The sequence below is a fragment of the Hyaena hyaena genome, unplaced genomic scaffold (genome assembly GCF_003009895.1).
Source record: "Hyaena hyaena isolate Hyena2069 unplaced genomic scaffold, ASM300989v1 scaffold_353, whole genome shotgun sequence".
NCBI lineage: Eukaryota > Metazoa > Chordata > Mammalia > Carnivora > Hyaenidae > Hyaena > Hyaena hyaena.
In genome coordinates this window covers 759,833-831,921 of record NW_024080987.1, presented here as the reverse complement: position 1 = coordinate 831,921, position 72,089 = coordinate 759,833, and the positions used below count along the sequence as shown (strand labels likewise).

The following is a 72,089-nucleotide window of genomic DNA, read 5'->3' as shown; positions in this document are numbered from 1 at the left end:
GGACTTGTTGCCAATAGAAAATAAGATTGGAGTTACTGGGCAACATCATGACTTGCAAATAAAACTGTTACAGGGGAAAGCTGAGTAATCAATCCAGGGAGAGACTGAGTTCAGAGTCCTGTTGAACCCTTTAATCCAACTATGCCTGACTTTTTAGATATGGGAGTCAGTAAATTATCTTTTCTGATAATCTAACTTGAGTTGTGATTTTATCCCATCAAAAGAACTAAAAGTTTTATCCAGATCATACTGCTGCCAAGCTAGATTCCTTAAAATACTATTTTGATTGTGCCACTTTCAGAAAATCACTGCTCTTCATTTTCTTTCAGATTAGTTCATCAATCAAAGCCCTCCTGGCCTCTGATTCTCAGTGTTTCATTAGTGCTGATTTCTTCTGACTCTTTTGTTTTTTATACTTTACAACCATTTGATGTTATTTTCCTGCCTTTTTGTTTTTGTTCCTGTGGCTCCCTTTGCCTGGAAAGCCATCCTTTTCTGTTTTAGGTAGAACATAACTACTGTAATAAACAATCCCAACACTTCAAGAGCACAATATAATAAAAATTTAATGTTTGCTTATATCACAGTCTTCATGAAAGTAGGGTAGAAGGAGGTGGTTGATGACATGCAGACATTTATGTACCCAGATCTTTCCATTTTATAACACTGTGTCTTTGATTTATGACCTCTAAGGTTTACAAGAAAGAAGAAAAAAATAAGGGAGCAGAAAATCTAACTAGGATTTGAGCCTGAAAGTAGTCTACATGCTTTAGACCTATGTCCTGGGCCATAACTAATCACATGATCCCATATGGCCTCATTTGACCCCATCAAGACTGAGTAGGATGGAAAATATTATCTTCCTGGGGCGCCTGGGGGGTTTAGTCGGTTAAGCGTCTGTCTTCTGCTCAGGTAATGATCTCACAGTCCATGGGTTCGAGCCCCGCATCGGGCTCTGTGCTGACATCTTAGAGCCTGGAGCCTGCTTCGAATTCTGTGTCTCCCTCTCTCTCTGTCCCTCCTCCACTCATGCTCTGTCGCTCTCAAAAATAAATAAACATTAAAAAAATTTAATAAAAAAATATTGTGTTCCTTTGTGTTCAGGTGGGGGAGGAAAAAAGTTTGTGACCGTATAGCTTTGACTGTCATATTTGCCATCTCCATGTGTAGAATCCTCCCAGTAGAATGTGACTTTCCATATTCTCTTTGATTTGTCGAGGTGATTTTCTGTGTGTGTTTACCTTAGCCCCTTTTAAGTTAATTCATTCAATCAGGAACATATGTAAGTACATGTTTACTGAATTCCACAGATAGAAAGATGAATATGACCTACTACCTGTCCACAAGAGTTCATTGTCTTGGAAGAGACATAGACCTAAACAGTTGTAATGTGATATAAGAGGCACAGTTATAAAGGTATTTACAAATTGCTAATAAACCATAGAGGAAATAAGTTTCTTGATGGTAAGGACTATATCTTGTTTGTCTGTTTATCTTCACAAGTACAAAGAATGTGTAGAGGGGAGTCTTGTACATGCTAAACACTCAATGATTTCACTAAGTATGAGTAAGTGAGCTAATAAAGGAAGAATGAATGAATGAATTCGTAAGTACTTTGAGGTATACAGAGGCAGAGTAGAAAGGGACCTGTTCAGATGGGAGTTTTGTTTTTTGTAATTAAATATCAAAAAATATATACAAGAAGATTAAATAAGAGTTTTAGACATGTACAAAAGGTAAAATGTAATAAAGTCTTAAAGAATAAAGGTTTCCCCTGCTATTCCAAAATAGCATATTCCTTTGAACAAAATAGAAACAATAACCATTAATTTATATGTTAAAAATTTGGAGCATTCTCCCCACCCCAAAAATAACCTCTCTTAGGCTTTACTGATACTTAAGACACATTTTGCTAACAATGCACACAATAAACTGTGATAAAGCACAGATGCTCACAGACACAGTTCAACTCTACAGTGGCTTGGTGGTGAGCTGCTGTGAGGTCCCTGGGGGAGGAACTTGGAACTTGGAGGGGCCCTCCAGCCCCACTGGGTATATACCAGCTCAATAACAACTCACTGCAAAACCTACAAAGCTATTTTCGCTTTTCACCTGTCATCATGAAAGTGAAAATCCTTCAAATTTCTTTGTTAGTAAAAACAAGTTCTAATGTAGGTCTTTCATAAAAGCCAAGTGGCCTCACACAAACTCAAAAAGTGGGGAAACCTGTATTGGCAAAATGCCTCCATCTGTGATCTGCGAAGAGGTAAACCTACAAAGAAGTAAAAACCTCTTCATAAAATTGTACGTTTTATGATTTTGACCTTATCTTCAATATACTTAGTTCCAATGCCTAATTTCAGTTGGTAGAAGGATATAACAACTTAGGAAAGTTCTAGATAATCACCAAATGCAATGAATTGTAGTTTTTACCTAGAATTCTACATCCTGCATGAAATTTTAAGAGAGAGTGCCAATCTCTCATATACCTATCAAAAGCTTTTATGCAAGTGTGAGTCAATATTGGAGGCACTTCAGGAACATTTTCAGAATAACTTGCTCACATAAAAGATTTCATGAATCAATCACTGGAAGGCAGAGAATAGTGGTTTATCACACCTACCTCCTAAAAGTTCTGTCTCCCTGTATTAGTTTCTTTTTGCTGGTATAACAAATTGCCACTAAGTTAGTGGCTTAAAAGAACACAAATTTATTACCTTACCCTCCTGGAGGTCAGAAGACAAATAAGTTTCACTGGCCTAAAATCAAGGGTGGTGACAGGCATGTGTTCTCTTAGAGCCTCTAAGGAGGGCTCTGTTCCCTTGCCTGTTTATCCTCTTAAAGGTTGCCTCCATTTCTTGGTTCACAGCTTCTTCAACCACTCTACTCTGCTTCTGTCTACACATCTACTAATGAGTTGGATCCTCCTTCCTCCCTCCTATAAGGAAGGACCTTTGTGATTACATCAGGTTCACCTGGAATCCAGAATCTACCAATCTTAGTCATTTCTGTGAGGTCCCATCTTATCATGTAAATTAATTTATTCATAGGTTCTATGGATTAGGACATGGACATTTTTGGGAAGCCATGATTCAGCCTACTACATTTCCTTCATATGCAATTTTTAAAAAGATATTTGTTTTGAGAGAGAGAGTGCAGGCGCATCCAAGTGAGGAAGGGGCAGAGAGAGAGAGAGAAAGAGAGAGAGAGAGAGAGAGAGAATGAATCCAAGCAGTCTCTGCCTTGTCAGCACAGAGCCCAACTTGGGTCACTACCTCATGAACTGTGAGATCATAACCTGAGCTGACATAGAGTCTGACACTTAACTGACTGAGCCATCCAGACATCTCCCTTTCATATGTAATTTTTTAAATATGAGGATTAATTTACGTTTGTGAGTAAATGAGAAATGCATGTGAATAAAATGCTTATCATAGGGTGTGCTGTGTAATCTGTAGCAAAGAAATGTTATTATACTTTTAAAATATCTTTTTAAATAGAATTCTGATAAGTGCAGCATTGTCTTGTCTTATTCATGGCCACATTTGTGTTGTATAGGGTGAGTGTTCAATGAATACTTACTACATGAGTGAATAAATGCTGAATATCTACAGCAGGTGCATATTAACTTTTCCTTATATTCTGTTGTTTCTTTATATTTCATAATCACATGAATGAATTCCTTGTGTTTATATAATATATATATATTTCCATCCTACTGTTCCTGGTACTCTGGAGAACCTGCTTAAAATATACTGAAAATTTGAAAATTTAGAATTCAGGTGGAGCTGGTGGTAGTTGCTTCATTCATTTTCAGTGGGTACTCAAATAATGAGCTGCCCAGGCTAGGAGTGTGTCGTCTTATTTCATGCTCCCCACTTGTATGATCTTTCTTTTGACTTGAATCCAGAGAAAAGTAGCAATTATGGCTGTAGAAAGTAAATAATGTAGATTTTGTTTCTGAATATGAAGCTACAGAATTCTTTTGAAAGCTCTCAGAATTGTAAAGATCCAATAATTAGGATTAAGTAATGCAATTCTCTGAAACATATTTCATGGAAGGCAGATGCCTTTAATAAACCCATTCATACCTAATTCAGTTTCCTGGTCCATCTAGAATCATTGCAATTAGATCAGTGATCTAATTCTTGATTTTAGCAGAAAAATTATATTAAATATGACAGCTTTAAAATGTCTATATTTCTAAATGAGGGAGCACACTCATGTATTGGCTAGCATTTTAACCTGAAGAACAATTCTATGTTTATGGCTTTTAAGTCTCTCTCAAGTGGGAAAAATAGGAGGCATAGGGGGGAGGAGTTTGTTTTCTTATTCCTTATCTCACCCATTCAATACCAAGTACATGCTCATTAGCATGCTGGGATATAGAACTGTCTCCATTACTCCTCTCTCACCTCCCATTTTTTTTTTCTAACCTACTCCATTAGCTTTGAGGAGTGGATTCCCAATGTATGCACTACTTCTCAGTTAAAGTAAAAAGATATATGAGACCACAAAATAGAGTAGCAGATGGTTTTTCAATTTGTGGATCATTTCTACCTTCTAGGTAGAGAGAAGAGCACATACAAAGCCTGGAGGAGGAACAGCTTGAGGGTTTAGCCTGTTTGTAATATAATGTGGTGAATGAGTAGGAGACTGGTGTGTGACATGGGGAGGAGGCAGCTAATCTGAGAACCAAGTCATACAAAGCATTGGAACCCAGGAGAAGGGTTTAAGATTTCATTTTAGCATCAAAAAGAGGGCTAAGTGTCCATCAATGGACAAATGGATCAAGAAGATGTGGTTTATCTAAACCATGGAATACTACATGGCAATGAGAAACAATGAAATCTGACCATGTGTAGCAACATGGATGGACCTTGAGGGTGTTATGCTGAGCGAAATAAGTCAGGCAGAGAAGGACAAATATCATATGTTTGCACATATAGGAGGATTAGGAGGAACTTAACTGAGGACCATGGGGGAGAANATGTAGTGGAGATGGAAAGAAATGAATGGATTCTCAATATATAGTTTTTGGACAGAATGGGCATGGAGGAGGACACTTGTGGGGATGAGCACTGGGTGTTATGTGGAATCTAATTTGACAATAAACTATTTGTGTAAAAAAAAAAAAAAAAAAAGAGGCCAGGGATGGATTTTAAGTGGGGGAGTGGAATGATTGTTTACATTTGTGGGGAGGGGATTGGTGGGTGGTTCTCTGGGTCCCAGTAAAGTAGCTCTTTTGGTGAGAAATGATGGTCACCTGGAAATAGATGTAGTGGAGATGGAAAGAAATGAATGGATTCTCAATATATAGTTTTTGGACAGAATGGACAGGGTTTGACAATAGTCTTCATCTGTTCAGGCTGCCATAACAAAATATCATGCATTGGGTAGCTTATAAACAACAGAAGTTTATTTCTTACAGTTCTAGTGGTTCAGAGCCCAAGAGTGAGGTGCCAGTAATAGTCAGGTTTTGGTTTGTCTTCCAGGTTACTGACTTCTCACTGTATCCTTACCTGGTGGCAGGGACAAGAGATCCTTCTGGAACCTCTTTTATAAAGGCACAAATCCCATTTCTGAGATCTCTACCTCTATGACCAAAGCACTCCCCAAAAGTCCCATCTCCTCATATTATCCCATTGGGGGTTGGGATTTCCACATATGAATTTTGTGGAGAAAGAAGGCCACAAACATTCAGACTACAGCATTGACAGATTAGATGTGGAAGTAACATTTCACCTGAACTTGATAGACGATATAGCTCAGTAAGTGGTTGGAAATAGGGTCACTTTACAGTCATGAAATAGTTTATGGAAAAATCTGTCATTTCTTGTCACTTCTACTTTGAACTGTTAAGATTTCTCTGGTGTGGATTCTAAGTCTGGAAGACTGGTTTAATGAACCATTCTACTCTTAAATAACATGTGACACTATTTAAACAACAGTTACTGAGATTTGTGTTCTCTTCATGTAGAAAGGACGTCATTCTCTTGTGTTATAAAGTCCCCCGTGATTTAATGCAGGACTGGAAGAATAGAAAGGGTAAAGTAAGGAGGGAGGAAAGGTGAGGAGAGAATGGATGAGCTGGAAGCCAGTGAGTAAGGTCTACAGAAGTGGATCTTTTTCATTAAGTATCAGTCTTTAGCTGAAGAGTGGGCTACTTCTGTGGGCCTAGAGGATTCAGGAGGGTTTGGGATTCAGTATTTTTGAGTGCATTAAACCAAAGTTCTTATTCCATGTTTCAGGGTCTCAGTCCTTTCTAATCCAGGAATAGTTTGATTTAGCAGGACTGAGAATTTAATCTCCTCTGTATCTCTGACATCATTATAATTGAGTCCTGGGCCTCATTCTCAGTCTTTACTCTCTCTGTCCCAAGAATGCTTTGCATTTTCCTTCTTATTTCCTTTGTGTATACTGAAAAGTCTTTTACAAAATCAACAAACATGAGTGAAAAAAAAATTTCTTAGTAAACTAGGGATTGATGGATATTTCCTCAAACTATAGACTATTCTGTGTTGGCCCCCAAACCAGTATCATGATGACTGGAAGCACTAGAAGGTCTTCATTTCATGTCAAAAAATAAACAAAACAAAACAAAAAAACAAAGACAAAACTTTCAGATAGGGTATGTGAGAGCGAGGCTCTTGTTTCATCTCTAATGAGGAGACTTGGATAAACAAATAAAAAGAAAAGCAATCTCATTTGTGTTTAGAGCTTTTGAAGAATATAATGAAGACTGAGTAAAGTGAACTTCAGAAAGGATCAAGCATAGAAGATCGGGGTGGCACATCAGAGGGACATCTTCAGTCATTTCCTCCTCTTGGGAGACAGTGGACAGAGGAAGTCTACTAAGACAAGGAGAAGCCAGCTGAATTTTTAGTTTAGTGGGTGTGCATAAGCTGGTACACAGCAATGGGATTTCCAGGAGCCCAAACTCAGAGCTAATCATTCCTGTCCAGTTTTCCACTCTGGACTTCCGCTCTTCAGTAAACCTCAGTACCACTAAGAGCATTATACATTATTGGTGGGAAGTGTAAATTGTTACAACCTGTGAGGAAGACAACTTAGTAATAACTGTCCAAATCTCAAGTGCTTAAACGTTTTTACCCAGTAATACAATTTGGGGGAATTTATCCTATAGCTATGCTTGCATGCCTAGCAAATGATCTATATGTAAATTATTCTTTACGATGTAGTTTGTAATAGGGGAAAATGTAAATATTACAAATGTAGGGAACTGATCAGCTAAATTATGATCCGTCATGCAATATAATATAACATGTCTGTATAAAAATGAGAAAGTACTATATGTATAAATGTGGAAAGATTTCCCAAGATATATTGCTAAGTAAGAAAAAAAGCAATGTACAGGATATTGTGTATGGTACGGTGCCTTTTGATTAAAAAGGGGGATATAATTAGAATATATTTTGTATTTGATTGTACAAGTATCAAGAAAATCTGGAGACATATACAAGAAGCAGTAGTGGTTATTTGTGGGGTTATTTGTGGGGAGAGGTAGTGGTGGGAATATAAGCCAAATCATGATAAAATTGTGCTGTAGAGAGAATTTGCATAACTTCTTTAAAATTTGTTATCCCATATCAATATAACACTTTGAAATAAACCACAAGAAAAAAATGGGAAAGACAAGAAATACTTGGAGACTAAAGAACATCCTACTAAACAATGAATGGGTGGGGCGCCTACGTGGCTCAGTAGGTTAAACCTTTGACTTCATCTCAAGTCATGACCTCAGCTGTGCTGACAGCTCAGAGCCTGGAGCCTGCTTCCGATTCTGTGTCTCCCTGTCTCTCTGCCCCTCCCACACTTGTGTGTGTGCATGCGCACACACACTCTCTATCTCTCTCAAAAATAAATAAACATTAAAAAGTAATAATTAAAAACAGAATTAATGGGCTAAGAAGTTAAAGAGGAGATTTAAGAAGTATGTGGAAACCAATGAAAATGATAACACCACAGCCCAAAACCTCTAGGATGCAGCAAAGGCTGTCAGAAGAGGGAAGTATATAGCAACCCAAGACTTTCTAAAAAAGGAATAAAGGTCTCAGATATACAACCTAACCTTACACCTTAAAGAGTTGGAAAAAGAACAGCAAATAAAACCCCAAAACAGCAGAAGATAGGAAATATTAAGATTAGAGCAGTAATCAAAGCTATCAAAGCCAAAAAAAAAAAAACCAAAAAAAAAACCACCAAAAAACAAAAAACAAAACAAAACAAAAAACCCCACCAAAAAATAAAAGAAAACAGTAAACTAGGAGCTTGTTCTTTGAAAGAATTAATAAAATTGGTAAACCCCTAGCCAGTTTGATCAAAAAGGAAAAGGAAAGGACCCTAGTAAATAGACTAAGGAATGAAAGAGAAGAGATCACAACCAACATTGCAGAAATACAAACAATAATAATAGAATATTATGATCAATTATATGCCAATAAATTAGAAAATCTGGAAGAAATGGACAAATTCCTAGAAACATATAAACTACCAAAACTGAAACAAGAAGACAGAGAAAATTTGAACAGACCCATAACCAGTAAAGAAATCAGTAATAAAAATCTCCCCAAAAACAAAAGTCTAGGGCCAGTGGCTTTCCAGGGGAATTCTACCAAACATATAAAGAAGAGTTGCTACCTATTCTTTTGAAGCTGTTTCAAAAAATAGAAATGGAAGGAACACTTCCAAATTCGTTCTATGAAGCCAGCATTACCTTGATTCCAAAACCAGATAAAGACCTCACTAAAAAGGAGAATTACAGACCAATTTCCTGATGAACATGAATGAAAAATCCCTCAAGAAGATACTAGCCAACCAGATCCAACAATACATTAAAAGAATTATTCACCATAACCAAGTGGGATTTCTACTTGGGATGCAGGGCTGGCTCAATATCCACAAAACAATTGATGTGATACATCACATTAATAAAAGAAAGGACAAGAACCTCAATAGATAGAGAGAAAGCATTTGACAAAATACAGCATCCTTTCTTGGTAAAAACCCTCAAGAAAGTAGAAGGATCATATCTCAAAATCTTAAAAGCTGTATATGAAAGCCCCACCACTAATATCATCCTCAATAGGGAAAAACTGAGAGCTTTCCCCCTAAGGTCAGGAACACAACAGGGATGTCCACTCTTGCCACTGTTATTCAGCAATAGTATTGGAAGTCCTAGCCTCAGCAGTTAGACAATTCAAAGGAATAAAAGGCATCCAAACTGACAAGGAGGAAGTCAAACTTTCACTCTTTGAAGATGACATGATACTCTATCTGAAAAACCCAAATGATTCCACCCCAAAACTGCTAGAACTGATTCATGAATTCAGCAAAGTCTCAGGATACAAAATCAATGCATACTTATAAAATTTAAATTAAAATTCATAGTTGAATTACAAGAAAGTCAAGGAAAGGCCAGCTATCGAAAATGAAGAGGGAAACAAATAGCACAGTGAGTGGGAATTGGAAATGTAGTTGTGGTTAGAGGCAGGAAGGGATCTTCCCTGATCTTGGTAGTTAAGGGCTTGAGTTAAATTTTTAATCTAAAAGGTGAGAAGTAGATACTGAGATCCTGCAATTCTCAAAGGGCTACATGCTAAGTGAAAAGGCAAAGAAAATGTCTGCTGTTGCTAAAATAGTAGATCTTAAAAGTTCTCATCATCACAAGAAAGAAAAATAATCGTACCTATGTGGTGATGGTTGTTAACTAGACTTATTGTGGTGATCATTTTGCAATATATAACATAGAAAATCATTATGCAGTATACCTGGAACTAATATATGTTATTTGGCAATTATATCTCAAAAAAAAAAGTAAAAGAAAAAAAGGAAAATTAATCTATGCATAAATGCAAGCATGTAATTGACAAGGAAGTTTATACACCTCAACCTGGCTCTGGGTATGAGAAAAATACTTTCTAAAGGATTTATAACTATTAGTCTGACTTCACTTAGGTTTAGGTTTCAAATATGTACCCACAAGAATGGCTAAAATTTAAAAGAATAACATAAAGTTGTCCATTATTGCCATTATTATTTAACATTTTATTGCAGTCAAGAGGAAAATATATACATAAAAAATAAAAAGGAAAATTAATTGCAGATATTATTATATATCTAGAAACCCAAGAAATCAACTAAAGAAACTATTTTGTGCCATAATTTTTGTCAGGTAGCTGGGTGAAAAATAGTGAAAAGAAATGCATAATTTTCCTATATATGAACAAGTAATGTTTTTTGTGCAAATATATGAAGCAGTTTGAAGAAGCAATAGAAAAATATGAAAATAAAAATAAATGAAAATAAAATGAAAAATAGATGAAAATTAAAAATAAATGAAAAACATCCTAGTGAATGTAAATGAATTAAGCTTGCCAGTTGAAAGACAGATCATCTGGTTGGATTAAAACCATTAAAACAACAAACTCCTAAAATTAAAAAAAGAATGGTAAAATTGGGGTCTCCTGGCTGGCTCAATTGGTAGAGTGTGTGACTCTTCACCTCAGACTTGTGAGTTCGAGCCTCACGTTGGGTGTAGTGATTATTTAAAAATAATAAAATCTTAAAAAAAAAGAATTGTGAAATTTTGAAAAGAAAGAAAAGTTATAAAGATTGAATAGGAAGTACAAAAGTTGTTATTATTAGCAGATAAAGATTTCCTATATGGAAAAATCCAAAGGAATGCTGGGACAAATTATTAGAAATAGGATCTCAAAGTTTACGGTATATGAGATTGGTGTTAAAAATTCAATTGCTTTCCTATACACATCAGCAACAGAAAATGTGAAAGTGGCAGAGCTGACTGTGTACCAGACCAACCTCCTGGTGTTCATTGTCAAGACTCTTTATTAAGTAATCTGCAGTAGATGAGTAATCAGTGTGGATGAAATGCAGCTTCACTGAAGAATGGGCACCAGTCACGTAGCCCTCAGAGGACTTCGTGACTAAAAGGTGGAAAGCCTGGAGGCCCTCTCAGTGCTGAGCTGTTCTTGCACATTCAATTTTGTGTTTCATGACCACAAATGACCATATGGTGATTTTTAGAAATTAAGAAGCCAGGCCTGGGCATCACCAGACTTTGTGTCATCATGTATGCTGTATGGCTGGCTGTTATATTTTCTTCCTTCACGTTAAGTAAACGTAGTACTGGATGAAGTCAGTTATTTCTTGTGAATTTAATTGCCAGTCTATATTCAAGACTACTACTGTTCATAGAGAAGAGTGAGTGTTTCTTCTCCTGAAATTATTTTATAAATTTAATAAAATTACCATCAAAGCAAAATCTTATATATATAATATGCTTATTATATATAAACATATACAAATATTATATTATATATATAAAGGATCAAGAAATATATAAAGGAACAAGAAAAACACATTTCTGAAGAAAGACAATTTGGGGAGGGAGCTTACAAAGTTGTATTGTTCTATAAATTGTGCCGGGACAATTCCTTACCTATATGTAAAGATAATATACATTCTTAGTTTATAGTTTATCCCAAAATCAATTTTAGATGTAAAGAAAAGCTATAAAACATTTAGAAGAGAAAATAGGAGATTATCTTTATTGTCTCAAAGTAGATTCTTTTAAAATGTTTTACAAAATTTTAAAGGAAAGGATTGGTAAATTTGATTATGGGAGAATTGAAATATTCTGTGCATTACAGACATGTCTGATTATTATTCAAAATATAGGGGCCCTGGGTGGGTCAGTCCATTGAGCATCCAACTTCAGCTCAGGTCATGATCACAGGGTTCATGAGTTCAAACCCTGCATTGGACTCTATGCTAACAGCGTGGAGACTGCTTCAAATCTTCTGTCTCCCTCTCTCTCTGCCCTACTCATGCATGTGCTCTCTCTTTCTTTCAAAAAACCTCCACAAAATACAGAAAATACTTCTATAAAACAGTGAGAAAATGATCAAAACTCCTCCCCAAAATAAACAATGGGAAGAATAGGCAAAAGAGAGAAAAATCAACTGACAAATACATGAAAAGATGATCAACCAGATTAGTAATCAGAAAACTAATTAAATCTGTAATGGTAGAGCATTTCAAACCTGGCAAGTTGACAAATATAAATATGAAAATTTACAAAACTGACAACAGAATTATCAGTACTTATACTGCCTTTGGAAGTGCAATGTGGCAGTACTTCAGTAAGTTCAAGGTGTATTTATCTTGAATGGGAGCCAGTGATTCCATTCTTCAGTGTATATCCTAATGGAGTGGTTCTCAAAGTGTATCCCTAGACCAGCAGCATCAGCGTCATGTGGGTACTTGTTAGAACTGATCATTTTAGATTCCCACCCCTGACCTTCTGGAAAACTGGAAAACTGGAACTGGAAAAATGCTGGAAATGGGGCCCATCAACAGTGTTTTAACCAGCTCTCCACGTGATTCTGATGAACACTAAAGTTTGAAATCCACTCCCCTAGACAAAAATGACATATGACCATAAAGTAACATCTACAAGAATGTTTATTGCAAAATTTTTTATAACAGTGGAAAAATGAGAAGGATCTTAAGTATTCATTAGTGTAGAATAATGTATGAATAATATAAAAAATGATGTAAGAATGTTTAAATAAATTCAATTGTAGTCCTATAATAGAATACTATAAGTTAAAATGGATGAAATAGAATTATATGTATTAAATGTATTTGAATGATTTAATATATTAAAGAGAGAATAATTTTACATATAAAATGGATCCTATGGGGAGAGGTGGTCAGGATTAAGGCAAACTAGGAATCATGCCCCATCCAAAGGGAACACCCTCCACTTGGGACTAGCCCATTGTTAGCATGTAAGAATGCTCATGCAGTTGCAGATCTTCCAATTTTCCAAGCACAGTCAAAATTTAGAATTTTATATAAAACAGACAAATATTTGAATATTTGTAAGTAATTAAAAAAGAAACCCACTATGCAGAGCTAACAAAGTGGGACTATATATCACTTCAGTTAGCAGGTTATTAATTTGCTTCTTCTATAGTACAGATAATGTCAACTCTAAGGTATTAAAAGTGTGAGACAATTCCATTTAATTTTTGATTTGTCTTGTCCTATAGATACATTTGAGTTTATTGGGTCGCATTAGCTATGGTGTTTTAAGTATGGTAATGGACAACATTCTCCAGCTTGTGTGCAGCTGACTGCAATGTGTTAATAACCCTGGGCATTAAGTTCAAAGGGAAGAATGGTGGGGCATAAGAGTGGAATGGTGTAGACAAGGGCTAGATATTGTTTTCTGTAATTGCTTTAGCTGTCTATTCAAATAGTGCTAATTAAGTGCTTCATATAACACTAAAGAATACATGTAACTGAGTGATGATAAACTCAGGCTGCCATATGTCTCTGGAACACCTGGGTGGCTTTGAATAAGTCTTTTCCTTTACTTAGGGCTCTAGCTTTTCCTGATGGAATGACCATGTCTTGGCTGTTCTATCACAGGCGTTCAGCTCAGTCCCAGATCCATTAAAATTTGTTTAATTAATAAATGTGTTGGGGTGCACGGGTGGCTCAGGCAGCTGAGCGTCCATCTCTTGATTTTGGTTGGGGTCAGGATCCCAGAGTTGTGGGGCTGGGCCCCATGCTGAGCATGGAGCCTGCTTAAGATTCACTTTCTCTCTTCTTCTTTCCTCTCCCCCTCTCACATGGGTGTACTCTCTCTCTCTCTCAAATTAAAAGACAAAACAAAAAACAAACCCTAAAGGATACCCACCTTAAAAAAATAAAATAAATGTGTTAACAAATAAGTAAACTCATATATAAAGTGAAGAGCTTAGTGTAAGGCCATGCGGTGTTGCAACCTCCAGAATTCACATTCTGAAATACATCGTGCTGTGATGGTATTTCTCACCTAAGCTGTGCAACCAGATTAACATTTATAAAGTGCATTTTAGAATAAAACCAGAAGATGGCAATAGAGTAACATAAATCTAAACAGTAGAGGCATTTATGTAGTTTCTTGGAGCCCTTGTCCTTCAATATGCTTGTATCGACTACTCCAACCTTTGTCTCCAAATTCTTGCAAATAGCTTATCATGCAAGTGGACTGAAATTCATACTTAAACAAAAAAAAAAACAAAAGAAAGTCAGTGACAACAAAATCTTACTTGGTATCAGCATTCTCTTGTTCTGTGCAAAAGAATCCTCAGGACTCTTTCTTAGCCAGGAAAGTTTTTATTTCAAGAAGTTTGTAAGAACACAAGGGTAAAGGTTATCTGGAGAAAGCCACACTGGAGAGTAATAGACTTGCGTGTAATTGTTTTCACTTTAATTTCTGACGTGTAGTACGACATCATCGTTATGCCCTTGTGCTTGCCGAAAGATTTGGGTTCTATCTATCCTGATTTTTATCATCTACAGGCTGTGTGATCATGGGCAAGGTTTTCTTCCTGAAATTTTATTTTATTTTCTGTAAAATAGGTAATAATAGCTGTTATCTTGTGGTGATACTGTAAGGCTTAGATGAAATGATACATTTAGCTCAGTGCCTTACATGTAATATGAAAGTAAAAAATGTTAGCTATTCTTCTTCCCACTAAATTAGTGTGGAAGAAACTTGGGTTGTGCAGTTGACCCTTGAACAACACAGGTTTTAATTGAGTAGGTCCTCTTATATGTAGATTTTTTTCCAATAAATACAATACAGTACTGTAAAATGTATTTTCTCTTCCTTACGATTTTCTTAATATTTTCCTTTCTTTAGCTTACTTTATTGTAAAAATACAGTAGATAACACCTATAACATAAAATATGTGTGAATCAACTGTTTGTTATCAGTAAGGCTTCCTGTCAATAGAAAGCTATTGGTAGTTAAGTTTTTGGAAGGTCAAAAGTTATGCAGAATTTAAGTTGCCCCTAACCCCCACATTGTTCAAGGTCGACTGTAGTTTTGAAAAAAACACTAACCATTAGGTTGCCTCAAAACATTTTTTGTTGCTTCTTAAGTATATAATTGAAAAAAATAAAATAAATAAAAATGTCCAAGAACAGGTTGCATGTTTTTATTTATGGTAGACACTAACTACTCCCATTATGTCAGAGATAGGTAGTCTAGTGTTTTATTTAGAGTGTTTTCCTTTCTTTGCTACAGATATATTATCCTTAATACGGTGCATTCAATCCCCTCTAATCAGTTTGTCAAGTAAATGCAGGCTCATTTCCACTTATTGATGATGTGATTATAGCTTTGTAGAGCAGGACTTGTGAAGTGATCTTATTTGTGTTAGTAAAGGTAGTAAAAATATCAATACACTGAGAACTTTCCATTGCTGGACCTGAGCTGTCTGGTACTCTATAGGAATATGTTAAGTTTTGCATTTTTGTTTGCATAAAATAACAAACTCGATTCAGATTAGCAGAGGGGCTCCACTCTATAACTTAGAAGAGAGAGAGAGGCAGAGACATAGACACACAAAGAAAAATACCCTTAAGAATGACTTGGCTTCATAGAGGTCTGTGAGTCTGTAGAGAGAAATCACCATTATTGATCATTTCTTTCATAACAGTTAAAACAGTCAGTGAGCTGTGGTACACAGAATTATCCCATTCGCTGTTGTTATAGACATGATGTTACCTGTATCCTGTCATTTTTTTCTCTTTATGAAATCTAGACAGTACTATTAATTGATGTTAAGTAATTTCCATTTTTTTCCATTTAAATACTGAAGTCCTACGAAGCCAGAGGTTTGTATCTTTGGCTGCACATTAGTGACATTTGAGTGTTTGAAAAATGCCACAGTCTCATCCAGATTTCTTAAATTAGAATTTCTGTGGGCAAGAATATAAATTATTTCTTTTCTTTTTTTTTTTTTTAATATTTTTATTTATTTCTAGGAGAGAGAGAGAGAGAGCGTGAGCAGGGGAGGGTCAGAGAGAGAGGGAGACACAGACTCTGAAACAGTCTCCAGGCTCTGAGCTGGCAGTCAGCACAGAGCCCAATGAGGGGCTCGAACTCACAAACCGCGAGATCATGACCTAAGCGAAAGCCGGACGCCCAACCGACTAAGCCACCCAGGCGCCCCATAAATTATTTCTTAAAAAGCATTTCCAGGTGATTCTAATATGCATCTAAGACTGAGAACAACTGAGCTAAGTGTTTTTAGTATTAGTGAGACTAGCACTTCTAGCTTGGCCTTGAACAAACTTTTATGAAGTCTCATCCCATTTTCTCCCACTTTTGTGCAAAAGTGTTCCATTCTCTTCAGCTTTCCCTCCTATCCCTTTCTCCAGATCTATCCTACTTAACCAGATATAGTTCATCTGATAGGATTTCCTCAGTTTCCCTCCTCTCTATTCTCCACTGTGCCTCTACTTCATAGAGTCAGTTCTCTCCCTTTGTCGCAAAGGCAGACATGTCCTTTTTTCCTCCGACTAGGCTTTCTCCTCCACTTCAAACTCTCCCACTTCCTTCAAAACCATGCTCCTTCAATGATCCTCTTGTGTCTTGAATTTTCAGTTCAAGCTCTACAAAGTTTTGAGTGTCTTCTATGTGCCAGGAGCTAGGGCTACAAGGGAGAATGAGACAGTCAAGGAGTGCAGTGAAGCAGGGGAGACAAAAATATAGACCTAATTATATTGTCATGTGATTTGGACAAGGGAAATATGCAAAATGTACAGGTGTAGCAAAACCGAAGGTGATTGCCAATTTTTCTGTACCTAATCGCTTCTATGCTGGAAAAAAAGTCAGTTTTTCGGGATTCTAAATGACAATTACTCTCCCTTGATTTTGAAATTAATTGTCTTTTTCTTCCATGTTTTTTTCTTTCTTTGCCAAGTTTCTTAAAAGGATAGCTTACATTCTGTGTCTTTAGTTTTTTAGCTATCTTCTTCTAGCATCTGTTTTTACTGCTATCATTTCTTGGCTCATGTAGCCTTGCTTTTCAATAACCCACCTTCTCAACAGTATCACACACATTGAAACTTTCACTTTTGCTGGCTTCTGTGATATTTCAGTCCCTTCATTCTTCTCCTGACTTCCCTGAAAAGTCTTGGTCTATTTCTTTTTTAGGTTCTTCTTCTTCCTACCCATTAAATATGTGCTCTTAAATATTCTGATCTAAGGCTTCTGTCTTTTTTCTGCACATTCCTTTCCTTTAAGATCTCATCAAATGATTATTTCTGTCTAGAAAAAAAACAATCCAAAATTTGGATTTCTAGTCTAATAAACAATTAAAACATTGAAGTTGGAAAGAGCAAAGTATATTCAAAACATCTGATAAGTTTTAGATCAATTCAGTTTGACAAACTCCTAAGGTTCAGCTCTTTATTTCTAATTGGTGGTTATCTCTAAATGCTCTCAAAAATTTATTTTGTCCTAAACTGATTTTTTAATTTATGTCCTAAACTAATCTATTCATCTTTTTTTAATGTTTATTTATTTTTGAGAGAGAGAGACAGAGGACGAGCAGGGGAGGGGCAGAGAGAGAGGAAGACAGAATCAGAAGTAGGCTCCAGGTTCCGAGCTGTCAGCACAGAGCCTGACAAGGGACTCAAACTCATGAACCATGAGATCATGACCTGAGCCGAAGTTGGATGCTTACCTGACTGAGCTACCCAGGTGCCCTCTTTCTTTCTTTCTTTCTTTTTTTTTAAGTAGGCTGTACACCCAACATGGGGCTCAAACTCATGACCCCGAGATCAAGAATTGCATGGTCTACCAACTGAACCAGCCAGGCACCCCCAGTGGTTTCCATTTCACTTCTCTGCTCACTTTCAGTTGGTTCAGAACCCATAGGCCAATATTCAGGATCTTCTTCAGTGAGGCCCCACCTCCCTCACCAGCATTTTCTTGTGTTGCTGTCTCTTGTGTTTTCAATACACACCTGTTCTAATCCAACTGGTCTCTTTGTTGCTTCCTGAGCACACATTTCACTTTTTTAAAATTTTTTTACTTCTGGGCCCTCACTTTTGCCATGTGTTCTATAAGATGTGGTCTTTCCTTTTCTTATTTATTGGAATCCAAGCCACTCTTAACTGTTCAGTTCAAATACTTCCTTCTTTCTGATCCCCTTTGCCTCTGCACAACATAAACTCCTGTACTTAGAAATTGCTATAAGGACTGCAGTTATCATTGTTTTCTTTTTCCCCCTGGAACTTTGTGGTTATGCCCTATTGCATCCTTAATATACTATCTGCATTTATTTCTCTAGTAGCAATATGAATACATAAGACCAACAGCTCCAATTCAGGTTTTTTTCTTTAGGACATGTCCTTTCATTGCTCAAGCTGACCAAGTTATTTCATATTAGGTATTTCTGTACTTTTTTAATAAGATGATTAAAATAAAGAATGTACATTATCCACCAAAAAACTGAGTCACAATAACACAGTATATGAGTTATTTTACTTATCTGAATTCAAAAGTTAGAAAGAATTGCATGTGGGTTTATAATTTTCCATGTTAGTCAATTAGTGGTATTTTTGGTTTACTTATTATTACCATTTTAAATTAGTGGATATTGATAAGCCAGCATGTACACTGAAGTGCTTAGGAATAAAAGAGTATCATATCTGTAACTTAGTCCCTTGTGTGCATGCATGAGAGAAAATGATAAAGCAAATGTGGAAAAATGTTAATGATTACAAATACAGTGAGGTATACATGGGAGTTCTTTGTACTATTCTTGCAACTTTCCTATAAGCTTGAGATTGCCTTACATTAAATTAAAAAAATTAATCTGGGATATAAATATCTTTCCTCTAGTTCTTTGGTTTGAAGATAATACCCAAATAAATTATGTTGAATGTCAATAAATAAAATTTTAAAATCTTATAACTTTTAAAACCTTAAAATTTCTTTTAAAATTCTTTAAAACAAAAAATTTTAACTCAAAAAAACAATAAAACTTTTGTTTTACATTTAAAGATTACCTGGATAGCTATTATATTTTTGTATCATGAATAATCAAATATTTTTCAGTAAATAGTGACCATCTACTTTGTGCTAGGCACTGTGCAGGGTGCTGTACACAGTCCCTGCCCTTATGAAGCTTAAATTCTGCTGGTGGAGGGAGGTGGTGATAAATGAACAAATGATGGTATATCTGACGATGATAAGATCTAGCAGGATAAATGAAGCAAAACAAGAAAGATAGGTGGTCAAGGTCAGTGATAGGGTTCATCAGAGCAGAGATTCAAAGGAAGTAATGTAGTGAGCCAAGAGTGTAACCAGTGAAGAGTTGTCTAGGTGGGAGAATAAGAGATGTAAAGATCCTATGTGCTTACTATGTTCAGAAAACAGCAAGGGGACTGGAGTAGCAAGAAAAGAATGTGCTAAGGGGAAAATGATTAAGGGATGAAGTGAGAGATGTAGTGGGAGCCAGACAATATAAGACCTTAGAAGACATTGTAAGGTCATTGGCTTTTACTCCAAGTGAGCTGGAAATGAGTTGGAGAGTTTTAAGCAGGGAGTGAGATAATTTCATTTATATTTTAGAAAGGATAATTGTGGCTGTGTTGTAGAGAATAGATGGTAAGATGGACAAGAATGGAAGTCAGTAGATGAATTCAGAGGCTATTGATATAATCCAGTTGAGTTATAGGAGCTTGAAAACCAGCATCCTAGCATTGATGGTGGAGTGAGGAGAGGTCAGAATTTGACTCATTTCTAAAGATAGAGTTGACAACATTTGTTAAAAGATTGGGTGTGGCAAGTGAGAGAAAAAGACCGATCAAGGATGATTTCAAGGTTTTTCACTGAGATGGGAATACTGTATGAGGAGGAGAATTTGGAGGAGAAAATCAGAATGTTACTTTTGAATATGCTATGTTTAAAGTAACTGAGACATTCACATGAAGAGGTTGACCAGAACTTAGATACATGAGCCTGGAGTTCAGGGGAGAGAACTGGTCTGGAGAATCAATTTGGGAGTTATTAGCATATGGATGGTATTTAAAGTTATGAGACCGGATGGGATCCCCTAGGAAGTGAATGAAGAAAAAAACCAAAGATTGAAGTTGTGAAAACAAGTGAACTTTCAGAAGGTAGAAGGAATACCATGAGAGTAGCAGAGTCCTGAAGTAAGCATTTCAAGGAAGAAGAATGATTGATTTTCTCAAATGCAACTGAAACATCAATTAAATTGGGGACAGAGAATTCACTAATGAAATGAAATGCTTTGATCAGAGCAGTTTTGGTGGAGTGGCTGGAGAGAAAGCCCAGTGGGTTCAAAAGAGAGAATTAGAGGGGAGAAATTAAAAACAATGTGTGGAGACAATGCTTTACGAGCTTCTCTGTAAAGGGTAGCAGAAAATTAGGGAAGAGTTGGAGGAGACAGTGAGATCAAGAGGGTTTTTGAAAACATGGAAGGTATTACAATTGTGTATATCGATGGAAATGATCAAGTAGAGAGTGAATATTAATAATGCTGGTGTTAGAGGGATTGTAGAAGCTATGTCCTTGAAGAGCCATGAGGGGATGGAATCCACACACAAGTGAACAAAGTGGCTACAGCTGGCTTTTCTATAAAGAGAAGGCAGAGTGTATGGGCACAGATGCATACAGGCTGATAGAAAGGTTGGGGGGGTCCTGTGGAATCTCTGTTCTGGTTTATTCTATTCTGTCAGTGATGTAGGGAGTAAGGGCATTCTCTGAGAATGAGATGAGGTAGGAAGTGTTAGGGATTTGAGAGGGAAGGAAAAAGTGAGAAATAGTCATCCAGAAGGGTGAGAAAGTAAATGTCTGAGAAAAATGTAATAGTTTTTTTTTTTAATATTTTTTTATTTATTTCTAGGAGAGAGAGAGAGAGCATGAGCAGGGGAGGGTCAGAGAGAGAGGGAGATACAGACTCTGAAACTGGCTCCAGGCTCTGAGCTGGCAGTCAGCACAGAGCCCGACGCAGGGCTCGAACCCACGAACCGCGAAATCATGACCTAAGCGAAAGTCTGACGACTAAGCCACCCAGGCTCCCCGAAAAATGTAATAGTTTTACTAAACCATGGTGTACATTTAAATTGAGACCAGTCACCAACGCTGTTTTTCTAGTCACTCTCAACTGTGATGGATTTCACCGAGGTTGAGGTTTGGCATGTGAGTACTACAGACAACAAAAGGGGTGAGGAAATTGAAGAGGTGTACAGGGGTGTAATTATAATTATGGACCATGGAAGCTAAACTAGATAAAGTGTGAAGTGAAGGCGTGAAGGGTGAGAGACAATGGAAAATTAAATGGAAATAAGATCTGTGGTTTGCTGAGTTTTTGGGGTCAAGTTACCAAAGAGGGTGAGGCAGAAAATTAGGGAGTGCTATGAAGTTGAAATTTGAGACTTTGGAGGGTGTGTAGTGATCAGTGATGGCAGTCTCAGGGCATGACCATGTGAGTAGGTGGCTGAGACAGGGTTAGAGGACAAGATCATTGGAGTGGAAAGGGCCATGATACTGTGAGGTCAGTGTTAGAAGGATCATTCGAATGATTTGAATCCTCAGTACTTGTGAGAGGGAATGACCTAGGGATTTGTAGATGACTATAGTAAGAAGGGACAGCAGCTGACATGGCTTGATAGCAGGAACTTCAAAGCTAGAGTGTTCTAGGGTGAAGGAAGAATGTTCTGGAAGCAGCTCACTTCATCTCCATATATAATATATAATATCATAGGTATGATATATATGTATATATGATTCAGTGTGGAAAGAAAACAGGTACTACTTGCAGGGCAAACTGAATTCTTGACCTTTGGGGAAGGTCAAATATTGGTTAGAGTCAGAAGATGAAGGGAACTTAAATATATTGAGGCTATACTTTCTTTCCCACTCCCTCTCTAAACTGTTCAATTCATTTTCTTTTAAGAGATTAACAGCTGTTCATCCTACCACAAACTGTTTTAAGAATGTTTCTGTCAATCATTGCTACATTAACTTGAAATAAAATATTTATGAAGTAACCTATATTTTCCTTATGAAACACAGATTATTGGCAATAGCCAGTTCAGTTGACTTCTCTAATGATCTGTACCGTAAGACATTGAACTAGTTAATCTAGAAGGCTTATGTAAGAATAAGATTTTTTTTTTGTAGCTAGTCAGATGTTCTGAGTATAATTATCTGAATAGATAAAGAATAGTAACACTTAAAATAAGACAGGAATAATAGGATCATGTCTGATAAATAGTTGCCTCATCTATTTATTATAGAAAAAATTTTTTTTCTACCAAATGGGGATAAACATTTATAATTACATGGACAGACTTTCAAAGGAGACATCTGAAGAATGACGACTTCATTGGGATTTTGAATTCACTTTGGTAAACGTAACAACTTGGATGGACCTCAAGGAAATTATTCTGAGTGAAAAAAGCTAATCTTGTATGATGCCATTTTTATGACATTCTTGAAATAACACAATTATAGAGATGGGGAATAGAGGGTTAGAGATTTGGGAGGAAGACTGAGGTTTTTTTTAAATGTTAATTTAGTTTGAGAGAGAGACACAGAATCTAAAGAAGGCTTCAGGCTCTGAGTTGTCAGTACAGAGCCCAACTTGGGGCTCAAACCCATGAACCACAAGATCATGACCTGAGCTAAAGTCAGATGCTTAACTGACTAAGCCACCCAGGCGCCCCAAGAGTGAGTGTATTTATAAAGGTATAGCAAGAGAAAGTTTTGTGGTTATGACGAAGTTTTGTATTTTAATTATGGTAGTAGTTACATAAAGCTATACATGTGATAAAATTGCATAAAACCATACCCACCCCCAACTCATCCCCCCTCACACAAATGAACGCGTGTATAACTGGTAATGTCTGATTAAGCTCTGTGGAATGTACTCATGTCAATTTACTGATCTTGTTATTGCGTAATAAGTATGCAAGATGTCAGTATTGGTGGAGGAAGAATGAAAGATTCATGGCACTTGTATGTATGTTTATTTGCAACCTCAGGTGAATCTACAAAAATAAAAAGCATAAAAATCTTGCTAGATCTCCCAAGAAACATACACACAAACACAAAAATATCATAAGAATCAGTAGATGCGTGATTTAGAAATGAGTAGTGAGTTGTGGGAGAAGAATGGAATCCAATTTAAAAGTAACACAAAGAGGAGTGCGTGGGTGGCTTAGTTGGTTGAGCATCAGACCCTTGGTTTTTGCTCAGGTCATGATCTCATGATTCATGGGTTCGAGCCCCACATTGGCCTTCTTGCTGACAGCGTGGATCCTACTTGGGATTCTTTCTCTCTGCCCCTTCCCAGCTTGCTCTCTCTCTCAAAATAAATAAATAAAAACTTAGAAAAAAAGTAATACAAAGAATACTTTCCTATTTTCATGCCTTGTTTAACATGAACAATTAACTGGTATTCCAGTTGACTTTCTAACATTTAATGATGAGGAAAGTATTCTATTTTTTAAATTTTTTAATGTTTTATTTATTTTTGAGAGCAAGAGAGACAGAGAGAGTGAGGGAGTGAGAGACAACATCAGCAGTGGAGGGACAGAAAGAGAGTGAGACACAATCTGGAGACAGGCTCTAGTCCCTGAGCTAGCTGTCAGCACAGAGCCTGACATGGGGCTCGAACCCACAAACCTTATTATTATGACCTGATCTGAAGTCAGACACTTAACCAACTGAGCCACCCAGTTGCACCTAGGAAAGTATTCTTAATACTTTCCACATATTTGTCTTATTAGCTCATCATTATCTAGGCTTTCCCCCTCTACATTCTTGACATAATTTTCCTTAGACACGGGATCCATAAACTCTGTTGTGCTTATACGAAGAATTGTTAATGTTTTCTTTCAGTAGGTGATGATAGCACTGCAATCCACTGTTTCCATTTGCCTTGACTCTACAGAAGTTCAGAGCTAATATACAAGAAATACAAAAAGATTTACATATAAGAGCAAAAGGAATTACTTTCATACATAAGTAAATTAATAAGAAAAATATCTTTAAGATGTAATTGGAAGTAAATGAGGAGTACTCTTCCACTTACCCTGACTTTGGTTTTTCTGTGGCCCTCTCTGTTTTAGTTTTTCAGTAATTAACCTTACTCTGGTAGCCCCCTGCCTCTGCTCGATCCCCTTTCAACTACTAGAGTACTGCTCTTCTAGAATAATTTCTGTCTCTTTAGTTTCACTAGTCACTTATAGGAGAAGTAAGAAAGATATCTACAGCAGATCCTACGAAAGAACCCAGATTTTCTTAAGGCAATGTATTCCTCTATCTGTTGGCCAATATGTTCAAGTGTTTGATTCTGTTTATTTAAATGAGCACACTCATGGCACCCTGCTCAAAGTCATAGAGCCAGTTAGACATGGACCCAGGGTTCAGCACTCTCCCTTCAGTGCTCTATCACGTGTATCATGATACATGCACATTGCTGACATTAGCAAATTGTGTAATAATTTTTAAATGAAAGGACTAATTATCTTTTTTAAAAATATTTTTTAATGTTTTATTTATTTCTAGGAGAGAGAGAGAGAGAGAGAGACAGCGTGAGCAGGGGAGGGTCAGAGAGAGAGGGAGTCACAGACTCTGAAACAGGCTCCAGGCTCTGAGCTGGCAGTCAGCACAGAGCCCGACGCGGGGCTCGAACCCACGAACCATGAGATCATGACCTAAGCGAAAGTCGGACGCTTAACCGACTAAGCCACCCAGGCGCCCCAGGAATAATTATCTTTTGAAATTTAATTGTAGTAAAAGTACTTCTTGAAAAGGTACTGCAGTAATGGGATATATATATATCCCTATAAACGTATATATATATTTTTTCTATTTGTGTATTTAAACAATATTCCCTTTTTGTAAGCATCATTATGTGAAGAGACTTTCATTATAAAATGTTTTCTAGGCCCTTGTGGATAGCAGGTGATAACGATTTACATTTATCGGTGCTTTTATAGCTTCTCAAAAATTTTCATTGGGGATTCACAGCAACCACGTGAAATAAGCAGAACTGATTTTGCCGTAATTTTGTGGCTTAGAGAACTGGCCATGGGCAGAACCAGAGGCAATGCTAGGATTAGAACCCAAGCCCTTTGCTGTTGAATCCTGTGCTCTTCTCACCAAATCAGTCAGCAAATGTTGCTTAAAGACTCATGGAGGATCAGGCTGTTTGTCTACACTTGCTGCCGCCCCTCTGTGGAGGAATGACACATGAAGGGCAGGACAGTGCACCTGAAGGTGAACGTGGACCCTGCAAGTATAGTTAATGTCTGGCCATATATAAATACTTATTCTTTAATTTATGGATTAAGGTATTATTCAAACTAGAAAATACTATTTCCCAAATGATTTCATGAAAAATTATATCAGCATTAAGGGCTATTTCATGATAGTAGTATTATAGCTTCTGTCTAAGGGATACTACTCCACATCTGATCGTGTCTGGTAAATTAGGTGAGAGGGCTTTCTAGAAGCTCCTTTGGACAAGGACCCAGGGGCCTTCTGGGATCACTCATTGAAGAAAAATGGAATGGTGCACAATGCACTTGATTAAGGAAAAGAGCCATGATTCTTGATTCTGAGAAGAGGGAGGGAATGGTGTTCTGAAACTGCACGGGTGGGTCTCTTGGTTTGGTTCCTTGATCCAGCCTCGCTAGATACATGTGCCGTGGGCTGCGGCAGCCCTGTGGCGCTGTTGTGCAAAGTAGGACAAGGCACCGCTTTTGGTCAGCTGCAGTCCGAGGAGCACCAGGCTCAGTGGCTCAGCAAGACAATGCAGCCTTTGTGGGGAGAAAAAGACTTCTCATCCTCCAAGGAGATGTAGCTCCTAGAAGTGTCAGCACTAACAGTCCCCACTCAACTCTTCTGGGCACAAATTGTATACTCTTATGCAGTCCCCCAAACATGCCCTATTTAGGGAGGTTATAAAATCATACCTTAACGAAAACTAATTTCATTTAGACTATAAAATATTGACCATATCAGCAGCAGTAGGTAGGGACTTTTAAATAGAACTTCGTGTAAGCGGTGGGGGCGGGGGGGGGGGAATGACATTGTCTCCTACTTTTAAATAGAAAACTATTTGCTTTGACAACTTAAGAGACTTCAGTCACTCAATAGGGGCAAGAGAGTAGTGGTGGCCCGCTACGTGGCCGTATGCAGCAGACACACAGTGGCAAACGGTAGGTGTCCAACAGACATACTGGAGTCCAGCGGGTACCTATGGAAAATGGCGTGTACACAGCAGATTTGGTAGTATTTAGCAAGTGCCACCAAGCTAAGGTGCATGGTGGTTTGTACTAGATGTACTTACTCAGTAAGGCAGCAGTGAGGCTCAGCATGGAGGATTTGCATGCACATCTGTGATAAAGACCTGGGGGCTTCCAGAAACAATTGCTGGGAACAGGTTGTACCCTGTGTAGGAGCTTAGAGGTATTGCCTTAACAAGGTGAGGGTTGGGGGGAAGAAACATGAGTGAAATTTGGGTTTTTGCTGTTATCATCTGCCCATCTGTTCCCACAATCTGGTGGGAAGCCTGGAGTAGCTCAGGTTACACAAATAAAACATTAGAGATAGGCTCCTTAATGTAGCTCATCCTTACTATTTTGCTCGAGGCCAAACATTAAAAGGATTTTAGAAAAAAGTATGTGTGACCCAGTGTCATTCCTATAGGAATATTATATTTTTCTTTTCTGGGAAAGAAAATTTTATAGGCTTGGTACTTTTGTTCAAGCCACATCCAAATAATCCTATAATTAATTCTTAACATAAGAAGGAATGATCCTCCACACCCCATAAATAGCTTTAATAAAAGTGAGCTAGCTGAACAGGTGCAAATTGACAAGGAGGTGATGGGGGGGGTTCATTGCATAAATGATGCACAAATAATAGGTTTTAGAATTTAACTGACTGGCCAAATTCAATGAAGAGGAAAATGACTTTTGGGGAGGTGAGAAAATCCTTAGAAAAGTTCTTTTGGTATTTGGTTTAATAGTTAATTTTGCAGAGAGATGGCAATGACACAGTACAAAGGCGGTGGCATAGCTACACAGCCATCATCATCTTTTTTCAGTGAAAGAGGTAGGATCACAAGGAATTAGAGTCCCAAAATAGCCTTGCTTTTGAGTGGGTGACCTTGATTGGATATAATCGGGAAACAGATTCATTTAGCCTCATTGCTCTTCTTGAGGCTCTCTGTTGAATCTCTTTCCTCCTGGATCAAATTTTCCATTTGTGATATATCTCCCAGTCACTTGTATGCAATAAAAACATTCCTGCTACTTTCAGACAGTGTATTAAAGCATTTCTTAAAAGCATATCTAAGATTCTTCCCAAGAAAAATCCTACTAAATATTGTTTTCTCCATCTAGTTCCATAAAACATGACTGGTATAGTTAAATGGACAAGGAAAGTGGAAGTTGTGAAAAATGAGCCTTTCATTTGTTGACTCTGTCCCCTGTCTGATGGAATATGTATTGGGCTACAGGAGTCTTCCTAACAAACCATCTCCAGCTATAAATTATTTAATGGTTGTCCTGTTCCAAAATAACGCTATTCAAAGAGAGCCACCAGTGCATCTGCTTTACATAATTCGAGCTTGCAAGGTGAGGTAATAAGTGTCAGTAATTAAGTAAATTGGGACTTTTTCCTTGGAGGAGGAGAGCTTTAATCCTAGTTTTTGAAACATGCTAATCCCCCTTCCTCTGTCCTCCACTTCAAAGGCTTGGGTCATTGCAGTGACTTTCTCAGAGAGCTGCCTGCTGCTCTTTCCACAAACTCAGCTTGGCTGTAATGCTGTATACCACATGGAGTCACTAGATACCAACTCGAATTTTTCCTCTTTTCAGATAGGTCGTTGTGATTCCTTTATAGGTATTTGTTAAGAGGCCGATTCATATATTTTCCTTCCCAAAATTATTTTATCCCTGTCAGTATAGTAACATGTATCTTCAGGATGACAACTTAGGTGACTCCCTAAATGCTGTGAATAATTAAGGGAAAAGCCACAATAGTTCATACCCTATTTATATTCAATTCCAATGGGAACTTTTGGAGAGAATTCAGCACAAATATTGAAAGAAAAGTTACCCAGAGATATCAGTCATATTTATATGATTTATATGCAATTTAATTTAGTCATGTTTATATGATATGGTATGTTATATTATCTATATAATATATATATTACCTGCAGCAAAACTTACAACACAGAGCCATAACATTCACATGGGTCATCAGAAAAGTAGCTTACACTTGGAGGGCAATTATTATATTATATATGCCAAATGCAGGCAGGATCACCCACTCCTCATCAGGCCTGGGAAGGTAGTTTTATGCTTGTTTTTATTGAAAAGGAAACAGAAATTCAGCAAGATTAAGTGACTTGCTTATGATTTCATATCTAAATCTTTCTGGCTTTTTAGCCCATAACCTTCTAACATTAACACAACAGCCTGCCCAAAGAGCAAAACAAATGCAAATAACTTAGTACTTTATAAAACGGTGATCAAGCCATCATTTATTCAATAAATATTTAATTTATAATTGTATATTCTACCTCACTCCAGAAAGGATGAACAAATATAGTAAACTGAATAGGCTATCAAAGGGGAAGGAAAACTACGTACAGGGAATATAAAAGCAAAATAGGTAAATCAAGAAAGATAAAGTTAGTATAAAGTGTTATGCCCAGATCACGATCTCCCCAAAATCCCAAGACCACCAAGGAGTCCCAGTCACGTATGCAAAGGGAAAGGGCTTTATTACGGACCTCACCAACGCAATGAATCCATGCTGAGAGCCTCGAACAAGGGCAGAGTAGGGTTTTTATGGGGTTTGAGACAAGGGAGTTACAGAAGTTGTGACATGGGAACAGTGATCCAATCATAATTATTCAACTTCATTGACAGAGGGTTTGACCATACACATTGTCTAGAGTATTCGTTACTTTTGGCGGGATCCAATTACAACGTTTAGAGTACCTTTAAATTCAACCAATCACAGAGCGAGCCTAGGATCTTGTTCAGCGACTAACAGGTTAACTTTAACATTAGGTAACAGGGTCCTATCTATAGTTTCTATCTCCAGGCCTCTCCCTTAACAATGTGGAGGGTGGTCGCTGGCCTTTCTTGATTGGTTGTTGCAAGGGTGGTTTCTCCTGCCTTGGGCAATGTGTAACTGCCTGATAGTTTCCGGGAAGCTGAAACTCAGGCCTTCTAGTTTAGAGGGGAAACTTAAAGCCTGTCATGGAGTCAGTTTGGTTTAGACGTTTAGACTTGTGGCCTTACAAAAGTACGTACAAAAGCTGTTTTGTAAGTGTGGATCCAAAGTGTTACATAATAAAAGGAATGTCCTTGCCTTTTATTCTCAGTATTTGTGTTATACATTTCCAGTTTTTCAACATGTCCTTTTAATTTATAATCCACTATCTAGTCAACCAACACATGAGTATGGAGTTGAGGCTGACTTGCTGCTTTGGTATACTTAATAACCTCCATCTTTGTTGACTTGTTTTAAATTTATGGAGCCTGTGCTTTTATCAATACTATACACACTTTCAATTTTCAGTTTTGAACTCATTTTTATAGCGTATGTACAAAATGAGGTAAATATTCAATTAATTCTAGAAAGACAGAGGTGCAGGCAGTCCACTGAACAAACTCAGTGTTCCTGGCCAAAGGTAAACTTATTCCATAGGAAATGACACAGGGAGATAGGTGGAAGCATCCATTTGACTAGAGGCCAAACAATGACAACAACCCCTCCCCATTAATTTAGCATATGAAGAGAGGTTAAAGAATGTCACTGAATAGTGCTTGAAAGAATAAGTTGTATAAAAGTTGAACATCAAAGACTCACACAGATACTCATAGAGTTTTTCCAGCACAGTTGCTAGAAATGGGTTGCAAATGTGTCCCATAGATCATGGAAGAGAGAAAAAAAAATCAGTTACAGGTTTTACAGTGTCATGAAATTAGAAAAAAATCCATGTTTTTGAGCAAGTTTTCAAAGAGAAAATCTATGCATATGACTACTTGATCTCTCTCCCTTTAAGAGTCAATAGGATGACATTGTGGAAAAAAGCCTTCAATGGGTATCATTGTTTCTTGTTTTCCACAACTTCTCAAAGTACGGAAGTTTGTCAAACGACAAGATTGACTTCTAAGCCTACCTAAGAATCTGGAAACAAATTTGTACTAGGTACAGATTTTTTTAATTTGTATTCAAGCTTAGCGTAGTTCAAGAGAAAAGTAACACATGAGGAAGGGATGGTATCACAATCAAGGAAAGAATGGCATGGGGTTTTAATTTCAATCCTGGTTCCACAGGTTAGTATGATGGGAAATTCAAGTGTCAATTTGGTCTCTGAAGTAAGAACCACACTAAGTAGGTTGAATTTATCATTATTATTACTATCTTGAGGGGAGAGTCTGCATATTTTCTATTATATTTATGATGAACCTTGTTTTTTTTTTTTTAGAACAGGAAAAAATTAGAATTTTGGTTATTTAGAAAACTTTAGCTAATTCTCTTTTTATCTGGGTTTAGCAAACTCAGCAAATAAGTGTTAAACTCTTAGCCTAGAGCCATGTGAATTTCAAGGGAAATTAAATCTGTTTCTGATTTAGCTATACATTACTTGTTGAAATATTATTTGGTAGAAAATGCTTGATGTCCAGAAACCTTATGAGCCATTTTATCATCTTCTTATTTGATCCAGGAAGTTGATTTTCATGGATAGTAAATAAAGTTTATATCTGGAAAGATGAAACCATGAAGTCTATCAATATGGTTATTATAGTTTATACTCCAATCTTTGCAAACAGATTGAAATGGCTTAAAATAAAAGCACCTTCAATAGGGAAGTTAAAAATAAAGGTAAAATTTGAGATAAAAAAAGATATAAAGAAGAGAAAAATATTACATGGGGAGAAATTTAAAATATATCAAAATTGTTCTGAGCTTCCTGACCACCAAGGCAAAAAGGAAAGTAGATGGTTTTATGTGAAAGCAGTCTGACACTTTCATCCTGGCTAGTACACCCATCATGTTATGAGTGCAAAAGCTAAGTAAAGAAGCTAACAATACTGGAACGCCTGTTTAGCAGTACTTCTCAAAATAAAGAAAAACTTGAGCCTTCTTGCAAAGTACTTCCCAATGGAAATAGCTTCATCCCTTTCGAAATCACATGAGAAAATTATTATTTTTAACCAAAAACTGTAAGGACACAAGTCTCAACCAAACTGACTCCATGACAGGCTTTAAGTTTCCCCCTCTAAACTAGAAGGCCTAAGTTTCAGCTTCCCTGAAACTATCAGGTAGTTAGTTACACATTGCCCAAGGCAGGAGAAACCACCCTTGCAACACCCAATCAGGAAAGGCCAGCAATTCACCCTCCACATTACTAAGGGAGAGGCCTATAGATATAAACTATAGATAGGACCCTGTTACCTAATGTTAAAGTTAACCCGTTAGTCGCCGAACAAGACCCTAGGCTCGCTCTGTGATTGGTTGAATGTAAAGGTACTCTAAACGTTGTAATTGGATCCCGCCAAAAGTAACGAATATTCTAGACAATGTGTATGGTTAAACCCGCTGTCAATAATGTTGAATAATTATGATTGGATCACTGTTCCCATGCCACAACTTCTGTAACTCCCCTGTCTCAAACCCCATAAAAACCCTACTCTGCCTTTGTTCGGGGCTCACAGCACGGATCCACTGCACTGGTAAAGTCTGTGAGCCCGAGCTCGAGCCCGTAATAAAGCCCTTTGCCTTTGCATGCGTGACTCGGTCTCCCCGGTGGTCTCTGGTGTTGAGGATACTGCAATCTGGGTATAACAAAACAACTAAAAAATGAAAACCGGGTAATTTAGTAATTATGTGGAAATTCTCATTAGATGTGTGCTAAGTTTCAAATATACCTTGAGGCCCACAATGTAGAATATTACGTTTTTTTCAGGAGGGTAACTTGAAGGTAGTTAAAAGAAACAAATTTGAAAATATTTGCTTATGCAGCGTTGGCTTTCAAAAGTTATTTTTAAAGACTGAGGAATTAAGCACCTGTCGTTTCTGCCAGCTGGTATAGATGTTAAAAATTACTGTCACTCTTCCACTCGCTGCTCTACTTTGCACCTGCTACTACTTGAGTTATGGGCATTTCACACATGGTAATTTAATAAGGTTAAGTCCCATGGGAGTGTACAAGATGTTATTCCACCGGGAGTTAAAGCAGTTTTATAAGATCTTGAGGGAAAAGCAATAAAGATGAAGCTTGAGACTAAAACTTTGTACCTTGTAGACACCACGTTTTTCTAATTGAAAAATGTTAAAGAAGTGAAATTTAGCCAAATATTCCACAACAAAAATGAGTTTTTTATGATTGGATTATTTGTGCCAGCCACTTTCTCTCATGGTGACATTTGTCATTTTTAAAAAAACATTTTTATTGCCTGATGTGACAACCAAATTAAATATATATTGAAACCTGTGCTGTTCAATATGGTATTCATGAGCCACATGCAGCTATTTAAATCAATTAAAGATTTAATTTCACAGTCACACCAGCCACATTTCACATGCTCAGGTGCCACATGTGGCTAGCGGTTACCAAATAGGACTATATACATAAAGATGCCTATTTTACTGAAAGTCCTATTGGGCAGGGCTGTGCAAAATTTCCAAATCCTGATCTTATGCAAACATGGCCTTAAGGATCTTGAGGCCATAGTGAATTTTCCTTAGAAGAGTGATTATAGGGGTTCCTGAGTGGCTCAGTCAGTTAAATGTCTGACTTTGGCTCAGGTCGTGATCTTGCGGTTCCTGAGTTCCAGCCCCACGTCAGGCTCTGTGCTGACAGATCAGAGCTTGGAGCCTGTTTTGGATTTTGTCTCTCTCTCCCTCACTGCCCCTCATTCGCACTCTCTCTCTCTCTTTCTCAAAAATAAACAAAAAAAATTTTTTTTTAAAGTGATTATATTTTCGCAACATCATCTTGGCTACCAAAGCATAGGTCAAAAATGAAGCTGTTGGCTCCTGGAAAAGTGAGTGCCTTTTGGTAAAGATGAAAGGGCATGTTGACCTGAAGCACCCAACATCAGGAAAAAGTTTCAGGTTCTAGAACTGTATTGGAGGGCAGGAACTTTTCAGAGATTTTATAATCGCACATGTTACAGATCTCATTTTAGAGAGTGGGAGAACTATTTGTCACTTTCTCTCTTCTGTATAGATGACTATTAACTTCCAAATTTTGCCTCTGTTCTAAAGAAAAAAGTGATACATGGTAGCATGCTCAGAGGATAAGTAAGTTTACACTCTGAACTTTATAATCAATTAGCCTTCATTTAGGATAAGTGTTAAAAGATTGAACCAAGATTCAGGGACATGGACACACAAAGAAGAGGGGTCATAGCAGGAGACAGAATATTAATAGACAGGCTCTTGAGTAACAATCTCATACAGAGAGGTTTTTTAAAGTAACCATGGAAAGGTCACTTCAGATTTTATCCTTGAAGACATTCAAGTGAGAAGGATCAGGTCTTAGTAGGACTTTCTGTTATGAATAGGCTAGATTGCTACTAGAAGTGATAAGTCAAGCTGTGAACACAATGATTTACACAAAACTTAAAAAACCTGCTTTACTCTTAAATTGCCTGAATAGTTTATATTAAAACGTCTCTGATCCTACCTGAATTTCCTCAGTTCTCTATTTCACTTTTTCAGTAATAGGTGATGATGATTATTCCATTTGCTTATTGCTATACAGACTACAAGGACTTATTCTTTAGAAGCTCACAAATCATCCATATTTTGTACATTAACCAAAGACTTGAAAATTTAAAAATTATTTTCTCTAAGCAAGAAGATAAAAACACAATGCAACTTGGACATTCCCGACTGACCAGAATTATTTATTGATTTAGTTTTTAAGGATGTTCAGTGACCCATGGTAAAAAATAAAGAGTGGTGCTTGAATTTGAGGTTGTATTTTATCCTTCTTGTCTAGAGCAGAAGACACTTGGCTTGTATGGTATGAATACAATTCATAGAGGAACGTGAAGTATACAAAAATTCAGGGAGTCCTTCAGTCTAGAACAGTCCACATTGTTTTGTTTCCTGAATGATGGTACACAGATCTGAGCAGTGAGTCATGAGTGTTATTGCAATAAGTTTCCAGCCAGTTGTCCTAAAAATGCTTGATCTATAAAGGAAAAGGGAAAATGAGTTACATGTTGATTGCATCTTTTCAGAAAGAGAGCTGGAGAGGAAATAATCTGAAGTGGAAGAGAAGAAAAGGCACAAAATGAACCAGCACATCCAAGGTAAGCCATTTCCTACTTATAATAACCTAGTTTCAAGTGCTTAACTTTGAACTGTGATAACCTCGTTTTTTAGCGCAGTCATTGTTAAAAAATTACACCCATTATTCAAAGAACTTAGGCCCATATTTTTATTAGTGATATGTTCCAGATAAATTAGTGAACTAGTCTCTGGCTTGTTTGAATCTTCACTGCATAATTACAGTACAATCAAAGCTAAGGTTTATAGATGGAAGGAAAGGACTCTGAAATTTTTGCTTACAAACTGACACAAAAATGCTCTATTTCCAAATAACCAATTTCAAGGGGTTGATGTTTTCTGGTAAATATAAATAAATCTTAATTAAGAACTAATGCTAATTATGTTTATAGCACAAAGTGAAACTCTTAAAATTTTAAAAAAAAATACAGCATCAAGAAAGAGTTTATAAAGAGTGAACAGGTATTTACCTTGACAGCTCCATTTAATTAGACATGATATGCTTGACAAAAGCTGTGGGCATAATACAGACAGTTTAGAGTTAGAAAAATATCAAGTTTAATAAAAGAGAGGTTTAGCAAGTTAGTTCAATGTTAATTGTCCTTAGCTGTAATACGAGCATTTGTTTTGTTTTAAAACTCTGTACAGTCTACTATTCTTCATCCTGGGTTCATGGCCTTTCTTAAAACTTTGTGAATTTAATTTTTGGAATAAATGGTACATTCACATGGTTAAAAGTTTTCTTTAAAGTATGACAGAGTTAATAATAAAAAAGAAATATTCCTCCCCAGTGTCCCCCATCTGTCTAGTTTCTCTCTTTGTGGCAAAATTGGTGGAGCTATTATGCATGTATAAGAAAATACAAATATATGTTTCTAAAACTCTTTTTCACCCTAATGGTGGCATATTCTGCAAACTCTTTTTCTGTTTCTTTTGTCACTTAATGATCATAAACCAGAGTATCCTTATTTATTTTTTGGTGGTGGGGAGCTGTGGGGAACTTCATTGTGTAAGTGTACCAGAGTCTGTTTGATGAATACAACATTGGCAGACATTAACTTGTTAAGGTATTTGGCTATTTCCAACAACAATGTAATGAATAACCATGTATCATTTTTTCAAGTGCAAGTATATCTAAAAACTATATCCTGTGACATAGATCCACTAGAATTAATAGTACTACATAACCATATTCTGATTTTAATGATTTACATTCCCAACAGGAATGCATGAGATTGCCTCTTTCTATCCACTCTTCTCAACCCAAACTGTTGTCACACTTCTAATGTTTGGCAATCAGCTTGTTGAAAAATGGTATCTCCATGTATTGTTAATCTGTGTTTCTTTTATTACTAGTGAAGTTTAACATGTTATATTTATAGATTTTTAAAATTTCTTTTTATGTGAATTGCCTCTGTACATATTAATTTTTCTGTTAGGTTGTAGTCATTTTATTAACTTGTAATCATTTTTTTAAATTAGGAAAATGAGCTTTTTCTGATACTAATTACTTTTTTTATGGTTTGCTATTTGCCTTTTGACTTTCCTTCTAGTGGCTTTTGCCATATGGAGTTTAAAAAAATTATGTGGTTGAATTTATCAAAACTTGTAATGCCTTCTGGGTCTTTATCAGTGTTAGAAGGACCTTCCCACTCTAAAAGTTATAAAAGAATTCGTCCATGGCTTTTATGCTTTTGGCTTTTCCATTTAAATTTTTGAACCATTTGAAATTTGAAATTGCTTGCTGTCAAGGATTTTGAGATCTCTACAACTTTAATATTCTATTAAACTTTATTCTGACATAAACCCGGTCTATCTTACAGAGATGATGTAAAGATCTAGCAAGAAAAAACACATGTGAAAACATTTTAAGCTATATAACAATGCCCCGAAGTGTCAAAACCCACAGGAATAAAAATCTTATGCTCATAGTCAGATTCTTAGAGGATATCTTTTTAGAGTTATTGTGTAATTGATTGATAATAAATAACATGTGTGTGTTCAGTAAAGAAGGCAGAAATGAAGTTACTTTAAGCTTGGAAGGAGTCCATCAACAACCCAATCAGTTAAGAGTTTCTGTAAATACCAAAGCACATGAGATTGTACCTTCGTAGTTGATGCAGCCATTGGAGTCTTCTTGACCTGCCATCAAGGCTTCCACTTCTTCCTCTTTCATTTTTTCACCTGATGAAAGAAAAGTCTTTGTTCAGAAAGAAGCCCAGAGGACATTTTCAAAATTTCACTGTAAGTGATCAGTTTGGGGTTCCTTAGACCTATGATTAAGCTCTTAGAGGATAGAAATCAAGCCCATCCTGTTCTTCTGACACTTAATCCATTGTTAATGAATTGTGTTTAAATGAATGAATTAAATACTAATTATATCTGATCATCTAAGCTCTATCCTATATGGATTAGAATACTTGGCTTTACTTATTACTAGTTACTTAAGTTACCATTTTCCCAAAACAATCTTGTTGACACTGAGGTCAGTGGAAATGGTCATTAATTTTTGACTATTCTTTTTTACCTGTAGCTTTCTTCCCCTACCTATTTTGTAATAACTTGACTCCCCTAAGTCATGCTCTTTTCTATATATCCTGTCCTATGAAGCTGACTGAAATAAATTTTCCTTACCCAATGTGGCTAGAACATGACGGAGTTCAGCACCCATGACTGTGCCATTGCCTTCCTTGTCAAAGACACGCAGGCCCTCAACAAAGTCTTCATATGTGCCCTGGTCCTTGTTGTTGGAAATAGCTTGCATCATGGGCAGAAATTGTTCAAACTCAATTTTCTTGGCATTCATCTCTGGAAGAAATCACAATGTGGAGAGTTATTAGCTACCATAAAATGTCATCTCTGAATCACAAATTAAACTTGAAAGTTCATTCCAGCTGATCTAAAATATCTTCATATAGCTTACATTTCAGTTAGTAAATGGCTGATGACAAAAAGTTGGTAATAAATAATAGCTTGAGCTCTGGAGTCCTAGTGCTTAAGTTTTTACCACCAATCCACCATTCATAATTGAGTGATCATGGGCAACATTCTCAACCTTTATGTACCTCAACTTTTTCATCTGTAAAATAAAGATTCCTCATAGTGTTAGTTTGAGTGCTAAATGAGATAACACATGTGGAATTTATTACAATATCTGCGACAAATTGAGTGCTGAGTAAGTGTTAACTACTTTTTATTAATATTGTCAACTTAATATTTTCTACAAATACTAAAGAAGCAGTGTAAAAATATACAACAAACTCATTTGCATATAAATATAGTAAAACTTAATTGAACTTTAATATGTATCCCTCTTGCCCTGAACTTTTATAGAGCTTTAAACTTCTTTAGATTTTAATAAAAAAGGAGCCTATGAGGAGAGTATGTATGTCAAATACCTTGTGACTTCCTGACTTCTTTGCAGTTTAGAGGCTTGGGGATGGTAAGACTTTCTTTGGTGTCTTCTAACAAGGTAAATTGCATTCACAACAAAAGTGTAAAACAGACTATCCATATGTAGGTGAATTAATAAAGTTTGTAATGCTAAAGTCAAAATTACTTCTATTTTCATAGAATGGAAATTGAATAATATTGAAAAGATCACATTTGAGTGTTGAATAAATAAACATTTACCTAATAATTCTATTAAAGATAGATGTTTGGTAAATTACAAAATGGCATTTACAAAATAAGATTTGGCTTATCATTTTCTCACTTTATCTCAAGTTTTCAACTACCTTTTGCATGATTTACATAGACACTTTCCTCTAAAGGAAATGAAGTTTGAGAAAAATTCCAGTAGAGGATTTAGAAGTCCATTTGCATGAATTCAAGCTCCACTTCCCCCACTTTGGTAAAAGAAGAAAACAGTCTTCAGTTATCAAGGGGAAAATGGGATTACTTGTTCTCCCCTCCTGTTTTTTTTGTTGTTGTTGTTGTTTGTTTTTTAACACTCATGGCAAAGATAAACAGCTCAAATATCTACTTGAAAAAAATTCAATTTTTTCTCATCATTTTTGTTCAGGGTGGTGTTCTCCAATAGACTATTACACTATGCCATGGACCTTTGGAATTAAAAAAAATATTTTTTTTCCAGACTAATAACTGGGTTACCATATCAAGCAAATGACTTATACAATTTTGCCACTTAAATATCTACTGTCTTTTGTCCCAGGATTTATTCTGGGGGACTGAATGTATGTTTTGGCTTCCATTTTTAAGCCCTCTTGTGATTCTTTGGAAATAGAAAATACTCTCATTAAGATGACATTCTATTTATTCTTAGGAGAGCTGAGTTTCTTTTAAGATGGCCACAGAAGTAGGACATCAAAAGACTGAGCACTGGGCAAAGTCAGCAGGCATTTTCAACCTCTTGACAGCATTGTGATTTTATTTCCACAGCTTTTATCAGAGTAGATCTTCTCTAGAAGTGTGCCATTGTAATTTACTGAGTTGTTCACAAAATGTATTGTGTTTGGGCCACATAAAACACCTTTGTCAAAATATATTTTTGCCTTTGAAGGTTTGGAAAAACTGTGCAGATTTGGATATGATTTTATTCATTAACCTTTAAATTATGGCATTAGATGGAATGATGATGATGACAATGTTAACATTAGATTTTATTTCTTTTCATTGGCATGAAATTTTATCATGCTTGCAAATTCTCAAAGGGAGGTTTACTTATTTTATGAGGAAAAAACTGAGATTCTAGACAGGCAAGAAGGACACTTACCATCAAGAGCAAGTTAAGCTCTATTCTATGGATCTTATTTCTCAATAAATTTCCCTTTCTCTCTCTCTTCCCTCACCCCTTGTGGTATGTGTATGTGTGTGTGTGCGCGTGCGCGCTTGTGCTTGCCTGCATGATCTTGCTTTCCCAACTTCTTGGGAAAACATGGTTACCTTCATTGCTGGGGTTTCCCAGAACCTTCTTGACTTCTGCATTGGTAGGATTTGTGCCCAGAGCCCGAAGGACATCACCGACCTGGCTTAAGGTGATCTTAGAATCTCCTGTTCTGTCAAACAGGAGAAATGCCTCCTTGAATTCTGCAAGAAGCACGAAACGTTAGGCTACATTTTCTCCCTTAGACCTATAAATTACCCCTAATTTCATCAAGGATCCAGTTCAGGGTCCTCTGTGTTTCACCTTTTGCAACCACTTATTGTTATCTTATCTTTGGACTCTCCCTTTTCTTAGCTCAAACAGTCATTGACAATCCTTTTTGACACTTCTTTTGGAGACTATTTTAAAGCAGCATTTCCAGCTTCATATCACATATTATTATTAATCAGATATGGACATTGAAGCTCCTTGTCATATTTATTCATATTTCCTTCATCTGCCTGAGAAGCATACCTGGATTAAGAAATTCTGAGGTCTTGAGAAACCTTAAGAACTCCTCATAATTGAGAAAGTTAATAAAATTTCAAGAAAACAACTTTTCAGTCAGGGTTGTGGTACAAGAGGTTATCCCAGATTTCCCAAATTATTTAGAAAAACCTCCTCTTGAGGCACAAATTTCTTAGACTCTCTCCTTGACTAGTTATCTTCTGGAGCAATTTTATTTCTCAGAAAAGAAAATTAGAAAGGTGAAACAGATCTCTAAGTTCGATAGTGTCATTTAACCACTATAGTGTATGACTTTAATGGGCTCCTAGTGTAATCTATTCAAAAGAAGAAATATTTGTTTAGAACTGTCACCATCATAATCTGTTTAAACTTTATTCTTTTTCAGATAATACGTATGACAGCATGTTGCTATATTGGCTTTAGAATTTAAGTACACATTTTTTAAATTAAAATTTATGCAGATAATTGTAAATTCACATGTAGTTTTAAGAAAAAAAATACAGACAGAGCTCTTAAATACTCTATCTAGTTTCCCCTAATAGTAACCTTTTGCAAAATTATGGTAATATTGTCACAAACAGAATATTTACATTGATAGAGTCCATCAATTTTGTTCATATTTTTCTAGTTTTATTTGAACTTCTATGTGTGTGCATAAGTACATATTTTTAAAGTGTTATCTATTTTTATCCCACTCACTCTTGCTAATTTTTCCTAAATTTTGTCATTTTATGTTGATCGAATTGTTTTTGCCTTTCAAGATTATGTTAACAAAGAATTTAGAAGTATATACCAAAAAGATAGAAAAGGGTACTACTATGGATTGAGGTGCAAGAAATGACATTTTAACTGAAACTTCTAAATTTAACTAAATTAAACTTCCCGGAGAACCCAGCAGTACTGATGGCAACTTGTTGGAATTAATCCCAGCAACACTCAAAACAACCACATTTTGATGAGCTGGTAGAGCTGAAAGCAGTGTTTTTAAACCATTGGTGGCCTTGGATCAAAAGATGCCATCTAGATAGATTACTCAGCAAAATACCCTTTTTTATCATCCCTCCATCCCCTGATGTAAGGTTGTGCCAGACATACTCACTATCAACTATAGATTGTGTCTCCATTCTTTGCTAAAATTTCCCCTTCAGATTCTATGCAGTGTGATTATATCAGACCATTCCCTTAACCTAAAAAGTATGCTGCAGGCACAGTGGGATCATTATTTAAATAATATTTTTCATCTTTCTAAGGGAAATGTGAAACTGAACTATTCTTGTTACTGGCTCCATGCTTTCACACACAGATTGCTCAGAGGGCTCACTATTACCCTGGTTAGATGCTGATATAGAAATAGGATTTTATGGGCTGTAATAGAATCTCTCTTACATTAACCCTTTGTTGATTTAAATGCCAAGGACAGACGGATATTGCTCTTCCTACCCCAGATTTTTAAGATTTATTCTCTTGAAGAGTCTGGAATATAGATTAGCAAACTGCTACCTAGGGGCTGGCCACCTGATTTTTTTTTTTAAATAAAATTTGATTAGAATGTAGTCCATTCATTTATGTATTGTTTATTGCTATTTTTAAACCTCAGCAATGGAGTGGAGTTGTTTTCACAGAGACCATACTCCCAATAAAGCCTAACATATTGACAATTTGACCCTTTAAGAAAAAATGTAACAGCCTCTGGTCTAGACCAACACTAGAAACCTTTTTATGACAATCAAAATGTTCTATATCTGGGCTGCCCCAAAAGTCCCCGGTGGCACCTAAGCACTAAAATATGAGCAACTGAGAAAATAATAGATGATTCAATGTATTTAGTTTTAGTTAATTAAAATTTAGGTTTAAATGGCCACATGTGGCTAAGTGGCAACTCCACTGGACAGCACAGGACTTAGACCTTTTAGGATGCAATCGTTTCCGCTTCTTTTCCCCTTTCCTTCCAACCTGTGATACATTCAAATGGAGCAGGTATGACCAAAACTCTTTCATCAAAGAACAAGGAAGGAAACCAAGGAAGTTTTCAATCATTTCTGAAAGCATCGTATTTCCATTTAAATTTTAAGTGCTTACATTTGCTTTCCTGGCACAAGGAGAAAACCAGTCCACCACACCAATACTTCCCGAACCTTTATATCTAAAACCTATTTCCTATCTGTAGTTGTAGGTTTAATGGTCAACAATAGTAAGTCCTTCTGTCCTTCTGTCCAACAGTAAGTCTTCCGTTGCTTAGTCCCACCATGGCTTGGCCGTCAAAGTGACACTGTAAATTGGATATTTGGGAGGACTAGGATAAAGTAGCTGATAATGTAGCAGCATCACTCATTAAAAATGCATTAAAAGTCAGACAGAGTATAGTAGAATTACCATTTTTTCAATAAGAAAAAATGGTCCTTTGTAGTATAATTTCTGATGCTCTTGAGTTCTAAGTCATCGAATCACCTGATCTGTCAACATGAGACTGTCAACCATGATGTAGAGACATGTGATTTTTTACTACAGGGAATATCCTTTTTTTTCTTAATTGGTGTCCAGATATGGAATATTCTAGACACTGAAACAGATTAAAAAATGTGGAATTTCTTAAGTAGAGAACCAAGTATTTGAAGAGGTTCTTATTAAACACCTCTAATTATAATTATTTATATATGCTGTCATATAACCCAGTTTCCCCCCTCCCTTCTTTATATGTAATTTCTGTCTCAGTTTGTTTGAACTTGTGACACTTTCACTCCATAAAACACCCCTCACTATGCTTCTAGTGAAAAAACAAACCCTGTGGGGAATGGGATCTCTTGGATCCAAAGACCTGAAGGAGAAAACATCGAAATACTAGGGAAAGTACTCAGCTTCTCTTGAATCTCAAGAATTTCAAATCTTCTAGTTAGTAACTGTTTTTATGGAAGAAATTTCTAATTAGCTTAAACCGATACCAGATTTTGAGACTGTTACTAATACTTTGGGTCATTGAGCAAGTCTTATCAGCTCTCTGAGAGCCCATCTTGTATCTCTAAAGACCGACCAGGAGATGTCTAATGTTCCTTGCATAGTTTTATGATAAACTACTCCTTTTTTTGTCTCTGAAATCACTTTTATTCTATATTCACTTCACTTGTTTCTCTCAACTCATTGTGATGCCCATTGAAATTATGTAGGTTTAGTAATTGGGCAGGTTCGCAATCAATATTATTTTCTAAACTGAACAATTGAGTCCTGTCAAATCTTTCTTTAGGAATTTGATGAACAGATTAGACATTCAAAATCTACAACTTTTTTGGGGTTTAGGTATGGTATTGGCTACTCTATCAAAATGGTTTTACTTAGAACAGTGATTGCAAAGACATATTTTATGGTGTCTATCTTTTGTTTGCTTAAACGTTTGATTACTGATTATAAACAAAGGGTTCAAACTGAGAAAACTTCTATTTAGAGTGATTGAGAACACTTATATTTAGAGTGGCTACACCAGTGGGAATAATTAGGAAGAGGTAATCTCATCTCAGGGGAGTCAGTTTTCTCACATGCCATCTTTATGAGTGTGCACATATTAACAACTGTATCTTTTAAACTTACCATCCTGCTGTTCCTTAGAGAACTCGATCTGTTAGAAAGAAATTAACCACAAAGAATATTTTAACCAAACAAAAATGTCCTGATTTTTAAGTGCATCCAAGCTTATTCCCTGAGTACTCTTCAAAGTGGGCTCCAAAAAGAAGCCTACTTGTCAGAGTTCAGGCATAGCTTGGACACTAACAGGTTGAGCCACACAGTAACATGTCTTAGAGATAAGGGATATTTCAGAAACCAGGCAGTGCTCTGCCTACATGGAGTAGAGAAGCTCAGTTCACTTACCAGCAATCTGGTCAGCGCTGAAGGACTGCAGTGGTGAAGGAGAGGGAGAAAGAAAGAAACAACTAGTACTCTTTCAAATGCATTGACAGAAGGATGAGTGCTCTCTGTTCTGAGATTTTTAGGAAGACATGTAGGTGTCATAGAATAAGAAGGTGGTCTTAAGATACTTTGGAATCTAGGAAAAATAAGCTATTGCAAAGGATAGTTAGGGAACAGCTCTCTGCATCTTAATCAATGAATCAATGATTTAACAAATACTAAATCAAATACTTCCTGGAATAACATAATAGTCTGTGATGTATTTAAGATCTGTCTAATACAGATATGTTGAATTAAGAAATACAGATATACTTCATTTAAAAAGATTACCTTAAGTCTTTCTTCTATTTAAGTAGTAGGTTTTTGCTTGACCATGAGTCCGATGTATCAGAAATAGCTTACTTATTTTAGCTGTCTTCATCAGACTGTTTTTAAAAGTATAATATTTTGCTACAGTAGCAGTTTCCCCTCCCCCATGTTTAGATATAATAAGCCTTCGGTCATATAACAAAAGTTAGTGAAGCATAAAGTACTGCTTTGGGGAGTAAGATGTACTTTTTCGGTTAGCATAACAGCTTGAATTAATCTCTTCTATCCTCACCCCACCTCAATAAAAAGCAAAAGTAGATTCTACAGACTTAAACTGAATATGTTCTCTCCTTAGTTCTGTTCCTTGTCTGCCTTACTACTCAATACGGTCATATTGACAACTCTATCCTCCTATAAAGGACAAAGAGTTTTCTCACAGGACCCACCATGGCAGAGCTCCTGGGCTGAGGAACAGCGGCAAAGCTGAAGAGTGAGTTGAGGGCCGCTCCAGTCCCTGAGTGGGGCCTCCTTGCTGAGGCTGCCTTTTATTTCTGGGGAAGCTGTGACCTCACAGTTAGTATCAGGTTTCAGAGAGAAGTGGCCACTCCCTTTGGAAAGTTCTTTAGCTTTCTTAGGGCAAAGGGAAGGAGGGCTCTGCACCCTGAAGGCTATTTTTAGGAAACCAGAACCTAGGAGTGGGCAGCCATAGTGAGATGAAGCCTGTCAGTACTTTTATGGTCTTTAACCCCGAGATGTTCTCTTAGAGCCTCTTCCTTTAAGAGGCTTCTTACTTGTTCAGTGGCAGAGGAGCTTAGAATTTCTTGAACACTCAAGCTGACCCCTTCTCTAGGTGAATTATGGACTTTGCAAACTTTGAGTCAGCAAGTTTTGATGTTTAATGGAATTTATTGGATGGGACTGGGTTGGGGTTTCAAATGGCAATTACTATAGCAGGAACAGCCTACTGAGCTCTGTCCCTAGTGGTAAAGTTCAGAGGGCTTGAAAAGACCATACATGTTCTTCTTGTATTTTAGGGTTCACCCAAGTAAGGATGTGGTCAGTTCTTGAAATCTCTAATTAAAGACCACTCTTTTGCAAGTTGTGTTCTCAGATGTAGAGAGTTTATCTAAGCCAAGATGGTTCAAAGCTCCATTTTCACCATTCTCCCTTAGTTTTCTTATAGTAAAGTGGGTATTTTCCTCCATCCTCAGTCTCCAGACTGAGAACCAGAAAGACCCAAAGCAGGGGCTTCAGAGTGCTAGATGGCATGTTAGGGTTTTGAAGTTGGCACTAAGGGATTGGCTGGTAATGGGTTTTCATGGCAACTTACCTGAGAATATGAAGGAACTCCGTTCATAGAATGATACTGTGAAAAGTGGTACTCAGGAAAGATCAGTCCTAGAATGTCCACTAACGTTCAGACAACATGTTTATCATTTTTCTACATACCTAAAGCAGCTCATACGTGTAAAGAATGTTGGAGATAAATTTTGATTCAAGTGTTGTCTCAGAAACCATTTTTAAGGGAATGGTCACAAAAACCATGAAATCTTGGTTTTCTAGACAGAAGAATACTCTGTGACTTTCTTGCAAGACATTTAGGAAGAAATCAACATTTAAATGCATATCGCTTTTTGCCTAAGTTTACAAGTATTGAAACAAATTTCATAGGGTATTAAGTCCCAGAGTGAGGACTAAAAACATAATTTAAAAAATATTAGTACCCAAGAAAACATATTTTAATAAATAGACAGTTTGATAATTTATGAGAAATGAGATTTAATAGAAAAACTTAGATGCTTTGAATCATTAGGGGAAATGGAAGGGTGGGACAAAAGTGGAAATTTCTAACCTTTGATAAGTGTGTAATTTGGAGTCTCATGGGTTTTGATGCCTAAATTAAACCCATGAGAGCAGACCATATTTCTCTGTGTTCTTTTTAGTCTTTAGTCTTGTAATTATATTTAGATATTATGTCATTAAATTTAAATTGCCTAATGGTTAACATTGAGAACTAGTGCATATGTTTAGTGGAACTAAAAACTACAAATAATACAAAAGAAATCCATCAAGGTTGCACTACAGAATGCCTATCATTTGCCCTACATAATGCTCATTTTCATGTTTTTTTTTTTTTTTTGAGTAGAAATATGTGTCCTTGAATACATATAAAATATGGTCAATTTGTATAAAACGTGTGGAGTAAACTGGAGAAAAATTTTAAAAGTTGCATTTATACTATGATTACACTATTCCTAACCACTTGAATATTATGTAAAGGTTTACTATTATTGAAAAGAAGTGGCAAGTGACTGTCAAACAATTTCACTCTACTTTCTCTGTATAATTTTACCACATAGAAGATGAGAGTTTGGATTTTTCTATACCTGTTGAGAATCAAAGTAAACATTTAAGCAAGCTATTGATAACAGTAGAAAAGGTGACAGTGTATTCTAGCCTAGAGAATAAACTATAGTTTAAAAGTTAAAAGATCTGAATGCTGTGGTCATAGGATAAATGGGGAATGTTACTTATTCTCTGGTACACTTCTACAAATGATGAAAAGTTTTCTTTGCATCTCTTTCTTGGTGTTGGAATGATGAAGTAATCAGCTCTTTGAATAAAGGCATGATGTAAATACAAACTGTCAGCTGATTTTGGCCTCCATTTGCTTTGTCATCATTTGGTTTGTTTTAAAAATTAGATTTAAGTGAATTCTATCTGGAATGCTCCCCTCTCATCTCTGTTTCTTAGAAATTAACTATTCTTCAAAGCCCTGATAAAATCTCCTCTTAAAAGAACCTTTTTTCTCTATTTACTTAGCTCCTTTCTTCCAACTGAAAGACATTTAACTTCTTAGTTGCAAACTTCTGGTAAGTGCAGGCCATTACTGAAAGCCATTTACTTCTGTCCATGATGCAAACTGGGCATGGCCCCACCCCAATTTTTTCCTCCTAGAGTGCTTCCTCTGTCTTATTATAACTTATTACCCATAGCCCTATAAAATACCTTGCCTATATTAGTTGTTGAACAGATTTTCAATAAATTAAAATCATTAGAGCATATGTATAGTAAGTTCTGACTTCAACATGATTTTATATAAATGTTTATGTTTAGGAATTCTAATTTGCCAACCCTCGATCTTTGCTTTTCCATCTTAGCCTACATACCTATATTAAATTATTAGTACAATAGGTATAGTCCACATTTTTGTGACTCTTGTGCTCTTTAGTACTGGATTTAAGTAAGTAGTAGCTTACAAGGGATTGGTAGTGAAAAGGATTTTTATTGCAATGCTCACAGATGTTTTCTCACCTTGAAAAACATTTTTCAATTAATAATCATGATGTTTGATTAACTGATTAAAGACAAGATAAAGCTTCTGGTATACAGAGGGAATTAATTTATAGGGAAAATATTAAATGAATTTAACCAAACAGGCTCTGAAATTGTTGTATGTTAAGCTCTAGTATATCAAAAAGAGCTATAATTAAGGATGATCTGGGAGATCCGTGATGATGAATACTGAGAGAAAATGCCCTAGGAAGGAACATAGACTATAGTCTTTAACCAACCTTCATCTTCCCTGCAAGACATAATGAGACTAATGACTAGTAAGTAAAGAAGTTAATCTAAGCAGGGCCAGTTTTCAAGCAAGAAAGCATTGCTGCATGTTCTCAGATTTAATGCCTAGCAGAGAAGCATTGAAAGACCTAGGATGTATGTAAAACCTAAGAAAAACTTAGATTATTAATTTTCATTCTAATCTCACAGAGTTACCACGAATCACCATAAAAAGCCAACAGAAACACTGTTTTGTGCCTCAGAGTAACTCATTTGATTGAAAGGAGATGCATATTTTTCATTGCATTTTTTATTTTACCTCAACAAAGGATATACTTTAGCTGGTTACTATACTATGATATAAAAAAGATAAATTAGAACAATGAGACTACAATAACAGCCCAGGCTCTCTAATATAAGAGAGAGTAGATGGCTGTATTGGATACATTGATCTGAACAGAAGGAAAAATGAGTAATTCTATGCTCAGAAAGTGTGGACTTGTCAAGTGAATTCAGTCACATTGGAGCAAAGGCTGAATTATCAAGATAACACAATTTAGACCTGCAAGAATTAATGAGAAGCCCAAGTGAATTTTAATAAAAATTAAAATGTGTGGCCTAAGTCTATACTTCTTCAGCTTACCTATGGTTAATAATTGATAAATTTAAGATTTCTTAAGGGTTGTACCTTCTCTACTTTGTACATTTGTTTGTATGCAATTTATTAAAAATCCAAGTCATGTTTTTGTTTCTTCCTTCCTCTTTTTATTTAAAAAATGTGAGCATTTGGAAAATTCTTGGTGTGTATGTTTTAAGAAATTTAGAGTATCTGCTTTTTCCTACTTATCTGGAATAAAAGTTCTTTTTGTGACTATAGGGTTTTATGAATATTGGCATTACCATTTTAGAGATTTCATTTTAATGTTTTTTTTATTTCTGAGAGAGAGAGAGAGAGAGAGAGAGAGAGAGAGAGAAAGGCAATGTGAGCAGGGGAGGGTCAGAGAGAGAGGGTGATACAGGATCCGAAGCAGGCTCCAGGCTCTGAGCTAGCTGTCAGCACAGAGCCTGACACGGGGCTTGAACCCACGAACCATGAGATCATGACCTGAGCCAAAGTTGGATGTTTAATTGACTGAGCCACCCAGGCGCCCTACCATTTTAGAGATTTCAGATCTTTTGATACGGTGGGAATGGAACTAGACAGGGACTGACGTATTCAGAATTTTGTTCTGTTATAATAAAGCATGTGTCTTTTGATTAAATAACTCATCTGGGTCACAGCTTCCTCTGTGTGATTGCTAGGCTTGCTATGTTCTGTGATGGTGTGAATTTTCCACATGTTTGTTAGTAGAATCTACCTCAACTCACGTTTTTAATAGAAAAGGGCTTGTTGCTTAACAACTCAGTAAGTAACATTATTTTGAAGTAATTTACATAAAGAAGAGTTAAACTATAATTTCATAATACTGTGTTCAAGTGAGTCAGATGCTTTAGAAACAGGAGATGTTGAACCATTAGGCACGTGTTATGTACCAAGACTTCACTGCCACAGTAGAAGGAAGACTATTAAGTTGAGGAGCTGTGGTTTTATCGTTAAGATAATATTTTTTTTCCCTCTGGCTTCAATTCATTATTATTAATTTATGACCAGAATAGTAAGGATCTGTCATCCATATAGTTTGAATTTTTAACTAATATAATTGAAGCTACTACAACTTGTATATTGCAACTTTTGCCCTCCAAATTCTGACTCAGAGTGAGAAACAAACTGTAGAAGTTAATGTAGAAATAAACTATAGATCTCATTTTCATACAAAAAGTATTTCAGTATGAGGAGAAGCAGAAGAAAGTGTAGTATCAGCAGACTAAATATAATCCTTTCCATAATTTCCATGAGTCAGATGGTTCTTAATGCTGGGTAATTATGGAACGACTTCTAAAGACAACTTGCCAGGGGGTTCATTTGCAACATTAAAATGTCAAGAGTCTAAATTTGGCACTGTCACTTTGTGGTCTCCTTGTCTTGCAAAGATTTCATTATCTTTAAAATTAAAAATGCTATTCACTATTAATTGGTGAACATATCTTTTCGTTAACTGCATTTCACTTCACAAAGACATTATCCAGTTACATATAATTGAAAATATAATTTTGGAGAGTTACAGAATGCCCTTTAGTGTTTTCTCACTCCATTCCACCTGTTCTCTTGTGCATTGTAGATGTTTAAAAGTGGAAACCTGATATAGTATCTAGTGGTAATCTCAAATAATTTTTTATTTGCTCCTGAGGTTATATTCTTGCCGCAAATGGATTGATATTGCAACTTGTTTCATTATAGTTGCATTCAAAATTAATTTGCTTTATTGAAAGGTCAAGGTAAAAAAGACAAACTCTTACAATTACATAAAGAAAACTTAGAGACAACTTATAAATGTTTTCACCCATTCCTTCTAGTCAGAAATTGACTATATGTGTTCTTTTCCTAGTTCTTTTTCTCAAGCTGGTTAAGGTTAAGATTTAATCATTGTACACGTGGTATTATATTTCTGCATATCATTCCAAAAGATATATGGTTGAAATTTCTTCCCAGTTAAGATCATGTTATCCATTTGTAAGCAAAATGGAGATTCCATACTTTTCTCAGAATAATAGCCTGATGGCAAAATTTGGAGGTCAGTTTTGATATATGTTTATATTTAATGAATCAATACCAAAATTATTTTAAAATTCAATCTGTTTCATTACATTTAAGAGCATTTTAAAAAATACTTTGGTATAGTTTATTTTTTCTGGCTTTATTGAGATAAACCTGACATAGCATCATGTAAGTTTAAGTAAGGTATACAACATGGTTTGATATGTGATTATTTTGATATTGTAAAATGATTACCATAATAAAATTAGTTGATACATCAATTTCATAGTTTTTTAAAATTAAAAACAATTTTTTTATGTGTGTGGTAAGAACTTTTAAGATCTACTCTCTTAGTACCTTTCAGGTATACAATATTATATTATTAACTGTAGTCAACTGCTGTATATTAGATCCCAGAACTTATTCATCTTTAAACATTTTTTTAAATGATTTTTAATGTTTATTTCATTTTTGAGAGACAGAAGGGGGAGGGGCAGAGAGAGAGGGAGACACAAAATTTGAAGCAGACTCTGGGCTCTGAGCTGTTAGGACAGAGCCTGATGCAGGGCTCAGACCCACAAACCATGAGATCATGACTTGAGCCAAAATCAGACGCTCAACTGTCTGAGCTACCCAGGCCCCCCTAGAACTTATTCATCTTATAACTGGAATTTTGTACCCTTTTACCATATTCACACATTTATGCCACCCCTAGCTCCATCCCTGACAACTATTAATCTACTCACACAACAACATTTTTTAAAATATCTATGTTCCACTTATAACTTTTTATAGGAAACTGGATCAAAGTGACTAGGAGTCTTTCTAATATTCCCACCTTCCATCTGTAAAAGAGAGCACCCAACCTGTCAGTAACAAGTGCTAAGATAGGGGAGATCTGTGGAGAACCGAAGAGTAGTGAACTGCCAAGGTCAAAAGTCTAGGTGAACTTACTCTGACGTGTGTCTATTCCCCCTCCTCTGGCTACACATGACTGTGCAGGGCAATATGAGATCCACTCTACCTCATACCTTTAAGAATAAAAAAAGTGTTCTTCACACATTCTTAACAGCAACTTACTCTTTATAAACAGGAGGTAGTTCGGGATACGATTACCAAAGTTGAGTCTGGACTTGGCCTACAAGCTTAAATCCTAGCTCCATCACCTACTAGGTATTTGATCATGGACATAGCACTGAACCTCATTAGACTCGATTTCTTTTCTTGTAAAATGAGGCTAAAACCCATCCTCAGTATAATGTTTTGAGGATTAAATAAGCTAATAGTTAATTCACAATGAATATTTATTATTATATTACAAAGAACTTTGTAATTTTCAAAGCCTTTCATGGGCCATGACCTCATTTGATTTTCTCAACAGTTCTTCAAAGTGGGACTTGGTTTGTATTAGCCTTGTTAGAGCTGAGAAAAAATGAATTTGTAGATTAACACAAAAAGTCCTATACCTGGACCAGAGCCAGTCAGGAATTGCGGTTTATATATAATATTTGCCTCCACTAAATACCCATCAGTAAATAGATGTATTTCTTGGGAATGCTATATTCCACATTACCCATTAAACTGAAAGTTTAAATCTCCCCAAGTATGTGGTGAATCATTGAGATTTATTATTTGGTGAGTTTCTGTCAATGCATTCTGTACCTTTACCACTCTTTGTAAATACCGCCTGCAGCATCTAGTCAGAGATGACCTGATTGAATTACAGTGAAAACAGTGAGAATTAAAACAAACAGTACAAGGAAAGACATCAGACAAAGCCTTATCTCCTCATAGTAATCCTGAAATATCAACTGAGGCATGCACCGTGCAAAAAATTTACTTACATGTTGATCTTTTAAAATCTAGGCACATAGTCATCCCATTACTTATTTTCTTTTCATTATTTCAACACTTGGCTGAACTGTTGGGCAGCAGGTGTTAATTCCTGTGTTTGCGCCTGCAACTATACTCACGGTGGGTTTTAATTCCTACACTTGAGATTCTGTCAGGCAGTGTTCTTTAGTTTGGCATTGTTGCTGGAAGTGTCAGGTCTCTGAAAGCAAAGTGTTTAGAACCGTCCAGGACAGTAACTTTAATGTTCAAACATCAGCAGTCTTTGTGTTTTTGAAAAGGACACTCTTGGAAAATCCACAGTCATAAGACATCAGGTAAGTGCTCCCTCAGTGAATAGCAGAGATTTTATGTCAGAACAACTGAACAAATGTTGTAAATAACCAACAAACTAGGAAATCAGGTTGGAAAGCACATTAAAGAAACTGATAAAACTAATTAACAATATTAAAGATTGTTCAGAGTTTATGGGGAGTTAAATATATAGCTATTAAAGATGATATACTATAAAGTGGAACAGGTACTAGCTGGGAATAGTAGTGAAGAATTAAATATTACTGTTGCCATGCCTATAATACTACACAGAGATAGTTAAACTTTAGCATTACTCAAAGACTAAAGGACAGCTGGATTTCTAATATTATATGATTTATGAAAGAAAGTTTAAAATCCAATTAAGTTTTGTTCTTTATTGAGTTTTCAGAAAGTTAATGAACACATATAACAGCTCTACTAATTTCTTTAGAGTTCATTTTCTCTGCCTGAAAAAAGTTTATAACTTATATGAGGTAATATATCTAGAAACATCATTAAGTGATTAAAAGCATCATAATATGAAATGTTTTAATGTACATTTTAATTAGCCTTGTTACCTACCGGGATGAAATTAAATTTTATATACTTCTCAAGATGTAACCCATTCTTTGGCTATAATACCTTTAAATGTGCACTGGTTTCCTATTGATGAATGCAAATCCTTGAAGGTCTTTAAATTCCTTTACAAAAATGTGTTAGTTTCAGTCCTGTCCTTCTCTTATTCTCTCTCTTTATTAGGAATAATAACTCAGGCTCTCTGAATGAAAGATGAAGGTTAAATTCCTCCTGTTTCTTCTAGATTCATTTAACTGCTCCATTTTGGTTTGCATCCCTTATCAGGACCCATCCCATCTCTCATTCTGTAATGAACTAGTGAAGATGGGACATACTTCATCACTGCAGAGACGCTCTAAGATTATTTTCTTCTTTTACTTAGTTGTTCTAGTTACATTAGTCACGCTAGCATGAATTCGACATATAGATAAAAGGATAAACCTTCAAGATTCAAAAGAATATCTCTTCTTTGCTGACTGTGGACAAGCAAATCAGTTTAATTTCCGGATTTTAAAAAGTGATGTCTTTTCTTGAAGGCTTCTTACTGCCAAACTAAATTTTTAATCAATTAATCAATCGATTAGACTTATTTGTATTTCTTCAGGGAAGAAAATTAAGGCTTGCATTCATTAGTGGGATATTTGTTTTTCTTCTTAAAATTTTTTTTAATGTTTTATTTATTTCTGAGAGAGAGAGAGAGAGAAAGACAGCGTGAACAGGGGAGGGTCAGAGAGAGAGAGGGACACAGAATCTGAAGCAGGCTCCAGGCTCTGAGCTCTGAGCTAGCTGTCAGCACAGAGCCCAGTGCAGGACTCGAACCCACGAACCGTGAGATCATGACCCGAGATGAAATCGGACGCTCAACCAACTGAGCCACCCAGGCACCCCTGTTTTTCTTCTTAAGAAGGCATATTTCCCATCCTTCCACAGATACTTGTAATACTGGATGCAAAGAGGTAACATTGTCTTATAAATCACAATAAATATAGTGGAATAGCTTTGACACTGATTCATATCTCTAATCTTAGTATGGAGTGGATAGTCAAATAGTAACAGATGATTGGAATTCTTGTAGTGGCCGTAATCACGTTCATTGTATAATGTAGTCAGTGTGCAACTATAAAGATACATTAACTAGAATTGCTGGAGATGAAAAATTTGGTTTCTTCTTAATGAACTATATGCAGTCTTTTAGGTAGAAAACCATTTATCAGAAAATCTGATAAAATGCATTTCTCCTCCTAAATGGGTATTCAGTAAGAATAATTCCTAACCAATATTAGATTCTCTGATCAACTTTTTTCAGATATGACTTTAGGTACCTAAAAACTCAAGATAAAATATTTGTGATAATCCGCTCCTACTTTGGAACATATAATTTCATGTTTAACCAGAATGCTATAAAAATTATGAATGTATTTATTTAATGTTATCACATATATTTGAGGATGATCCAATCCAATATTTATGTCAAGAGTATTTTTTAAAAATCTATGATTATACTAAAATAGTCAATGAAATGTTTGTTTATAGGTCAGCTTGGTCATTGCCAGTAGACAGTATTAAATTAGCAAAATTTAGATTTATTAGGTACAGAACTTTTGGCTTAATTAAGAGAAAAGATCAGCTAATAGGACCTTTTGCCCAATAGTTTTCCATATAAGGCAGAGTTCTTTAGATAAAGATTTCAAACTGTCACTCAGCCCAGTCAAGCCCCAGTGAATGAGAAGAAGGAGCACATTTGATGGATCACATCACTGAGAGGTAACAGGCACATGAGCAGCGTCATTTTCCCAAAAGCAGAGAATCTTGCGGCAATTGAAAACTGATCACAGCAAAGTGTCGACACAGAAAACAATCACATTCTCCTTAGTTGAAGATCAGTATGCAAGAGCTCAAAGACATAAGCTAAAAGCCATATAACAAAGTTTTATATTATTTGGGGGGTTAGTTTCATTTAGAAGCAACTCACACATTCTGAATTAAGTACTGTATCTAAATAAACAAGATGACAGTTATAGTCACTGAAACACTTGAGTGCATAATTGTCTGCACTGAGATCTAATTTGGTGTTGTATCAAATTTTATTAAGCAAGGCTGAAGGGGGAATTAACTTGAATTGCAAAAACCTTCTGTTTTTCAGAAGAAATAAAGCAGCTGTCAAATAAATACATCCAGAACAACTGGGTCAGTTATCAGCTGTTTTAAAACTTTTGGAAACAAGTCGGGGCTAAAAATGTCTTTTTGGTGTAACATTATGGTAAGGGGTCCTGTTTCCACAGAGGTTTTGTTTAAAACGAAACAGAACAAAATAAAACACTGGTTTAAGCATTTGCAAAACACCTTTTTACACTGCTTTGTCCCTAAATTGCACTTTGACCATTTAGGGAAAAAAGAAAACCAGAGAACAAAAACTGTAGCAAAATACAGGTTCCATAGACACTATCATATCCATAGTAATTTTACTCAAATTATATTCTAGGGTTTATTTATTTTTAATTAGGATTCTTTTCTCTCCCACAAATCTACCAGTCTGTGTAGTAACGCCATTTCTCTCAATGAAAAATATACCCCTTTGCAAGTTCCTAGAGTTTCTTACTGTTGAAAGATGTTTCAGTGACCAAACATTTCACCCCTTTAGTTACCTTAATGGCAGAGAGGTCAATTTTTTCTTCTTTGGGTTTGGCCGGGGCGGGCGCAGGTGCAGGCGCAGGGGCCGGGGCAGGGGCTGGGGCTGGGGCGGCAGCAGGTTTCTTCACCTCCTTCTTTGGTGCCATTTTGTTTAAAAGGACAGGTTAAAAAAAAAAAGGAGCACCTTCAAAAGAACCCGTCAAAATGATTCTTGGAAGAGAAGTGGTGCTTCAGTTGATCCACAGCCCAGTGTCTTGAAGGTGGACCCAGAATGTTAAATGGTATAAGGGCATGCATATATATTTCACTTAGTGCCTAATAGAATCTTGACACATGCAGCTGGATTGGACGGTTCGCTAGTCAAGGGGGATGGCATTCAGGCTCAGACTATAAATGGAATCTAGAGGGTCAGGGCTTCATCAATTTTTTTTAAACTCCTCTTGCCTTTTTTTTCCTACTTCCATAGATAAAGGAAAAAGAAGTATGACAAAGCCAGCTTCAGATCCTTTGGTGACAGTAAAGTAGATTGACTGATACTTTTGCTTGGTAGAATTACAGTTCTGAAGTTGTAAATCTTTTTTTTTTTTTTCATGCCCAAGAAACTTTACCAAAGGATTTGATTTCAACTTGGAATTTTGGCAGGGAGTATCACTAACTTTCACCCAGCTACTTTGCTCATGCTCCTCCCCCCTTGCCATAATTTGCAAGAAATTGTTGGTCAGCAAAGAGGTGGTGGTGTTTAAAAATAAAAAGCAGACGTATAAGGAGAGCCCATCAAATATTAAAGTGCTTTCCCTTCTAGGGAGCACAAACTCTGCCTCCCTCTGTCTCTCTCTCTCTCCCTCTCTCTTTTTAATTGTAATGAACTACATACTAAAGAAAAGAGAATTCAAAACTACTTCCTATAACTTAATTTTCTTTCTATAATGAAAAAAATTAAACAGGATGGAATGACAGCAAGATTTACCTTCTTGCAAAACAGCTTTTCTAATAATAAGATAACTGTCAGCGTAGATAATCCATTTTACTTCCTAAATGGCATAAAACCTAATTATTTATCACCTGAAATTTTTTATCCATACTATGGAGATAAGGTATATTTTTAATCAAAGTGGGCAGACAAATAAAGAGAGAAAAGGACTTTAATTATTAATACTGTGTGAGCTTTGGTGGGTAACTTGAAAGTTTTTCCTTTTCTGTCTTTGGGTTCCTCAGCTGACGAAGCTAGATTCTCATATTAAGAAGCATAAGATTAAACAATGCACCCATCTTCACTTCTGTTGTTTTAACTTGTGAAATATTTAATTAAAAAGTAGTTATTATTTAGTAAACAACAACAACAACAAACACCCAAAAACCCACTAGTTAGTTGGGGTTTTAAAAAAGCATATTTGTACATTAGATATATAAGAGCATATACATGTATATACATATATGTACAAGTATATATGTATAAGTCCTCACATTTATATTCTAATTGTTGAATACTGTTGTTTAAAGATACAGTTTTATTAGCCATTTTTTGGGGTCTGATATAAAAGCATTTCCCAGTTTGGGAAAGGTCACTATTCCTCTCCATATATTATAGCTAAGAGTGTTTTAAAGTCTCATATTAGCAATAATTCATTTAAGTCACATCTGACCCATAGTTATCAGTCGCCTTATCTCCTGATGTGGCATGATCTACTTGATTGTATTATCCACATAGGTTCAGGAGAAGCATTTTATTAGTTCTTTCCTTTGCTACCCCACCCGCCCCAAACATTCGATCATTACCTACAATAGCTGCTGGTACTCGTTTCTTATATACAAGACAGGAGAACCTGAACATATTTTACCTAAGAATATGGTGTATCTCAAATTTAAATAATTGGATTAGGATTTTAAAAAGAATGCTATATTTTATAATAGAAACACTATATTTTAAATAGCAGAAATGTATCCATCAATTTTTTTTCCTTTGGACTATCAAAGGATAAATAGGGTTTTTCTGCAATTACTGAATGATGGATAAACTCTTACTTTAATTCACAGACTATTTTATTTTGTTTTATTTTTAAAGTTTATTTATTTATTGTGTGAGAGAGAGAGTGAGCGAGCAGGGGAGGGACAGAAAGAGAGAGGAAAAGAGAGATTCCAAGCATGCTCCTTTCTGTCAGCATGGAGCCCAACTCGGGGGTCGATCACACAAATGCAACTGTGAGATCAGGACCTGAGCCAAAATCAACAGTTGGACCCTTAACCGACTGAACCACCCGGGAACCCCCACAGCCCATTTTAGTACTTTCCTATGTGCAAAAGTCCCTTAAAATCTAAAAAAATTAAAAAATAAAAAATAAAAAAAGGAAATCCCTTAAAATCTATGACGGTCTTACCTGTAAAAGAGCTTTTTATGTTCTGAGCCAAATAAAAAATAAAAGATTGAAATAAGAATACTTCATATTAAGAGGGAAATGTCTTGATTTCACTATATATCAAAATCCCTTTGTGTTACCAATTATATATCTTGGATTTATTTATTGACCAGAGGAAAACATGTTGGCATAAAACTTTCTGCTTAAAAAATAGTGCTCACAAAGATACAGGTGTCATTCATATCCTTTCAAGGGTACATGCTATCAGTATTGATATTACTGTTGATACTAACCTTGACTGTGTTGCTGAGGTAATGTCTGACAGGTTCTTCCCCCAAACCATAACCTAGTATAATCAAGAGAAGAACATCAATCAACTCCAAATTAAGGAACATTCTACAAAATTCCTGACAAGCACTTTTAATAATTGTGAAGATTATCAAAAACAAGGAAAGGCTGAGAAAACTTCACAGACTAAAGGAGCCTGAGGCAACATGATGGGTCAATGTAATGTAGTATCCTAGATGTAACCATGGAATAAAAGAGGAACATTAGGTGGAAAATAAGGAAATACGAATAAAGCATGGACTTTAGCTAATAATAGCGCATCAGTATTGGTTTGTTAATTGTGACAAATGTACCATGCTGAAATAAGATGTTAACAATAGAGAAACTGGGTGTGGAGTGCATGGGAACTTCCCTCAACTTTTCCATAAGTTTAGAACTATCCTAAAATGTAAAAAAAAATTTTTTAATCTAAAAATGTAAAAATTCACCCTGAAACTTCAAATAAAAGAGATGTGAGGTCTCATTCCTACGTATCTTTGTGTTTTAGTCAGGTATAATATAGAAGGAAAGTCTAAACATGTTCATAATATATAACACTGACGACTTTTTAAAAATGGTTAGTCCTATTGTACACAATGTATGTCACCTGGTTAGGCATTATTTGTTATTTGTTATATAGAGAAAGAAGAATTTAGAGACTTTCTGCAACTATGATCCTGAGTAGTTTAATATGATAATCAGAATCAAAAGAAAATTGCGGTCTTGACCCCTCCTTTTTATAGGACTATGTGATAGGACTTATAAGGAGAAAGAAGGGGAACAGCTGAGGAATCACGTTCTCAGTGACAGCTGATACGCTCTGTGGCTAGATCTTCTAAGTGTTCCTCATGCTTAACTGTACCATTGCTGTATAACATTAGATGTTTACCAAAATGCAAGAGAATGGCAGAGAAGGGACAGATTTATTACTAAAGATGGCTCATCATATTCCACCTTCTAATGTGTGTGTGTGTGTGTGTGTGAGTGTGTGTGTGTGTGTGTGTGTGTGTGTGTGTAATCTGTGTCTTGTATGATAGTGTGGGTTTTTAGGTTCTTTTTGGCTAAGATAAAATACTTGTTTTTTGTTAACTATACTGCCATTAAAATAAAATAAAATAAAATAATAAAATAAAATAAATACTGTTTTCTATTTGGAAATTCTAGGTCTGAGAAATGAGAGCAACCAGTATTTCTCCTTGATTTTACTGGTGCTTCTCAGAGTCTAACATGCTTAATCACTGACTAAACAACCACAGGTAGTTAGACTTAGAGGATAGTTAGCATTTTTTAGCAATAAAGTATTTTGTAATTAACGTATATACATTGTTTTTTTGAAACATAAGGCTATTGCACACTTAATCAACTACAATATTGTATAAACATTACTTTTATATGCACTAGGAAACAAAAAATTCATTTGACTAACTTTATAGCGATGTTTGCTTTAATTTGGTGGTCTGGACCCAAGCCAGCAATATCTCTGGGCTATGCCTATGAATCAAAGAAAACAAACCCAGTACTGTGAAAATAATGACTTGGGGTGGAGTGGACACTCATTTAATATAGACATTTTGGAGGAGCTCCCATTAGAAAGAGACCCTTTCCTGGTACTTGGTTTATACTTTCAGATTTCCTGAGAACTTTACTTAGAGCAGAAGTAATGATACTACATAATTTACAAGTGTATATAATGTAACCATTTACAAAATGAGTTCAAAATGTAAAATGTATAGACCCTTCAACTCAACAATTCCAATTCTTCATAATTAGTAGTGATTCTCAACCTTAATTGAACATTAAAGTTAGTTGAGGGAGATTTTATAAATATCCCTGGGTTCCACCCCCAGATTCTGATTTAACTGGACTAGTGGATGGAGGGGCTATGGAGCATGGGCAGCAGTATTTCTAAAAGCTTTCCAGAAGATTCTAATGTGAAGCCAGATTTGAGAAACACTAACTATAAATACTCACACCTATGAACCAGGAGTCTGAACAGGGATGGTATTACAGCCTTATTTCTAATAGGAAGAAGATCACAACACAAATGCCTGTCAATAAAAATTGGTTAAATTGACATGGTATGTGGGTTTTTTCCATACAATTCTATGGAATAATGAGGTAGGCCAATATATTCTGATATGGACAGATCTGTAAGACATGAAAATAGCATTTGCAGAATATGATGTATAGTTCAATACCATGTGTGTGAATATATTCACAAAAACCTATATAATCCTATATGCACGTATCAGTGCATGTCTGTGTTGGCTGCTGTTCAGATAGGTGAGAAAGGAGTTATGGGAACTTTGGAAAGATCCAAGCTGAGTGTAGATTCAGGGACATTAGAGAAAGATTAGGAAGACTACTTCCCATTATGCCTCAGAATAATGAAGCATATCAGTCTTAGGATATGAATTTGAAAATGATGTCACTATGTTTCCTACAAATTCATGGCTAAGTGCACTGCAGTGGAAAGGTGATAGCTGAAAATGGCTTGAGACCTGGAAGGCGAAGTTGCAGGGACTCAATTTTCATAATCTCACTCATTGTTATGCTCTCCCTTTAATGGCATTGTCTCTTTCTCTCCATGCTTTCTCAGTTGTACCCAATTTATAGATGTCTGGGAGACGTACTCTACACAGACACACAGACATATGCTACGAGGACACACAGACTCATTGTCATGCACATGTGCACTCACACACACACACACACACACACACACACTCCTACATCTTTCATTGACAGCCAAGTATAGCCCTGGAGAATTAGATCATGCTAAGAGCTTCTTATTATTTATCAAAGGAGATGAATTTTGAATGCTCATGATTGTGATGTGAAAAATAGAAATGTATGTAGATTACGGCTTCTGCTCTCCGCATTTGTCCTCTGATGAAAGAGAAAATCATCTGAGCAGTTTCTGTGAGGCATGCAATTAAGCAAAGAACCACACTGCTCAAGGGTTACTAAGAAGGAAGGTGAGAGCTTTGGGGAACTCGCTGTGGGAGATGCAGTTGCTGGTGGAGAACCAAGATGGCAGGATAGGGTGGAGGTCTGTAGGCATAAATAGCGAAAGGGGAGACTTGGGAATTGTGAAGTACTAGAGAGCAAGAGATGATAGGAAATTGTAGTAAGAGTTGTCATGGACAAAGTTCTTGGACTTTCTTGATGTTTTAGAGAGAGAGGTGAATAACATGTAAACCCCTGTTTCGGCTGGACTTCTTTAATTGTGACAACACTCAGGGTTGTGGTTGACCCATATCAGATGCTCAGAGTTTATGATAAATAGATAATTGTGGACAATAACATGTAATTGTTTAATTAAAATGAGTTTTGTCTGAAAGCACAAGGGAAAGCAAGATGATTTAAATGTAAAAAATAAGCGTGTCAATTAAGCAAGTGAATCAATGACAACTTTTAACAGTACTTTTGGGTTCGTATTTTAATGTCGGGAAGGTGAGCTGACTCGGAATTCCTGTTTCTCAGGAATAGGATGAGTCACTATTAAACTCCGAGTCAGATCTTTCCATAAGCCCTGGACAGTGAGTATAGATTTACCCTGTGCTCCTCATTTGGTGATAATGCAGTTGACAGAGGCTGTTCTATGCGTTGCTATCTTTAGAACAAGATGTTTTTATTATTTATGTTTGTTTGTTTGTTTGTTTTGATAAAGAAAGAGGCTGTGTATGTGTGGGGAAGGAGAAGAGAAAAGAGAGGGAGAGAGAACCCCAAGCAGACTCCATACTGTCAGTGAACATGATGTGAAGAGTGAGGCTCTTCACAGACTGAGCCACTCAGGCATCCCTAGAACAAGATGCTTTTTATTAAAGAGGGGTTACTTACTTTAGATGTAGGACGGGTGAAAAGATATATTACTTATGATTCTTGAGAAAATATATTAATGCAAAGATGTAGTAGAGTTCCCAAGTGTCTAGTCAGTGAATGCCAGGCATTTAGCATATGCTACACCTGCCTTGTGTAGAGCACTGCATACAGATTTTTGGTTTTAGGGAACTTTATTCAACAAACATTTATTATCTAGCATGTCCTATGCACTCTGCTGAGCATTGTAGATACAGCTGTGAGCAAAAACTCGAGCTTACAGTCTGGTAAGGGAAACACTGGTAAATCATTGCCATAACTGAGATGAGTGTTTGTGAGAGGATATAAACAGGGCTGTGAAAATACAGAGTTAGAAAAACTTCTGGGCATCACGAAGTCCTTCCTGTGGGCATCATGAAGTCCTCCCTAAGGAGAGGGTATTTGGGTTGGAAAGAGGAAGAGAGGGTTTAATAGGTGAGGGGGAAGACATATGAGAGTTCTAGACAAAGGGAAGAGCAGTGCACAAGCCCCCCAGGTAGGGGCTGCCATGTACAATAAAACCAATATTTATATAAAAGAAATATTAAGGCAAATTAGAAAATACAGTACTTCAATGAGAGTAAAATTTAAAAGTGGCTGCATCAATTGTCCTTCCTGACAAATCAAAAAGGCATTTAAGATTTAAAAACTTGACTTGTTGGCTGAGCCTGTGTCTGCAGAATAATTCAGGAATCCCATCTGTCCAGCAGAGTTTTAGCAATCTCAAAAAAATCTTGACAACACAAAGTGTGTAATGGACACTACTGTCTTTCTTCTTGTGAGGAAAGGAGAAGACAGGTAGTAATCCTATTTCACAGTGAAGTCTTTGGAAAAGAAGAGCATTGACCTCGTTAGAACCAGAAATTCAATGTGTAGGTTTCTCTCCTACCAATCATGTTGCCCAAGTATCTGAATTCGTTGTGTGTTCCTTGCAGATATAATGTCTCAAAAGCATAAACACTTGTTTTGTGCTTCCCCAAATATTAGGACCATTGCAGGTGTTTAGTAAAATCTTGTTGAATTAGAATGGAATTTTTTGTCATAAATCCCTTATATATTCCTGAGGAAAAGAGGTTATTGGTTAATCAAGTATGTAGTAAACAATAATTGTGAAAATTTGAAGTTCTTCATATGAAATGTTATTTTCACTTGTGATCATTGCTTTTCAGTATAATGTTCAGTTTAAAACTTTGTGTCAACCTCCTTTGATGTATCTCTTTAGGTAAAATAAGAATTAACTAGGATATGTAAATAATTTGTGTGTGTGTGTGTAGATGGTAAGATATTAATAATAGTTATTTTTGAGTGGTAAAATTATACATAAACTTCCTTTTGCTTCTTCATATATTTATATTTCCTATTTTTCTTTTGTGATTGCAGTTTATTTACATAATAAATAAGCAAATAATAAAATCATTTTAAAAACCAATAGTAAAGATTAAATAGAAGTATAATATACAGAGTTCATGTAAAAGCCTACTTGTTAAACTTATGCTTAAGGCTCAGGATTTTTCCCCTCACACTTATATAGCTCAGTTCATGTCTGTGTGATCACTATGTGAAAATTGGCCAATGACTTGAAATAAGAGGGTTTCACATAATTCCACTTCAGAACAGCTACTTCTCTAGATTTTGGTCCTTAAGTGACATATCCACTGTGCCCAATAATTTGCTTACTGAAGCTCTTCTATAACCTGCAATTTATTTTCTTGTCAGAGCTTTGTCTATAAATTGCAATCCACATTTGGTGGATGAGATATATATAAAAGCCACATCTTCTTACTGACTTCTTCCACTTAGTAAAAAGTGACTTAGTAGAATTCATGGTTATGAATCTCTCAAGCCCTCAAAAATAGCATTTATTAAACCACACACTATCTAATCACAACTTGCTCCATCAGGTATCAGAGTGTCTTTGTGGTTTATTCAAATAATGATTACATAGATCATAAAGCCCAATCTCAAAGCTAAAGCAAATGGTGAATGATTGAATTATTCCTCTGTAAGACTATTGACTTGGGAAAGTTGGTGAACTTCTGACTAACTACGTGACCATTGGCAATTTATTTAGCTTCAGAGAGGCTTGAATACAAAATGAGAGTAATAAGTGGAGTAAGATCTGCTACTCTTTTTACTACAAAGTTCTATGGTTTTTGCTTTTTGAATATCATTATTATTAGTGACCATGTCTTGAGGATTAATGGGTATTATCTCCATCAATCCTTACAACTCTTAGGTAGATATATAATTTCCACTTTACGGATAAAAAAACTCAGGAAGCTAAAGTAATATGCTAGTTACATGTAGTAAAAGTGTCAAAAAACCAGAAATACAACCTGGTTTTGATGCAATCTAAAGCCTAAGCTCTTAACTATTGCTTCCTATTGGCCAACGGTAGGATAACTACATGGGGAAAATTAGATGTATTGTGTCTCACCCCTTCTGTTATGGTAGAATTAAATCTTAGCTTGTAAACAATGATTCATGTGAAGGTTGTATTTCAGAGGAAAAGGGGCTTTAAGATAGAAAGGAAGGGTAGCAATGCTGATGACAAAGAGACCTTGGGAATCCTGAGCATCACAAAGTGGAAGCATGCATGCAATAGTAATAGGATCACACTCCTGGATTCATTCTCCAGAGAAGAACTTACATATATGATCATTCACCAATGACTTGTGGGACTTGCAGGATGAACTCCTAATGATAGCCAACAAGGCTGGATTTGATCTGGTTCCCATCTGCCTCCCCAGTCTCCCCACACTGCTCCTTTCCCTTTGCACATCATGTTGTGGTCATAGCGACCTTCCCTACACAGGGCCTGTCATTGCTGTATCATTTGCCTGGAACCCCTTTTTACATATCTTTTCCATGGCACCGCCTAAGATCATTTAGATTTTAGCCAAGTGTAATCTCTTCAGAAAGACTTTCCTCAATATACAATCCTAAGTAGTTCCTATTCCAGTCATTCTTTAGGCCAACATTTGGTTTTATTTGTTCATAGCCTTTATAAAGCTTTGCATTTTACTTTGTTTTCTAATAGACTTAGGAAGGGAGACCCATGAGATGAGGGATTCATCTGTCTAGTTCTATACTGAAGCTCAAGCTGTTACTCATAGTAAGCTTAAAATATTATCTAGTTCCTGAATGGATGAATAAACAAATTAATGATTGTTACAGTTTCAGATGTTCACCAATTATAATTAAATTACCCATAGGGGCGCTTGGGTGGCTTAGTCGGTTAAGCGTCCGACTTTCGCTTAGGTCATGATCTCGGGGTTCGTGGGTTCAAGCCCCGCGTCAGGTTCTGTGCTGACTGCCAGCTCACAGCCTGGAGCCTGTTTCAGAGTCTGTATCTCCCTCTCTCTCTGACCCTCCCCTGCTCACGCTCTCTCTCTCTCTCTCTCTCCTAGAAATAAATAAAAATATTAAAAAAAAATTCCCCACGATAGTTTAGAACTCCAAAATTTGAGTTTTGGAGTATGGCAATGTGTGAGTAGAGAATTGAGGCTAGAGTCCATTGTGGAAAGATGACGACTTTGATGTTATTTAGTCAACGGAAGGAAAAGCAGTGGCTTAAAGTAATTTTAATTATGAAAAGTGTCCTAGGAAGAAAATAGTCATCAGTTATTCTAAATATGAGATTAATAGGGATGAGTGAAAAAATTTCCAGTTACAAATAAATAACTTACCAACTGGAGATTTTGAGATACTCAAACGTGTTTTGAAATGTTGGAAACTGTTTCCTCTTGAGAATAGATAGGTGTTTAAGTGCAAGCTTGCTAAGGGACTATAAGTGGATAATAAAGATAATTTTTTAAACATTTACAATCCTTTCATCACTAAGTTTTTAACCAGAGTTATTTCTTTAACACTCCATAAATCCCATCCTTGTATAAGTAGGAGATGGGTATTATTTTTCTCCTTCTGCTCTTAGAGTTACCTTGTTAGAGGTCATGCCACATCCAGGGCAAGCCATGGCCAGTTCTTGGGAATCTCGTCTTCCAAGGGAGAAGGTGAGTTCTGTGGAAGTGGAGTCAGCGTGATTCTTTACATGGTTAGCATACTACTTCCCTTGGTGTGATGAGGGGTGTAAGGTTTCTCAAGGAAGGACATTTATAGTGATTAAAATTGCTCAGAGCTTGCTTCATTGTGTAATTCTGATACTGTAGTATGTGATTCTGGCAAGAGGGGAGTATGAAAGGGACAGAAAATCCCAGACAGTGGCACAGAAGGACATACGGTATCGATGTTACCTCAAGAGAAGGGGCTGTGGCAGCAAGAGAACTCTCACTGATTGGTCAGACTCTCATTCAGGAATGCTTCTTGGTTGCCTTCTGAAAAAGAAGGTTGTTAAGTCGAAATGCCCAAGGGCAAAGACTGTCTGTTGGCCTACTATCGTTCCGTGATTGAGAGTAGAGCTCCAAGAACAAACTGGCAGAAGCAGCTTTGGGAGTTGATATTTTTATGGAAAAGAAGGTCAAGTTTCCTCTAGGACAAAAGCATTAAGAACAAGTTCTAAATGCGGGCACCTGGGTGGCTCAGTTGGTTAAGCGTCTGACTTCAGCTCAGGTCTTGATCTCTCTTTTCATGAGTTTGAGCTCTACATCGGGCTCTGTGCTGACAGCTCAGAGACTGGAGCCTGCTTCGGATTCTGTGTCTCCCTCTCTCTCTGCCCCTCCCCCCACTCATGCTCTGTCTCTCTCTCTCCAAAATAAATAAATGATTAAAAAATTTTAGGAAAAGAACAATTTCTAAAGTGTGCATATCTTAAAAGCTAGTAATTCCATTCCTAGGCATATACCCCTACAAAAATGTCTCTGTATATGCATCAAGATTCATCTAAAATTCAAAGCCAAGTGAAATTAACTGATGGCATTACCCCTGAGAGGAGGGTGGACTAGGGACAGTGAAGGAGCCAGCAGTTAAATGAATATGTTCACTTGGTGATAACATCATCAGGCTGTACACTTAAGATTTGTGCACTCTTCCGAGGGAAGGTCATACTTTAATTAAAAAATTCAATAAGGAAAAGATGTAATACTACCTTCCAAAGCAAAATGAATGAATTAAATGGAATCGAAGGGTCAGGGGGCCCTGTTTTTAAGCTTGTGTTAGGAGCTTCGGATGGCATGAGTGTCACTGTCTCCATGCTGAGGACGGGCAGCAACTGCAAGGACAGGAATAGCCTGTGGCTGACGGTGCATTTGCTTCCTCTGGTCCTAGTCAAGGTTTTCTAATTCAGGCACAACAGAGTATTCCCGTCTCCAGGAGACCACGCTGTGGCACATTAGGCATCCTCTAGGGGCCGGCAGCCTTAGTCCGTGCATTTGGAGGGGTTCTGGAAGAGGGGACAGGACAATGGGCTCACCTGTCCTGCTGTAAACCAGCACCAGGATTTTAAAAATGCGGGACACCTGTTCCCTGTAATTATAAATCTCCATGTGAGATTTCTAGCTTTTGAATTGCCCGATACATTCTTCTCTATCAAATAATTGTAGGCTTTTCTGACATGGAGAGAGTTGGGACCATTACAGCTGGGAAGCCAGCAAATGCAGTGACAGTGGCCCTTTTCTCAGCTTAGAGTGAACTGTTTGTAGTCAAGACCAACTACACGTATTGATTCTCATCAAGTGGCATTCTTTACAGAGTGAAAACATTGTCTGCCCTGGAGGTGGGCCCCATGGGACTGTTCCTGCCATTCTCTTTCAAATGCACAGATTAAACTCTTCATAAAATGAGTCTTCTGACACATCCACACTGTATATATTAAAATCCCCTTGGTGCCTTTTTGGCAGTTAGGATTCTAGTAGCTCTGATGCACCACGGCCTGTGTACCAGCTGGCAAGGTAATTTTTTTTTTCCTTCCCTGGAAACTGTAAAGGAAGGAGTCTATTGCTGTTTGTTGAAATAGGCTGTATATCTCACACAAGTTCCATCTCAATAATCTTCTAGAGGGAAGAATGAATTTGGGACTGGAAAGGGCATTACAACATGGCTAAATAAATAGCATAAGGTCCCTCAACACCTGGCCAGCAAGCAACGTTACAATGTGATTTTGAGATTTTACATTCCAGTGTCTTTCTTCAGCAAACACAGTCTGAAAGGTCTTACACAGAGACAATTTTAAGTCTGAACACAGCGCATTTGGTCTTCAAACTCTAAAGCAGTCATATAATCTTCTCAGAAGTGCCAGAAACTTCCCAACTAAACTTCATTGTCTCCGTTAATTTTTTTTTAAGAGAGAGCTCATGTGAGAGGGTGAGAAGGGCAGAGAGACAGAGACAGAGAGTCTTAAGCAGACTCTATCCTCAATTCAGAGCCCGAAGTGGGGCTCGATATCACACCCTGGGATCATGACCTGAGCCAAAAGCAAGAGTCAGATGCTCAAGCGTCTTAAAATTTTTTAATGTTTATTTTTTTTTTACATTTGAGACACACACACACACACAGAAAGAGAGAGAGAGAGAGACAGTGCATGAGCAGGAGAGGGACAGAGAGAGACAGAAACAGAATCTGAAGCAGATTCCAGGCTCTGAGGTATCAGCACAGAGCCTGATGTGGGGCTCAAACTTACAAACCACAAGATCATGACCTGAGCCAAAGTCAGACACTTAACCGACTGAGCCACCCAGGTGCCCCAAGTGTCTCAATTCTTTAAATAAAAAAAGTAAAGAGAAATAGTTATTACAGTTTTGGAGAAAGGAAGAAAGACAGTTGCTTTTCTTTCCTCTTTCCAGCCTGTATTTGTTATCTATTGCTGCATAACATATTACCTCAAAACAGCCTAAAACAACAATAAACATTTATTATTTCACATAATTTCTATGGGTCAAGAACTTGGGATCAGCTTAAATGTGTGGTTGTAGCTCAGAGACTCTCATGAGGTTGTCAAGATGTCAGCCAGAGCTGTAGTCACTTGTAGACTTGGCTGGAGCTGAAGAATCCATTTCCAACAGGGTCCACTCACCTGGCTAGCTTGTCAGCGCTGGATACTGAGAGGAGGGCTCAGTTTCTTCCCAGATGTGTCTTTCTATGACCATTTGAAGGTCTTCACAAAATGGCAGCTGACTTTCTATACAGCAAGTGATCCAAGAGAGCAAGCTTATGCTGCATGTTTTTTTATGACCTTGCCTTGAGAATCAGACATTTTCATTCTCAATGTATTATTTGTTTTTCATGTCAGCCTATTCAATGTGGGAGGGGACTTCATAACTGTGTGACTACCAGGAGACAATAATCCTTGGAGGCCATTTAAAAGCTGGCTTTCACAAACCCCTACATGGTTGTGTCCTTTGGTTTCTGGGTTTTTTCATCGTGTTTCTTTTCCTAGTCAGCCAGTAGCCATATCAACCTCTAATAAAGGGATAGCTCAGGATACACAGAAACCGTAGTAGATATCTGCATGCAGGAAACCAATATTGTTTGTGCTTATCAATATCAATTTCTGTGTGCACAGAGATCTCTTAGGCCTATCACTGTGCCTGTGTAAACAACACTGTATAGAGGGTTTTCCAAAAATACAATTTTTTTTTGAATGAGAATGAAAACGCAAACAAAGGGATCAATTATTTCCCTCATGAACCTGGGGGCCGGTTTTGTGCTGTGACTTCTATATACAATTACCAGTCTTCAGAAATACACATCAATTTTAATCAAAAATAATTAAACATGCTATTAACTTTCAACTTTCATTGTCTGAGTAGATGCCTATCAGACTCAAAACCCACTCAACACAAACCAGACAATTGTTTCACTTTCACTCATGGGTAGTTTTATCCCTTTGTTTTTCTCTGATTTAAAAAAAAAGTATTTGCATTTGGTGGAGTTTATTCCAGTCATTAAATTTAATGCCCAACACACAGAATGGATATTTTTAATCCTGTACCTACTTACCTTAGTCATAATTCATCACCAAAAACTGTTCTATATATGTTATCCCTATGGATAAAACTACTTTAAATTTATATCCTACTTATTTGTAAAATGCTTTTGGGTTTTTAAAAATATCCACACTCCAATAATACTTACCCAAGTTATCTTTCCATAAAAGGTACAGAGACTGTAAGACCCAACTTCAGCAGTAGTGCGTCAAGTGACATTTTATATCATGAGAATGCCATTCATTACGACTCTCATTTAAGTGATTTGGTAGTTTGGTAATTAGGCTTTGCTAAAGAGAATTTTAAAAGCGCTGCCAAAAAATCAATATTAGGAACTCTCATCTTGTGCTTGTGGGCATATACATTTATGGCATAACTACTTTGTAGATCAATTTATCAATATCCAGTGAGGTTAGAGTTTTATTTATCTTATGGCCCAGTAATTCCAGTCCTAGGTACATATATTAGGAATATTCAACCACATAGCATGAAAATGTGCACCGAGCATTGTTATAGTGAAAAATTTAGAAAGCAGAAAAGGTAAAACCACAACCGTTTATCCAGGTGATTGTTCTGTATAAAATCAAATGTATCCCTCCTTCACATCAGTTGGTAACATAAGGTCCTTTTTGGCCAGATGTATTGTTTGGCTGTAATGTTTGGTTTAGGCATAAACATTTGGCTTTTAAAAATAAAGACCTTAAGAAATAAATCTAGGTTCATAAAAGAGACAACTAGATGCTTTAGGGTTTCTAAACTTCTTCCCCCACATATTCTAAATAATCTTTGAAATAGAGCATTCAACAAATATTTGCTCTTCTGCTCTGTTTGCGTTTTCAGTGTTGCATAAGAGTTCAGGAAAGGGAAGAAAGGAATACATGAAGGAAAGGACACTGAGAGTGGCTAGCTTTTTTTCTGTACATGATGTAGTTGCTTCACTTTTATCCTTAGACAAGTGCTTAGAGGTTTGCAGATTAAATTTATCTCACATAGTGCTTTGGAATTTCTCTCATACAATCTCTGGAGAAATACACATCTTGAAGCTTGGCACTGGGTTTCCTGGAACGGCTATACCATTTATATGTTCCAATAATTATATCTAAATATCTGTGATCTTTAGAAAATGTCATCCCAAGGGGCGCCTGGGTGGCTCAGTCGGTTAAGCGTCTGACTTCAGCTCAGGTCATGATCTCACAGTTCATGGGCTCAAGCCCTGCATCGGGCTCTGTGCTGACAGCTAGCTCAGAGCCTGGAGCCTGCTTCAGATTCTGTATCTCCCTCTCTCTCTGACCCTCCCCTGCTCACGCTGTCTCTCTCTCTCTGTCTCAGAAATAAATAAAACATAAAAAAAAAAAGAAAATGTCATCCCAGTACCCACAAAATGAAATTTCCAGGAACCTGTCAGAAATATAACAAACAAAAACAAACAAAAACCTAGGGAAAAAGGAAAAATAAATCCCAGGCGCAAAGACATAGTTGTCCAAGTTTCATTAAACCCTTGGTTCTCACTCCTATCCAGATTTATCAAAAAGAAAAAGGAAAGACCCAAATAATAAAATCACAAATGAAAGAGGAGAGATCATAACCAACACCATAGAAATACAAACAATAATGGGATGATATTATGATCAATTATATGCCACCAAATTGGGCAATCTGGAAGAAATGGGCAAAATACCTCGAAACGTATAAACTATCAAAACCAAAACAGGAAGAAATAGAAAATTTGAACAGATCCATGACCAGTAAAGTAATCAAATTAATAATCAAAAATCTCCCAACAAACAAGAACCCAGGGCTGGATGGCTTCCCAGGGGAATTCTACTAAACGTTTAAAGAAGTGTTAGCACCTACTCTTTTGAATCTGTTTCAAAAAATAGAAATGGAAAGAACACTTCCAAATTCATTCTATTAGGTCAGCATTACCTTGATTCCAAAACCAAAGATCCCACTAAAAAGAAGAATTACAGACCAATCTCCCTAATGAACATGAATGCAAAAATTCTCAACAAGATACTAGCAAACCAAATTCAACAACACATTAAAAGAATTATTTACCACGATCAAGACAGGTTTATTCCTGGGCTGCAGGGCTGATTCAATATATGCAAATCAGTCAACATGATACATCATATTAATAAAAGAAAGGATAAGAACAATATTATCCTGTCAAGAGATGCAGAAAAAGCATTTGGCAAAATACAACATTCTTTTTGGATAAAAACCCTCAAGAAAGTAGGGATAGAAGGAACTCACCTCAAGATCATAAAGGCCATATATGAAAGACCCACCACTAATATCTTCTTCAGTGGGGAAAAACTGAGAGCTTTCCTCCTAAGGT

The 72,089-nt window shown here is 36.4% G+C and overlaps 1 protein-coding gene across 3 annotated transcripts; it reads right to left on the bottom strand.

Moving 5' to 3' along the window:
- Window positions 1-33,812: 33,812 nt before the first annotated feature.
- MYL1 (myosin light chain 1) lies at window positions 33,813-55,472 on the bottom strand. Of its 3 annotated transcripts, none has more exons than XM_039249982.1 (7): window positions 55,341-55,472; window positions 43,149-43,176; window positions 39,122-39,265; window positions 36,851-37,024; window positions 36,323-36,400; window positions 34,687-34,729; window positions 33,813-34,118 (listed from the first exon to the last, which is right to left on the bottom strand). In XM_039249982.1, exons 1-6 carry the CDS (start codon window positions 55,470-55,472, stop codon window positions 34,701-34,703), a joined length of 585 nt encoding a protein of 194 aa, XP_039105913.1. In that variant the 3' UTR covers window positions 33,813-34,118; window positions 34,687-34,700. The 3 variants fall into 3 exon arrangements, with proteins under 3 accessions (XP_039105913.1, XP_039105915.1, XP_039105914.1); XM_039249984.1 differs by lacking the exons at window positions 43,149-43,176; window positions 55,341-55,472 and adding exons at window positions 43,428-43,452; window positions 44,222-44,278; XM_039249983.1 differs by lacking the exon at window positions 55,341-55,472 and adding an exon at window positions 44,222-44,262.
- Window positions 55,473-72,089: the final 16,617 nt, after the last annotated feature.

Bases quoted from the DNA above. Each gene is read 5' to 3' on its own strand.
- MYL1 (XM_039249982.1), bottom strand. From the start codon at position 55,472: ATGGCACCAAAGAAGGAGGTGAAGAAACCTGCTGCCGCCCCAGCCCCA. The intron at 39,266-43,148 runs GTAAGTTTAAAA...TGCTTCTTGCAG, and splicing joins CTCTAAGGAACAGCAGGATG to AATTCAAGGAGGCATTTCTC. The intron at 37,025-39,121 runs GTAACCATGTTT...GATTTCTTCCAG, and splicing joins GGGAAACCCCAGCAATGAAG to AGATGAATGCCAAGAAAATT.